Here is a 70,932-nt window from a genome sequence, read left to right on the forward strand (position 1 = left end):
ATTATAATGGGCCGCATTGTCACTTGAAATAATTCAATGGGCCGCAGAACCTATTAAATTTCTAGAAAAACGGGTACATAAAGTAACAATTAAAAATGATTAATTTCATCTTTGAAGATGGTACTGCTATTTTCATCTTTCATCATCATTCATCTTTGAAAATAGGAAAAAATAACATACACATAGAAAGAAACAAAAATTTATTTCTACAATATTTTGACATTGTTTTCCAGCTAAGTTATCAACATTTGCAGTAAAGGACGTTGTCTTGATTCTTAGGATGTTTGCTAAGTGTTTGTCGGTCAGTCTGTTTCTTTTTGCAGTTTTTCATGGATGAAAATAACTGCTCGCAACAATATGTGCTGCCCCACATCATAATTGTCTGGACAAACTAACTAATTTATTAAATTCATCACATGAAGGTGATTCTTTATAAAATAAAGGAAGCGTGGGTTCCCTGTGGAAAGTTTTCAAACTTTCTCGACTTTGCAGTTCAATCCAGTGGCGTAGCCAGAAAAAATTTTTGGGGGGGGGGCAAATATTTGATGAATTGAAGAGAACGACAAAATGTTTGATTTAAGACATCACCACCTGATGTGCAGTGGCGTATCAGGTGGGTTAAGCAAGGGAAGCAATAAAGCTGGTGGGAGTTAGAGCGTGCCGAAGGCACGCGTATTCTAGGGGGGTCCGGGGGCATGCTCCCCCGGAAAATTTTTTCAAAATTACACTTAAATAATGGATTATAACGCTTTCTGGAAACACTTTCAGGGTAATATTTGTATGAAACTTATTAGCAGATAAACAGCTAGGCTTAACTTATTAAAGGTAGCTCTTATCTACACACAAACGGGCAAAAACTGCGGCTAAAATTAGAGAACACAAAAAACTCAGCTACACAAAAACCCTACAGAGCAAGCGATTCTGAAATTGCTTCCACAGATTAGTTAAAAGAAGCGTAAATCGCGTAAACTTTGCACGATTTACGATTTGCAAAATTTATTGGTGTCTTTCTGTGTGTCTAAAACAAGTCCTGGGGGGTGTTAATAGCCAGATGTCTTGGAAAACAATATAAATTTATACAAATTATATTATATTTTCAACAAAGGGTTCAACTTCGGAATCCAAACTTTGAAAATTTGGGGGGGCCATGGCCCCGTTCGCCCCCCCCCCCCTGGCTACGCCTATGGTTCAATCAATTCAAGTTGGAATTCGGGTGGCACTTTATCAGACTGAAATGAAACTGTGGGTCATTAAATAATTTTAATTCAATTTCAATCTTTTTGAAGTCAGAAAATCTGACTGTAAATTCTTCAAGCAAATCTTCAATTCTACAAGTAAACCAGTAATTCTCATAACTTAGCATACTTTTCATAGTTTACAGAACAGTCTTGAGATCTTTCAGATGGACTACAAAAATATACAATTGCGCCAGCGTTCAGTTGTGCTATGAAAAGTTTTAACTTCCTTGTAAAGCTACTTATTTGCTCGAACATTGAACTACACTACTGACCTTTCCCTTGAAAATGCAAATTGAGCTCTGTGATGTCAACTAAAAAAGACAAATCATTCAACCATTCTGCATTTTCTATCAAGTTCACATTTTGTTACTTTTTCTCCATGAACTGTTTTGTTTCGGGTAACAATAATCGAAATCTTTTAAGGTGGCTGCTCTGCTGAGCCATCGGACTTATGTATAATCCAGTTGCTCCCATACCATACTATTACTACGCCCCTAAAAACTGACTGGTACATTTTAATTAAGCTAAGATTCAAAGTTCAAAATACTACTTGAAGTGAAAATGATTAGCGGGCCGCACAAAAATCTCAGGCGGGCCGCACTGTGGCCCGCAGGTTGGACATCCTTGGGTTAAACAGTTGCTCAAATAAGAAAATGAAGGAATTGTTCAAGAAATGTCAGCAGTAGCCTATTTGAATATTAAAGTGAACGTAAGCAAGTTTAATGAGAGAAATGAAAGTAAAAAGATCGCTTTTCGTTTTTTTTTCCAAAATTCATCAAGGTAATCACGGACCCCCAAATGCTTTCTCACGGACCCCCAAGGGGTTCGCGGACCCCAGCTTGGGAACCACTGATTTAGATGCTTTCTCAAAGCCAGCACTTTGATTCGGAGCTTAGTGGAAGATAATGCACATCGCATGTCAGGTTCATGGTTAAGTTTGTTCTGTGCTGCTGCCTTTATACTTGCAAGAGCAGAAAAGCCACTTTTACAAACAAGTAATATCGTTGAGTCAAACAAGTAATATCGTTGAGTCTGTCAGATAAGTCACAAACAGTAATTGTTATCGAACAAAAGACTAAATAACAACCGCAAGAATAAGTGATGGAAACTAGTCAGAACTAGGTCACGTTACCGATCAATAGTCGTGACTCAAGGTAAGGTGTTACAAACATTTCTGTTTACCACTTTTACAATACAGTAACATACTAGTGCAACAGCCTTCCACTTTCGTGCCTCCTTTGGAGGATCTTCACACCCCCCAGTTTAAGAACCACTGCTTTAAGTTTTATCAGGTCTTTTTTTTCAGAGACATTCGGTTCCTTCCCTCAACTAATTTCGACGAATCACGTTGCTTTGAATGTCTCGATGGCTCCATGGTCATTCCACGGAACAGAGTTTGCGACAAAAGATTTGACTGTTCGGATTTGTCGGATGAGTGTCTTTGTGAAGGCGACATACCTAACTTATGCTTCAGCATAAAAATGAACAACAAACCACCATCTTTGCAGAAGTGAGTTTACTTTTCTATGGGATTTACGACCATTTTCGCAAATGTGAGTTCACTATTGTATGGAGCTGCGATTAAAAAAAGTCAAAACTGAAAATAAACTAACTCGTTGCGGAAGCGTTTATGCTACGGAGGTTACCGATTGGAAGTTTTCGTTCCCAGTTGCTAAGTTGTCTATGCATCTAAATTTTGAATTCACCAAAAGGAACAGTTTACAAAGTGGGACTGTTTGAACGAAGACGCTCACGTTTACTTGGTCTTGTCTAAAAATTATTTGCTTGGTCAAGACTGGGATCGCACTTGTTTAGATTTGGCCTACCAGAACCATACCCCAGTTTAAGAAAAACGTCTTTAGACGTTGAAGCAATGTGAAGAGGATAAATTTCAAACCAGAATATGATTGACTTGTTATCGCATCAATTGTTATCGTAATCCTGCACTATTTCATCAATAAGTAATGTTTTGTAGACCGTTCAATTATGTTATTTGCTTGCATGACTCTGAAAGACCAAATCCATGTGTGATGGGCCAAGTCCACTGTGGAGATGGGAAATGCATCGATCGATCTTCAGTTTGTGATTCAGTCGGTGATTGCTACAATAACATGGATGAACAGTATGTGAATTATTTATTTTGAAGTTATAGCCTACTGACAAGATATAGCGTTTATTTCTTGGTATGCTGTCATGCTCACGGAAGACATTTAGTGGGAATTTTTGAAGATTTGTTTTGAATAGTAAACCGTATGTAGGCTAAGCAGTTGGGATAAACATATGGAGGTTTCAAAATAAGAATCCTATAAGGTATCTTTGGCTTTAGGCTTGGTGTTTGACTAAAATACATGGTAACTTACTACAAAACATATGAGAAAGCAATACTTTAACATAATAATAAGTAATGAGTAATTTTGTTTCATGGTGTTGCTTCAAATTCATTCTAGTGATCCTATTATTTGGCAATTTACAAATTAGATTTAATGTTTTTATTAATAATTGCAACAATCTTTGCCCGAAATAACAACTTTATAGTCACATTACTTTACAACGAGTACCAAGTGCTTTCTTGTAAATGTAAGTTGCGCACACGATAATTCAACGTTTTGTTACTGTTGCAAGATCAATAATAAAACATTGCTTTGACATCTTCTGTCTGTCAGCTTGACACACGATTTAATGCTTTTTTAGTTCTTCGTATTGTGGAGCAACGTTGCAATGTAAATACGGGACGTCGTTCAATCCGGGAGAAAAATGCCGGTAAATTTTAAATATTAACTTTATTTGTTTTTGCAAATGTTTTAAATGATATTTACTTACTGCTTCTTATAAATATGAAATCGTAAGGTTGAATATTTAAAAGAAAGCAGAATGAACTCACTGTGTAGTATCGGTCAAGAAATTTATATTTTATTTTTGTTTGCCAAGATGTAGAGGACAGTTGCAACAGGGCCAACAACGGATTTAGAGACACCGGCACTTGCAATAAATTTGAGAAAAAATCAATACAATATTGTTTTACAGAGCAAGCAAAAGTTATAAACAATTTCAGGGAGCAGATTCAGCGAGTTAAAGATAAGGCTAGTCCTTTTTACCTTAGTACTTACTCTGGTACTTTACACAAAAGCTTGTCATGCTTGTTTTCAAAACCATATAACAAGATCTCAATTTTTTAAATCCCAGTAACTCTCATTTCTCATATCTTTGTCATCAAACCTTGAACAAGTGAGGCATCAAAGTTTAGATGAAGAAATTGGAAGATTGAAAATTAGATTTTGACAAGCATTATGAATGACTGCAACTGAATGCTTGTTCAGTTTTTCGATGCTGTGGAAAAATAGTGATATTTATCTTAAAATCTTGTCTGTATAGGCTATTAAAATACTTAAAGTGATCCCTTACTGCAGATGTCCTCAGACACTTGCTACTGAATGCTTTGCAAAAGATGCATACCAACCTAACATATTTGGTGCAACGTGTGATGATAATGCGGATTGTCCGCCGGCACAGAGATTCCATCACACAAGATTTTCAACTCGAAATCTTCTTTGGCCAAACGGAAGAGGTTACCCTGCCGACGAATGTGAAGCGAGCTGTGGCGATCTGTCAACGTTTCACTGCACACCTTCTGCTACAACGGGTGAACCACCCTTTTTCTTTTTGAGGCCTCAAAACTATAATCACAACCCTGTCGGCTTTGTATATGGATCAACCAAAGAGAACGTGGGCTATTGTGTAAGTATCATCAAACTACTTGCTGACTAAAATAGACTTGCTTTGAATATTGAGTCACAAAGATTTGTGAAAATACATCTCATTTGGTTAAAACAGCTGAAATGTAGCCTATGTCATATCAAACAATTGCATTGTAGCCTGTACTGACAACTTCAACGTTTAACGAATGCACGTAATACGAATACGAATGCAGTCAGCTACAGTAGGCTATCTGAACTAGTGGTGGGCAAACTTTTTTGCGTTTGGTCCACTCAACACAAATACTGTCGTGGATGCATATATTTAAAAAGTGCAAGAAATTGAATGTTAATACACAACTTAATGCATGTACATTGTACAGTACTTATCAAATTTCTAGAAATGATTAGGCTACATATAAAGCTTTGGTAGAGAGTTCGCTTTGTTGTACCACAGACATACAAAACAAAATAACTTCAACGGGTTTAACATTTTTTATTACACAAAGAAATACAACATGTTTGATGAATGGTTAAGGCTTTTATGCGCAAAAGAAAATTCAATTTCCGTCAAAAAGTCATGTAATTTCGATATTAATTACAGTAAACAAAAACCGTTCTTATTTATAGCATGGTCGAATTCCCGCAAGGCCCTGTGATGGGATCATTGACTGTTTTGATTATGCACATACTGAAAGGTCCTTTTTGGATATCCCACAAGATCATGATGAAGTTAATTGCACTGGCAGACACTACTGCAACACTGGTGATGATCAACATGTCAGTATTTCTGACACTCAGAAATGTGACGGAACAATTGATTGTAAAGAAGCATCAGAAGAAACAGAAGTTCTTTGTCCGAACAGGTTTTTCTGTCCATCATTGAATGGTTCAAAGGTTGGTAAGAAAAATGCGTACAGTAATCGAAATTAGGAGTGGACAAATTAAAGAGCAACAACATCGTTTTGGGTAGAACTTGTTTAACTATTGTTTCTCAAGCATTCCTGAACGGAATGTTGCAATGAGCCTTCCAATCGCTTGCATTTTCGTGGCTGGCCATAAACAGACAAGCCGCAGATCATTCATTGCTTGAAACTGTAACTATCCAAACGAAATAAAGGTCGTTTCAATGCCTTTGTTTCAATTTCAATGTCTATCTGGTCTCACTCCACTGCTGAAAATCTGGAACATTTTGTGTCATTTTTGTTACTTTCGCATCCCTGCAAACATCACAGTATTGGGCCGATACTGGCCAATACTGTGATGTTTGCTGGGATATTAAACGGCAGATTAAACGTTAGCTTATGACGTGTCAAACGTAACAATTACTTGATGTATGCATTGCATGTAGGTATCTATTCCCCTGGAATATAAGTGTGACTTTTATATCAATTGTGATAACAATGCCGACGAACTCAAATGCGATGATGGAAGATTTTTTTGTGAAAGTGGAAATCCGCTGTTTGTTCCAAAACATCAGGTAGGTCGATGAATTGTCACTTTTATTTATTTTCAATAGTAATACGTTGATATTAATAAACAGGTCACTAAGTTTAAGAAAAAGTTTCAGTTGCTTAATGAGAAAGCACAACGACCACTTTTGAGAGGCGTGGTGAAGTCGTAAAAGTGGCCCAGACCGAGAAACGTTTAGTTTAAACTTTAAATCATCTGGTGCTGCAATAAAGGATTTCATTCTTTTATCAGTTTCAAGTTTGTTTTAAAGTATGGCAGCAAAAATTATGATGTATGACGTATACATACAAATACAATTTATCAAACTGCGTTATAATAGCTTGCTACTGCACAACCCACTGTTCCTCAAGTGGGGTTAGTAGTTAGATAATAAAGCCACACCTCATATTATACCTGACAGCTACGTTACGTAGGCCTACATCACGATGGTTTGATGACATCAAGGTGGCGTCATTTAACGAAGAAAAACATCTTTGAACAATAAATAAAAACGTTCGAGTAGTTGCAGGATCGTCATAACCATTCAATGTGCTCTGTCTGTTGCATAATTTACAGATATTTGATGGGCGCAGTGATTGCAGTGATCTCAGCGATGAATGTCCAACAAAGTCCGACAGCGGAAATGAAGATGCTTTTTCATCAAGATATGAACTTATTAAAAATCCGATCTTGCGCGCCATCGTGTGGATCATGGGGCTGCTTTCATTGATCGGAAACACAGTAAAACACTAATTCAGTATAACTATAACTTAAAAAAAAAATTGTTTAAAGGTATATGCTTTTAGTAAAATTGAACAATATAACATACTTAGGATGATACAATTGCAATGAAATTGTTAGATATGTTTCTTTACACAATACTATACATTATTATTTACTGCCGGATTTTTGTTGTTATCAGGCCTACGCCAGGTAGTTGAAATGTTTGAATTTAGATCAAATGGACGTGAAGGAAAGCTTCTACCTTCAGGCACGAACTTTATTGTCTTGCCAAAGATACGGCCACATGCTCTTGAACGGTATCGAACCAGAGCTCTCACCACTCGCCTATGCAGACGACAGACTAAACTTTAGTTTGATATCACTAAACAGGGGTTCTCAACCTTTTTGACACCGTGGCCCCCTTTAAAAATTTTGAAAAATCAATGGCCCCTCTATTTTTTTCAACCTTTTGAAAAAATTAAGAAACGTCATTTTAATTAAAAAACTTGTTTATACAGTAACCTCTAGTTAGAATGATAAAATGATACAAATACAACACACAATAAACATGATAGTACATTAATTAGTTATTACATAATGCAGTTAATGTGATGGTTGAGCTTGTTTTTGCAGTATTTTTATTAAATTTTAATTTATTTCTTTTGTTATATAGTGTTGGAGTGAACTTAGAAATGATAAGGTTCGGAACCCCAACACTAAACTAATCACTAAAGTTACCTTGTTACCCGATCACGATTTCAAACTAATTTCCTTGATGTGTAGATTGTAGTAATTGGAGAAGTGAAAAGCTTGCGAGAAATATTGAGAAAGTCAGACTCGGCCCCGCTTCGAACAAACCATATGTTGATTTTAAACTTGGCATTGGCTGACAGCCTCATGGGAGTGTACCTTATTGTCTTGGGAATAACTGGATTGATATTTTCTGGAGAATATTGCTTGCACAGTCTGAGTTGGGTATCCAGTTTTGCTTGCAACTTCATGGGGGTGTTAGTTGTGATTTCAAGTGAAACTTCTGTTATGTCGTTAGTTGCTATGACACTTTTCCGTCTGTACGCTGTTTATCGGGTAAGTTATAGCTAATAATAGCCTACACCACACAATTCAACTCTCACTTGTGGCAATGAAAGCTATAAATCTCATACCTTATCTAATGTAGCAGCAACATGAAAGAAATGGCAAAGACAATTATTGGAAATGTAAACAGCTCTGAAAATTGACTTTTTCAAACTGATGCAAACATTGAGCAATCGTAGTAAGCACACCTACAATCGTAATTTCACGACTTGTCAAAGTGTTTGTAAGCACTGTTATGCTGCTCAGATTAAATTTAAGAATAAATACGTATGGTTTTCAGGGGTCACCAAACTTTTTTCTCTGAGGGCCGGATTGCTGCAAGATTAACAGCTGCGGGCCGGATGCAAATTGCGAAAAGATATACAACTATTTAGAATCTCCATTGACTTGAATTGAGCACAATAAATAACAAAGTCAGCGGTGAGATAGCAAAGTTGTGATGAAAATTGAAAGGTTGCTGGAAAAGTTATCCCCTGCAGTAATACACTACAGGGCATCGTGCTCTTGAAAAAAATTACATCTTTTCAAATTTGGCCTAGGCTGTCCCCATTTGTGGTAGCCTAATGATAAAAACAGAAGACCAACATGTAGGCTGCCTGGTGGAAAAGCGTACAAATTCAACATACAACAATGAACTATAAGAACGAACAATTTTAACAAAAAACTTTTTCTCTTTTTTCCTTGACAGTTGTAGTGCATCTGTTATTTCCGCAGCACGTGGCGGGCCGGATGAAATCAGCTCGCGGGCCGGTTTTGGCCCGCGGGCCGCAGTTTGCTGACCTCTGATTTAGATGTAAAGCATGAAATAACAACAACTGAGCCCTATAGTTCAACATTTTTCTTTTTCCCAATCTCTTTTTAATTTTTTTCTCCGCTTTTAGTATTACAGCCTACTTTGCTACATCATACACTTGCAATAGGCTGCTGTAAACCGTTGCATTGAAGATCAAGATCACCAAGAATATGTGATTTTAAAGATCAAGATCAGATCACCAAAACAACGTGGTCTTGAAGATCAAGATCACTTTTTGTGTAGACTACAGTACTCTAAAAAAATGAAGTTTTTTGATCAATGATGTCGCAAAAAAAAGCAAAATTTTACTATAAATTATTCCTAGAAAATTATTCTGCGTACACCACTGATGCTCTGGAGCACTAATATGAAATGACCCACTTGTGTTGTGTTTGATCTACCTTATTTACTAAAGGATATATTTGTTTAGCTTTAGCATATTTTTTCAGCCGATGCAAGCAATAAATAGACCAGCATTGCACAAGGTTGTGCTTCTGTTAGTTGGCATCTGGTGCGTATCGTTCGCAGTTGCATTCATTCCGTTCGCAATGAACCTGCAGTACATCTTCACTAACAAGGCCGTCGTTGTTGGAAATCCTTTCTTTCGAAATGCCACAGTGAAGTTTGATTCGGCTAAATTGTGGGCGGAACAGATGACGGTTTTTGACACAAAGCACGCAAACGCATCAATGCAAGTGCTGCCAAAAATACAGATGGCAAAATCATGGCATAGTTTGAGAAATTCTTTGAAGCAGGTTCACCAACGTGATGTATTGAACGTTTCCAACTATCTCGGGTAAAGTATTTCTGTGCTGTGTTTATTTTTTTTTATATATACGGTAACATTTTGAAAAGAAGACAGACAGGGTTACATTGCAATAAAATTAACTTTTATAACATAACGTGGAGAGCAACCGCTGAAACTTTCTCTTTTTATTTTGCATTTTTATGTATTGGCCAAAGGTATTTCTAAAACGGCATTGTGCAAAGAGTTTTCTCTTTAGTAGGCTACTAAGCTATTTTTATCCACATTCAAAGCCATGGACCATTAACGGCGCATAGTAGGCTAATGGGTTGAGGAGTGCCTGGAGATGTTTCTAAATACAGGAAAAGAAATGTTCAATGCAATTTGGCATACTGGTAGTGACGTTTAGCTTACTTTTGTGTTTTGCATAAACCTGTTAAGTCGGCCAGGTAGCCCAGACTGCATACAACTACCATTGGCCTTTTGTGCTAATAATTTTGCTTTGTCTAGGTATTACAGTGCCAATAGCGTTTGTATTCCTCGGTTGTTTGTCACAAAGCAAGACAGGGCGTGGGGCTTTTCACTGGCGACAACAGCTTTTAACTGTCTTGCTTTCATGTTCGTGGCCGGAGCTTACATTTTCATCTTGATCAACGCAAGAAGGCAAACTAAACATCTTCAGCGACTGGCTTCGGGAAGTAGTCAGAAGAGGAACAAAAATCAAATACAAAGTAAGGCTAATTAGCTAAGTAGTTCTTACTTCCTTCATTTCAGGTCTTTGTTGATTCCCTTTGTGTGCTTCCAAACATACATCTGGTTTATTTGTGAGGTGAGGCATCTCCACTTTGTGTCGTCTCCATTTTTATTCAAAACTAGTTTAGTTGTTACTTCCACCATGGAAAGTATCGCTTGTAATGACAAAACTCGATTGCTAAGGGAAAACGTAGCGTGGCAAAGCGCACAATCGTTGACGTAAAAGGCATTTTTGACATTGTATTTTTAACGTAACAAGCAACCATGGGGTTGTTTGAAGCAAAATATTTCGTTTCAAAATTAACCTTTTTTCGAGCTAAGTTTTCCAGTGAAGAATCTTATTTGATTTTGCTTGCAAATCCAAGTAATTCTGTTTGATGTTACGTTTGGATCAAAACTCCTGAAAGTCTCAGTTGAAACGCAGAGAGTGACGTAAGATTTTACAATGTGTGAGTGATCCTTTGTTTTTCAAGATTTGTCGATCACTGTTCAGGTTTACGAAAGGTCAACCAAACGCATTGAAAAAAATATTTCGTTAAACTCGACATTATCTTACAGTAGTTATGAATTAAATTTCTTTGTGATGAATTTCATTTCCAATTGAGTCACTTTTCATGGAATAAAATTTTGTCTCCACCTAAAAACAGTGGTGAAGACAAAGCTACAACTAAAAAGGCCCAATTTCCACAACCATCTTGCCTATAGGAGATGAATCGGTTCCTGGCGTGAGGTTTCTTCTAATTGTCACACGAAACGTTTCAATTGCAAGCACCAGAAGAAAAACGTTCAATATGAAGGCCGTAAACTACGTGTTGTTCTCACGCCATAACAATGTAAAAAGGACAACTTTTGTCCGCTAATACCGCTCGTTAACTTGTTTCTCGTTTGTTTGATAATTTTAATTTTGTCTATTTCAGCAATGCAGAAGAAAATCGCTCGATTGCTGGTCACAGATTTTTGTTGCTGGATTCCACTGTCGTTCATGGTTTTCTTTCACTTTGGAGGCGTTAGTGTCCCGGATGTTGCTTACGTTGTTTCAGCAATCGTCTTGTTGCCGATCAACAGCGCTCTCAACCCGCTGCTTTACTCCGATTATTTTGACAAAGGAATTTCTGTAATTCGCCGAAGTTGCGCCACAAGACAAAAATTTTCTTTGAGAAAGAGAAGATCACAAAAGTCGATTGTTCAATTCCCTTTGTGAATTGATTACTAATACGCTCAGCTTATTGTCAAAGACAACGCAATGTATTTTAAACCGGCTCGTTGAAATTTGTCTAGAAAAACGAAACCACCAGAGGGAGCAAGAGCATCGGCATCTGTCCTGGAGTGCAATATAGGAAATTGTTCTAAAAATTCAAAATTTCCTGTTAAGCATCATGTTTTATGATTCACACTTTGTCATCAGGAAAGTAAAAGTGTTTTGCCACTGTTTTTGGCCCTGTGAGCTCTAATTAGGCCTGTGCCATCGACACTGATTGGCAGTGGCGCCGGCAGGGGGGGGGCAGGCGGGGCAGCTGCCCCCCCAATGTTTGGGCATCATTTTTTTTTTTTTTATTAATACATATTAATATTTTTTTTTAGTATTTGGATCCCAACCTCAAGTAAGTCAACTCAAGTTGCATGGGGGGGGGGGGGGGGGGGGGGAGGTAAAAGCTCTCTTTTTAAAAAAAAGTATGGAGAACCTTGATGACTAAATTGTACAGTAGATAAAAAGATTTTCTACAGAAGCAAAGATATAGACTTGTTGAAGTTTTACCTAACGTCACATTGATGTAGAAAAATAACAACCTGTTAAATTTTTGATACCTCACACTCCCATGACTTCTTCCGCGCGCATTTTGGCATTGGTTGCTTGCAGTGATTCTTTCACTTAACAAAACGTTTTGTTTCAGCAGTTTTGAGTTGTTCGCTTCTTAAGTTGTAAAGGAGACTCAATTTCTCCAATATTTATCATTTATGTTTCTTCTTTAATCTCAGCAGAGTATAAAACTTGTAAAAGTTTTTCATCCATACGACGTCATGAATGAAATTATATCTCAAATCGGCGTAATGACGTGACATCATTTAAACATTTTACCGAATAATAAATTAACAAATTCGATGGTCAAAAGTGGTTTGGTGGTGGTAAATATTACGTACCGTAATGAAAAAAATGTGATAAGGTTGGAAGACATTACGTCATGTATTTTCAATACAAATATGAAGTTTAAAATTTATTCTTTTGTTCATAGTCGTAATCTACCTTCAAAGCGGTACTACAAAGAACAATTTTCGATAAGGGGGGCATCAAGAATAAGTCGACATGACTTTTAACCCTTAGAAGGTTGGGCTCCTGAGTCTTGCTCAGTTTGGGGGGGGGGGGGCTGTCAATTCTTCTTATGCTTTAGGAGTCATATCTCTGTCATTTTGGCACGGTTTCAAAATTTGGGATTCACTTTGTAAAATTATTCACGCTGAGCATAACCTATCCGAAAATTAAAACTATGTGAATTTTAGAACTGCTCATATACGTTGAAATGTTGAGGTCACTTTTGAGTGTAATTTGTAGCGTGAGTTTATACATTATTTTTTGGTAGAGTAATGAAGAACGTGCATAGTAATGTTGAAATTAATTTTTTTTACATTATTTTACATACAGCCAATGCCCTTCACGCTGTGAAACAGTTAGGATTAACGAGACATGGGCCAAATTAATTACTTTCATCCAGCTGGTGGGAAAATGTTTCACAATAGAATATGAAATATTTTAGAGGATGTGCTGAGAAATGCCTCATATCTTTCAATTTATAACCTTATTCGCTCAAAATTTCAGCTCAATAGAGGTGAATAAAAGTTAGGAAAAGTCAAAAAATCTCGCTATCGCAGCCTCAGTGGTTTTAAAGATACAACTGTTGATACAAAAAAGTTGAATTGACAGCCCCCCCCCTCCCAACCTTCAAAGGGTTTGCATTGAGTCAACAGATCTATGCCTTAAGGTTTACGTCAGCTCCGGAGATCAGTAAAATATAAGGTTGTCATCTTCAGTGCAACAAGACCATTGATTGATTGGATTAGTGAGGATTCGTTGTCCCATTGCTTTCATTTTGAGTGATCATACTGATTTTCAATTTATTCCTACAAGACGTTACGTAATGAAAAAATATATAACTAAGGTTGGAAGACATTACGTCATGTCTTTTCCATTCAAAATTTATTTTTTTATTTATTTATTTGCATCAGACTCAAGATGGTCCATATTACACAATCACACATAGCCTAGAAAGTAGAAACAAAGCAGATACTCAACTCCGAAGAGCTGAGTCGTAAGTTTAAAATTTATTCTTTTGTTCATAGTCGTAATCCTCCTTCAAAGCGGTAATACAAAGAACAATTTTCGATAAGGGGGGCATCAAGAATATGTCGACAAGACTTTTAAGGTTTACGTCAGCTCCGGAGATCAGTAAAATATAAGGTTCTCATTATCGTGATTGTAAGCCGCGGGAAATTTTTTCTCTAAAAAAACAGATTCCCGGGAAGCTAAACATTTTTTCCAGCCCTGGTAGAAAACAAGAGAAATTAAATAATATACCACTGTCTTGCATGTCTTGCACCAGTGGCGTAGCCAAGGGAGGGGGATATGGGGTTTCAACCTTTCAAATTGAATTTACGGATGTTAATACATTGTTTACAAGAAAAGTTTTAGCCTATGATGTAATTTCACGTCAAACTGTGCAAGGATGCAAGCCATCTGCAACTGCTGAGATCGCTTGTTCGATCTAGATTAACATCTAAACAGCTATTCGTTATACAAAACTTGAATATATCAGAAATAGCCTAAAGTAACTTCATTGTCTCAAAGCTTTTTGTTTGACACTCATCAAGATGTATGACCTCTATGACGTTACGTTTTCTAAACTTTGGGTTGACTTCAGAGCATAAAAGTTAGTGACTTACCGGAATAAGATCGTTTTTTGAATCAACCAAGGAGAAAATTGATAAATAATAAAACTGTAATAATCTCGCAAAAAAAGCAATCAACCTATGTCTCTAAAACAAAGTTTGCCTAATTTTAAACAAAACTGCATTAAAAGAGCGAGTTTTGCCAATACAAAACATTCAAACATCTCAGTCAGGAATTAGCAACAAGAAAACATAGAGACTTAGCATTATTTCCGAAAAATGCCGAAGAAAACATGATCTTATCCTTTTGCTATGCCACCGGACAGCACCATTTTACAGAAATATTTATACCCACAATTTTGTTGAAAATGCTCTCAGAATGCACCAAACTGAAAGTAATTTTTCAAAATTTTCTGGGGGAGGCCCCCCAGCTGCTAAGTGTCGCCTTGGGCGAACACGCCATCGGGCTTCGCCCGACGGCTGTCAACACCCCCCTTTCAAAATTTTTGACTATGCTACTGTCTTGCACTGTCAATATTTTGCCCCCCCAATGTTGAAGGTCTGGCGGCGCCACTGCTGATTGGTAAATTTCTTCTTTCCTAGGGAGTAACTCATTTACAAAAACTGACATTAGCGTCACTTGCAGCCAAGTAAACAGTTTAGTGCTAAGTCACTGGTGTTACGTTAATTTAACGGTAGTTTTTCATTTGCAGAACATGCGTATGTGCATTTGGGATAAAACTAGGAATGGTAGAAGTAGAGATTGCTCACTTAAAGAAAAGGTGGGCAAGGACAACTGAAGGATCATAACATTATGACAATAGTGTTACTGCAGTATGAGGTTTACCGCCATATATTCGGAGATCCAAGGTGCAACGTAGGCCTATGTGACCCGTCTACATGTGTACAAAGTGTGTATTGCCAACGTAAATGCATGAAAAAAAGTGATATCATGTTTATATTTCATACTATTCAAGTCATGATGACAGTGCAGTGGTAAACTTCACGCTACAGCGGTAACGGTAGGTAACGTCACACTCACACTGCTGCAGTAAGGTTCTGCCGATGTTTTGGCATCCAAAATTTCAAGCAAAATCTAGCAATTTATTTGATAAGAATGCATTTATGTAAAAGCAAAGAAAACTTTTTTACAGTTCTATCAATTTTTTTAATTTTGTGATGACCCTTCAGTTGTCCATATCACAAGAAAAATCAGTAAAGTGAGTAGTTGGTAAAATTGTAGTAGCCTTGTCTCAGAAAAATGTAAAATGTACAAAAAAACGTTTAAAAGCACTGTTTTACGTATTGAAGAAAAGATGAATGAACTCAACGGAAAAAATGGGATATCAGTGGATGACAGTGAAGCATTTTGGTTTGGTGTGCTTCAGCATCCTGCATTCAAAGACTTGTCGATTTATGCCCTCACATGTTTATTGCCATGTTTATCAGTTTAGTTATAGAGCTAATCTCTTATCCACTGTTTGCTGATGATGATGGCACTTGAAAAACCCAACTTTCAACTGAATATGCATTGCTGGTGTCTAAAATGCAGGTTGAACTGTGTAAGCTTAAAAGAGATGAGATTTGTATCGCAGACCCAAATGTGTTTTGGTTATCACTCGGTTATCACTCGACCTTGGAAAGGTAGCCTATAGGCTACCCAGTTATAACCATCAGTGGCGGATTCAGAACGTAATTTATGGGTGGGCCTAGGAATTATCTTGGTGGGCTTTAACCAATAATGCCACGGCGGGCCAGAATACAAAAATTAAAGCGGTATAGTGGTGCAAATGTTAAAATGGTATCATGCTGTGAAATAGTGATGCCACAGACAACTCAGTGCCACTTGGTTGTTCTAGTGTTAAACACTAAATATTTTTTTTTTTTCATGAATCTGATTTTGGGTGCGGGTCCACTGTCAATCTGGGTGGGCCTGTACCGATCAGGCCCACCCGGTAGATCCGCCCCTGGTTATAACCAGGCTGGCTAGAAGGGTCCTTACTTGCTTCGCTTCTACGTACCTTTGTGAGTCGTTGTTTTCATCAAAGAATTTTATAAAAAAAAAAAACAAGCACAGAACGAGACTCACAAACGCTCATCTTCATAAGCTTTTGAAGATATCAGTAAGTGACAGAAATCCCCGTATTGATGCTAATGTGAGATCCAAACCAACTCATCATTTTTTTCACTGAAACAATCCTACAGCTGTAGCACACTTCACTTTTGACTTTTACAAAGTTATTGATATGTTGTAGGGTACATTTACTTAAATAAAACACCATAAAAATTAAAGCATGTCCAATATGTTTACTACGGTATTCATATTTAGTAGATCATCATTTTGTCAGGTTTGGCTGTGGTCGATCATGGCAGAAATCATTTGAACACCCCTGGTCAAAAAGTTAATTCAACAAGGTATGACATCATTAAGTTTAAAACATAGCCTACAGTGACTTGATATTCTTATTTTCAATAGTTAAAGAGAAACAGTAAACGAAGCACGGTAGGTAAAATTAACAGTTAGCCTACATCGACCAGTGCCGGTTTTTGGGGTGTGCGAATCGTGCGATCGCACAGTGCCCGCAAATTAGGGGGCCCGAAATTTACTCAGAAAATGCAGTAAAACAGTAAAATGCAGTAATCCGAAAAATGCCAAAGAAAACATGATCTTATCCTTCTGCTATGTCACCGGACAGCACCATTTTACAGTATTAGTGATTTCCTTAACCACGAATTTTGTTTTCATAAACACGAAATATTTTTCTTCACCCACTCTTTAATTCTGAATATATATATATTTTTGGTGGTAATCACTTCTAGCTACTTGCATCTACTTTACAAAAACTTAATTTCAGCTGAAAACTGCAACAACGTTAAATACACCGACGAAAATCGTGATTGAGAGCAAGAATTTGGCGGTTTACGGAAAAATCCCTAATGCGTAATTGCACAATTTGGGAAATTCATGGATAGCCTACTACAAATCTTTCAATTGCATGTTTATTTGACATGGTTAGCTCTTGCATACCTACTGATTATTTTCAGATAGTTTCATCTAAAAACAAAACACCAAACCTTGGCGTAATGGATCCCAAAAACGATGTTGGTCCATAGGACAATATAAATTACCACGGGATCCGCAATTTTCATAATTCTTATTTATTTAGTGCAGAAATATCAATCCAAACAATTTTAAAGACTTGGGAACACACTAATTTATTAATCAAATTAAAATCTACAACACAGCAGAAGAAACACGAAAACAACACTGAAAAGATCTTCATATATCTTGATTCGCTCTGCGGGACTGAAACTCTATCAAACTAACTAACTCTATCAGGTTTAAACAACCATAGATGTGAAGTCAGGTCTTGCATGCTAAATTAAAAAAAGCTAACCAGTATCCACTCGCCTACCTCTCTTGCCAACGAATTTACACCAGCTTGCAATAGCCTATTCAGACATTTATAAATTTGCTTCCGGTTCTGAACACCCCCACATTAGCCTGTATAATATAGCCTACATGTTTAAATAAGTTTCTACATTCTCCAATGCATAGCCTATATCTGAATTATATCTGCATCCTAGGCAAAGGCTACTTTTCATTACACTTCCTTCCCTTTTCCATGACCAGATCAAACCCGATGTGCCAAAAGCATAGTTGTCTTGCGCAATTTCAAAATTTCCCAAACTGCAAAACTTACTATTTCTATCTAGCGGTTGCTTTTTTGAACTTTTATTTGTCACATGGCGCTAGAGTATTACTTCCCAATTCTAGTGATGTTTCACTGGTCATTGTAGGCTCACCAGAAGAGAATTTACAGTAAAGTAAGTGCAGACGGTCAGAAAGTTTTCAATTTGATTTGGGAAAGGTTTTTGGGCCTAGGTCAAACATTTACTGATTGTTGAAATCTGAAAAGCGATTTTGGTCTCATTTTTAGTACAGAAATAGTGATAGCAATTTTCTTACCTGTGCCATTTCAGTTTTTGAATTTAAACAAACATTAGCTTGTTTATTTTGAAATTCGTGTTTCGGGTTACTTCACTAAATATTTGTGGTTATGGAAATCACATATAATATTCATACACAAATTTTTGTTGAACATGTTCTCAGAATGCACCAAATTCAAAGTAATTTATCAAAATTTTGTGGGGAGAGGCTCCCCAGACCCCACGACGCTGGGTGTCGCCTTCGGCGATCACGCCACCAGGTTTCGCCGGTCGGCCGTCAAACCCCCCTCCCCTTTCAAAATACTTACCTACGCTACTGAATTGGATCATTGTCGTTGGGGCCCGCAAAGCATATTCTGCACAGGGCCCGAAATACCCGAAGACAGGCACTGCATCGACACAAGGTCACACCCAAGTTTTCCAAAACGTTTGCCTTTAAGTGAGTTGCCAAGAACACACTCAGAGTGGCGTATGATGTATTGTGGAGGTTAGATAGTTAGGCTACTTTGTTCAGCAAGGTAAGCGTATTGCATTGCGTTTCTCAGTGGCGTGGCAGCTGTCGCAGCACCATCTTGTCTCCCTCGAATACTGGTAAAAATCCTCCCTCTCCTTACAACAACAAACTTTTAAAAGTGCATCATAGGCTACAAAAACTTACCAGTTTTACGAAATAAATTCGGAAAAGGTCTCCCTCGAATACTGGTAAAAATCTTCCCTTCCCTTACAACAGGGCTTCCCGATTGGGGGTGCTCGCACCCCCAGGGGGTGCGAGTAGCTGTTGCTGGGGGTGCGAGAATCTACCGAGGAAGAAGAGCTATTCCGTATATAGAGATGGATTTTGCTTAACGAGGGAGTTGGTGATTATCTCTCAGAGAATTCTATGTTGGCCTATACAGCACAATGCACAACAAAATACCACCCGATAAGTTGCTGAAAACAAAACGGCTGTGGTGCGAACGTCACATGATTGGTGGCGGGATAATGCGATAATATTGTGTCAGCAATTGTCTCATTGTTGGCAATTTCTTATCTTACACATTTGGAAAGAACGCGTTTTAAGCGAGAACAAAGTTTTTCACGTTTGTGGGTTGACTTAGCCTACGAAAAGGAAAGTGTCAGCTACTAGTCAGGCTAAAAACAGAACTGATATTGCCTATTGGCCTGACCAGTGACTAGCAACTGGATTGTTTTTTTTTGTCAATTTGAGTGAGCTAAGTTGCGCTGATTGGCCATTGGCATTACACGCCGGTGGCCCTTGCAATAAAGGTAAGGCAGAGGCAGGAGAAAACTCAAAGTTCTTGATTAACGCCATTATTTTCTCAGTTTGTGTTATTTTTTTATTTATATATTCGCTTTTGCATTTTGTGTGATTGCGTTGTTGAAGGCTGCCCTTTTTCCTATTCGTTAGCCATATAAAGCTGCTTTTCTGCGTTGTTTTCGTACGTATTTTGAATTTTTCATCAGAACCACTCCGCTTCAAAACAGGGGGTGCGAGATTGGCTTCATCAATCCCATGGGGTGTGGGGTGATAAACGAATCGGGAAGCCCTGCCTTACAACAACAAACTTTTAAAAGTGCATAATAGGCTACAAAAAATTACCACTTTTACGAAATAAATTCGGAAACAAGAATACAATAGAAATTAGGCTACCAATGTAGGTCTAAGATAGCCGAGCTTATTGTATATAACTTAGTATTACATGCACTTGCAATTTATACCTTTAATCCAGGAGCGAGCAACTTGTCCAGTCGGCAGGCCCGATTTGAGAAAATGAAGTGCTTGGCGTGCCGGATTCTTGAATCGATACATCAATCGAGTATTTATCCACCTATACAAACAATAAATCGTATTTAATGTAGGCCTACACATTAAGTTTAAAGCATAGAGACCAAAAGCAGTATTTAATGAATTTATTAACGTAATGTAGGCTACGCCAATAGCTACTGAAGTCAATGAGACATCTGTGTTCAATCAAAGTCATTACGGTAACAAGTTCTTTGAACTTTGGCTACATGTCGGAGTTGGAAATCCTCAAGTGAACACTGCACGTGAATATCAGTTAGATTGGAACGCAGCTTTATGTTGTTAATGTTCACGGTGGAAAATGTTTGCAGACCCGAACAGAACAAGTAGATTGTTGACCATCTTTCTCAGGTTGGCAAACTTAACCAGGGATATCTAAAGAAGGAGATACGAAGGCTTGCAGCGATTGCCTTATTTTCACGACACTAGGCTACCAGCAGGATGGTATAATTTGTAGCGAGTTAAACACGCGGATCTTTTTTAAACTGCAGAAAGGTTTGCAGCGCAGCTGGTACAGTCAGCTACGGAAGACAGCCAGAAAATGTTACGTAGAGCAGGGCTTCCCAAACTGGGGGTCGGGACTCCCGAGGGGGTCGCGTAGCGAACTTCAGGGGTCGCAGAAAGTATACCAATTTGCACAAGGTAGCCTACTGCATATTAACACTTCTGTGCGAGATGCTGTGTGACAGTTATTAACTTCATTAAGAGTCGCCCACTCAATAGGCTGTTCGTATTTTTGAAAATTTATGAGGTGAAATGGAATCGGAGTTAAAAACTCTTTTTACTGCATCGTGAAGTGAGGCGGCTTTCAAAAGTCAAAGCTTTAAAATGGCCAATTAACGTTGAAAACCGAAATTGTGATTTTTCCAACAGAATAAAATTCAGTCTTGGTCCACCATTTTCGCAATAACATTTAGCTTTTGAAATTATGTCCAATGTCAGACTTGCTTGAAAACCTAAACGAATCTAACCTGTCCCTCCTAGGAGAAAACATCAATATTTTGCATTGAAATCTAAAATTAATGCGTTCATCAAAAAATTGAACATCTGGAAACCAAAATTTCAAAAGGATCATCTGAAATGTTCTCACTTCGCCGTTCCAGACTAAGCAACATTGAAACCGCCTTGAGACCTGCATTAAGAAACGCTGAGCCACGGCTGGACTTGCTTTGTTTAGACTTTAGAGAGACTGAATAAATGTGTTTGCTTTTTTGTTTTGTTTCCGGTAGGCTTCGTTGTTATGGTGAAAAATAAATAAAAATAAACTGAACTGAGAACTGTAAATTGATTTTGGTTTTCGTTAGATTTAAGCCTTTCAATAAATATCACAAATTTATATTTCGCACTGTTCGTCATTTTAATCGTAAGGGGACGCGAACCATTCTAGGAGATTAAAAGGGGTCGCAAGAAAAAAAGTTTGGGAAGCCCTGACGTAGAGCATATTTAAAGAATACTTGTTTGGAAAGACAGTTGAAAAGTTACCAGTAAGCTGTTTTTCTTAACAAAGCCTTTGCAGTAGATTAGATGTACAGCAAGTACCGGTATATGGGTAGTTGAATTAACAAGTATCCATGACAGTAGCGCACCCAGAAAAAAAATTAGGGGGGGCGAATTCAGAAATGTCGGCTGAGTGATTTGCGATAACAGTGACAGCGACAATAGGCCAATGCCAGTGGCCTAGCCAGGAATTTTGAAAGAGGGGCTTTTAACGGCCGGCGGGCAAAGCCAGAGGCGTGTTCGCCTAAAACGACATCCAGCGGCGAGGGGTCTGGGGGGGCCTACCCTAAAATTTTTGAAAAATTACTTTGAATTTGGTGCATTTTGAGAGCATTTTCAACAAAAATGTGGGTATGAATATTCCTGTAAATGGTGCTGTCCGGTGGCATAGCAAAAGGATAAGATCATGTATTCTTCAGTAGTTTTCGGAAATAAAGCTAAGTCTCTATGTTTTCTTGTTGCTAATTCCTGGCCGAAATATTTGAATGTTTAGTATTGGCAAAACTCGCTCTTTTAATGCAGTTTCGTTTAAAATTATGCAAACTTTGTTTTAGAGAAATAAAGAGACTGAAAGCATCATTCTTAATGTCGTGACGTCACACGCGTGCTAAAGAGGGGGATTGAAACTCCCAACTCCCCCTTGGCTACGCCACTGGCCAATGCCCATTCCTTTGATTAATATTTAAAGGCACTCACAGCCATGATACTAGCACCATCAGCATCCTCATCCCTACGTCCACTCTCGCAATCGTCTATAGATCTCAACTTTTTTGTCATGTATGACAAAATAGAGTTAGCTTTTTGTTTGCCAACACAAATAAGTGCGAAAACAACAAACAGTTTGCAACAAAACACTAATTTTGTAAACAGTAAATTTGATCTGGACGTTTTTCCTACTTACAAAACATTCAAAATTAGTTCGTTTTTTCAACTAAAGTCCCAGGCACCTTCGTCTCTCTGCTCAAATGTCGTACACAGCAGGGGCGTATCCTCAATGGAAGCAAGGGAAGCATTGCTTCCCCTGTCAAAATTGAAAAAAGAGAAGCTGATATTTTTCAGTAAAACGATTTCGTAATTTCTTTACCTAAATGCGATTTAGAACGGTTTTTAACTCATGCCCCCCGTATGATTTTGAACTCGGTTTTAATTTTAAAAAAGTTGGAAGCCAACGGAAGCGAAGATTCGTATTGCATCCGTTGCTCTCGTTTTTGCAATAAGAAGAAACAAGTTTGAAAGAAAGGAAAAAAGCAGCGCAAAGTTTTCGCAATTTACATTTCTTTTAACTAATCGCTGGAAGCGATTTAAAAATTGCTTCCAGTCGCGAAGTTGCCAGATTAGCCAAATTCCGCGAATTAGTTTTTTTTTAAATAACTTTTCAAAATGCATAATAATCAATATTTCTCTAATATTGTAACCTTACCAGATGAAACCATATTCAACATTGTTCAATACATGTTCTATACTTGTTTAATACTCGTAATGTGGCGGATCAAAACTCATCCGCTACTTTTATAGGCTAACTTGCTATTTTTTGGGCTACTATCAGAATTATTTTTGCTACAATTTATTAAAATCCACTACAAGTTATAAAATATATATGTAAATTTTATTATTTTTGATAGAAACAGGTAAATATATCCATTTGGCCTTTTTTGTCTAATATTTTCCTTGTTTTGGCCTTTTCTTTGTATTATTTTGGCTTTAAGACTTTTCATAGTCTGGCAACTCTGCTCTGTTGGATGTTGTGCCAGTGAGCTATGTAATGAGAAAATCTAGGGCACTGTTATGGTTATAATATCGGCCTTGTGAGCAAAAGTTTGAGCCAAATGTTAACTTTACACTGTTATCCTGGTTGGATAGACTTTGGAATAAGACAGGATATGTGAGGTCTAAGCTAGACTTGACTTTGTAGCTGAGTTTTTGGTGTTCTCTAATTATAGTCGCATTTTTGCCCGTTTGTGTGTAAGAGCTACCTTTAAAAGTTAATAGCTGTTTATCTGCTAATAAATTTCATACAAAAATTACCCTAAAAGTGTTTCCAGAAAGCAGTATAATTCATTATTTGAGTGTAATTTTGCAAAAATTTTCCGGGGGAGCATGCCCCCGGACCCCCCTAGAAAACACGTACCTTCGGCACGCTCTATTCCCCCACGAGTTTTATTGCTTCCCTTGCTCAACCAACCAGGATACGCCACTGGTACACAGTTTTCCATGCCCGTGTGATTCGAAATTGACATACGGTAGCCTACATATACATCGGTATGTCCACCAGACATTTGACCACGAAAGTACGGGGGCATCTGAACTTTAGGGAGTTAACCACTTCCCATCGGCATTCGCGCGCCGTGATCGTGACGCGGTAAACGGCATTTTTTTCTTTTTTTTTCGCGTTTCTGCATTTTGACTGTCTTGTACAAAAAGTAGTGTCTTATATAAAAGCAAACTTTTTCAGTGATTGACATTTAATTTTGCATTAAAATTAAAAAAAAAAATTGTAAAATGAATGCAGCAGTGGTGTCTTGTATTAAAGCAAACATTTTCAGTGATTGACATTTGATTTTACATCGAAATAAACGAACATTTTCAAAAATAAAAACAGCAGTGTTGTCTTGTATAAAGGCGAACATTGTCAGTTATTGACATTTGATTTTACATCGAAATAAACGAACACTTGGAAAAATAAAAGCCAAAAATGTCCATCTTCAGCTCTGAGACGTTCAGGGGTGGGAAAAGATCTTTTTCGGCCAGGGTTTAGGTACTCTGGAATTTCTGCTGATTCCAACATCTCAAGGGCTAGCATGACTTTGAAGTTTGGCAAAGTCAATCGTCCGTGCTCTTGATGGAGCATTTTGAATAGCAGAAATGAATTCACCAATGCTATGTCCACTATATAAAAAAACAACTTTTTGTACCACCTTGTGTGCTTTCCTACAGAGCGGCAGGTTGCTGAAAGCTGATCTGAACGATCAACTCCCCCATCCCTTGATTGTACGAAATCACACAAGTGGGTTTTATGATGGGATTTCCATTGAGGTTTGTTTTACCTGTTGGACATAGTTCTGATGAATGCCATGTAGAACATCTTTATGTCCTTCCACACCCAGGGCTGGATTTAGCTGATGGAGGACCCGAGGCACTTTTAGATCAGAGGGCCCCGTACAAAAAAATTTTTTGCACCAACGGCGCGAAAAACCACCTCTACCTCTGCAGTAGCATTAATCTAGCACTGCACAGCATTTTGCAGAAACTTCAAAGGCTGAAAGAAAACAAAAATAACACAAAATCACATTTTTTCTACGTCGAAGGGCCCTTCAAAAAGGGGGCCTGGGGGACCGGCACCCTCTGCCCCCCTAAATCCGCACCTGTCCACACCATTGCCATCACACCATTTGCTGTCTTGAACACGTGCTCTCCTCTTTTTATTTTTTTTCCGAAAGATTGCTTGGCATGTGCTTTCGGTTCAGCTTAACTGTACCAACTGTGTGGGTTTTGTTTTGCAGCAATGTGCAAAATAACTGTGGACTGCTGTACCAGTTATCGATAAAAAGATAATAACCTTTTCCAAGTAAATCATGGCATAAATTTATGACCACGTTTGTACTTTCTGGTACAGCACTGTCTCGATCCTGGCCACTGTATTGTTTGACATTCCAGGTGTATCGACACATAGGCTACTCCCACATGATTCATAGAGTCGTAACAGCTTTAGTCCAAACCGTGCCCTCTTGGAAAGATTGTATTGCTTGAACTTTAGCCTGCCGTGAAATTTCAGCATAGATTCATCCACAGAGATGTGCTTCTGTGGACAATAGACTTCCTGAACATTGTGGAGAAATTCATCAAGCAGAGGTCTTATCTTGAACAAACGATCGGTTACACCATCCAGATGCAGGTGACCCGGGCTCCCGTTTTGAAAGGTCCCCAGACGTGAAACAATGTGATTTTGTGGTATATTTTTTTCTTTCAGCCTTTGAAGTTTCTGCAAAATGCTGTGTAGTGCAGTGCAGTGCTGGATTAATGCTACTGTAGATGTAGAGATAGTTTTTAATATTTTTTGCAAGGGGCCCCCGATCTAAAAGTGCCCCGGGCCCTCCATCAGACTAAACCCGCCCCTGTGGAAAAATACTTCGGTTTACAACAAAAGATTCGCGTTGCCACCTCTACAGCTAAGCAAACCACTGGAATACCTTCAAGTCGCTCATGCGAACAGCAAATCTGCTGAAACAGTAGGCTACAGTAGCTCAGAAAGCTTACTTCACAGGCAAATTTCTCACAAACAAAATTCCGCTATAACACTGATTTATTACAGCTGAATCATTGCCTCAAGATAACAGAACCATTAGGTGATTCCCCTCTCAACTGCTAGCAAAGGACGGCAAAAACCGACTACCGCAGTCAAACCAAGAAAAATCTGTCGGGAGTAGCCGACGTCCGACGAATTGGCACGGAAAAAAATGTCGGTTATAGCCGACCGCCGAGCGGAAGTGGTTAAAGAAAAGTGCCATCAAAGACCATATCATGGAATGTTCTTTTTGTACAGATCGAAAATTCTCTGCTGACTCATTTAAAACTTACACAAAGGCAAATCCCAATTTGATAGCAAAATTAAGGAAGCAGTGTTAATCAAACGCTACAACCCAAATTTAAACAAACCATTATTTGCTGGAGGTGTGTCCATTCTCCTCCACATTTACTTGATGTATCACGTTCCCTGTGGTGCAATTTTTTTGTAGTTATTTATGTAGTTGCCTTTTCCTGATGTAATTTTATCTTCAAGAAGATGAAACTCATTGCATTTTTATAAATATTTTCAGGTTCCCGATGAGGGCGTTAGGGCGAAAAGGTTCGACTGTTAAAACTATTTGTAAATATGTAAATATGTAAAATGCAGCCTATTGTTATAATGCTCAACCCTGCTATTGTATTGTGTCTTATTCATATCTAACCTGTAAGCAAAAGGTATGAATGGGGAACATACAAAAAATTCCTTTTTGGTGACGGGTTTGGGGGGGTGCACTACAGATCCATGAGCACGTAGTGAATATCCAGGCCTGATGCTAATAGCACAATGCAGGTTTTGGAAACTTTTGTATTTGGTATTGCAATTTGGGCAGAATTATAAGTTTCGATTCAACATTTGCAAAAATTAAGTGTAAAAGAGCACAATTGGGGAGCACAGATAAGCTAATTCGCTAGCATGTAGGCTACATTTCTTCACAGGTAGGATTCAATAGCCTGCTGCTGGGTACTGGTAATCAGGCCCGTAGCCAGCCGGGGGCCAGGGGGGCCTCGCCCCCCTCTGGGAAAATCCCAACATTCTCGAGCAACAGCAACAATTATAATGATTTTGCCCATCTTTCCCGTTGCAGAGCTCCAACCTAGGCCCAATTAACTACAGTTGTTTTGTTTAGTTAACAGCTAAAATGATTAAACAATTTCGCCCCCCCCCCCCCCCACCCCCTCATTTGGCAACCTCAACATGTTCAATTCAACCAAGGCCAACACGTGTTAGGTTGGTAGAAAAATTGTCAGAAACTGTGCAAAATAAAAATGTTTTGGGAAAGAATGATAACCTAACAAAGAGGGAATGGTTTTCCAGCAGGCCTACAAACTGGTACAAATTAGGCTATTTGATATCAGCTGTCGCTATTCTCGGTATTGTACCTAATTCTAAGGGTCAGTGATGTTGTAAAATTACGTTTAGTCTACATAATATGGTCCTACGTTCTGGTTTCTTTGCTTGGAGCGCTTATGTTGATTGTTTTCTCAGTTCGCGTTCCCAGCTCACTCAGTCTAGTTTTCATAAGAGCTTTTCTTACAATGTTCGGTTATAGGGACGTTTTGTTACTTCAAGTTCTGATTGTGTGAAACAGACCTACTTTGTTCGCTTTATATTTATGGTTTGTGTTTTGCAGGTGTACTTCGTTTCTTAGTTTTTTAAAACTCAATAAATGGATGTTACAAGTGATAACCAATTTGTGCAGTGATAAATCGCAAAACGTGCAGTGGTAAAGCAAGTGGTTTTTGAAGACAACGCATACAAAATATAAACCCGTAATCTTTTAAGCAGTGTTTAGTTTTTCTCTTCAATCCAATCAGTGTAAATAAATTTTGTTTCTAGTTTTCTGATCTGTAAAGTGTTCAACCTTGCAGCAGATATTGCTACATTTGGATCTAGGCATCATCTAGCACTGCCGTTTGTGAGTGTGGATTCTCAGTGTTAACAAGGGTTGACGCTCCCACTAGACGGAGCATGTTACAACCAAGACAGGCAAACTTGGTGCTTATGGCCTTTGAACATTCTGTATCGAAATCTATCGATTTAGACTTATTTGTGAGACGGTTTGCATCCAAACATCCGCGACTGCAATTGCAATAGACTAGCTCACGGGTGTATAGGCGGAATGTAATCATATATATCAAAATCCTCGGTAGTAGCTTTTTCGAGCCAGTTAAAGTTTTTGCTCATAACAAGTACCGCTATTTGTACAACAAGTCAACAATTACTGTGTTATGTTGGTCATTGTAATATGGTTGCCGTGATTTAACTAGCGGATAAAATAAGAGACCAGTGTTGGTCTTAACACTAATCTGATATATTGCAATTTTTGTGGATACCGGTATTTAAGAGGTTAAAATGCCAAAATCATTTAAATTTTTTCGGCCCCCTCCTAACAAAAAGTTGGCCCCCCTTGCTTTGCGGTCTGGCTACGGCCCTGCTGGTAACCTTATGAGTTTTTTGCTTTTTTATCTGTATCCTACTAATGCAGTTATTAATAAAATCAGCTGGGCTAACACTCCAGTTATTTGGACAAAAGTTTTAAAATTTTGCCAGTTTAGGAACTTTGTATAGTGTTATATTTTGAAATACATTAACATTTTTTCTAAAATGTAAAATGTAGCATCATCAATTTTAGAAACTTTTTTTATTTGGTATTGCAATTTTGTCAAAAATGTCCAGTTATTAACGTAATGATGGTAGTAAAAAACATTAACTATAATTTCATTGTAATGTTACATCAAATACTAAAAGTAGTTCCCTTCACAGACGTAAGTTTGATGCAAGAAAAATTTAATTTGATGGTTAACTTACAGTAATTGGGACACAGACACAAACAGGTTTATAAATGTAGATTAAAGTTAAGTCAGCCTTGTTTATCTAACTTCACAATGTAGATATTAACGACCTGTATGGTCCGATTCTGCGAGTTCGCTGTGGTAATATCGATTTACACCAGCTTTCGGAACACAGTTTCTTAGTCATGTGTTATGACGAGTAGTTCATACGAGCAGTTCGTCATAGCACATGACTGGGGAACTGTGTTCCGAAAGCTAATGCGATTCGCTATTACCACAGCGAACTCGCAGCATGGCTAAACAGGTCGTTAATAGGCCTATCTACGTTGTGAAGTAAGCAACGATCATGCTGCTAACAATGCTACCTATAGATCATGTTTTATCTTAACTTTTCATTACAATTTAAATCTGAAAATACGCTCCGAATGCACCAAATTAAATGCATTTTTTCAAAATTTCCTGGGGAGGTCTCTGTTTTTTTCATCTTCACTAAACACATGACCCCACTTTTACAAACTCATCACCTGCCACTTCATGTTAGTTGTATTAAGTGTTAAAGAATTATATGGCTCTCACGGAAATACATTTCCAAAATGTAGCTTTTGTGGCCCTCTTATCTAAAAAAGTTTCCGACCTATGTATAAGACAAAATCATATGTTACAAGAGATCAACTCAAATCGCCAGATCTAAAAGCCATTCGGAATTTTTGAGTTGAGGATGTTCAGCGTCTTTCCCTTTTATCTTCAAAAACAGCAGTATTTCCGTTTTCAAGCCCCAGACACGTCTCAAAAGCAAGAACGCAAACAAAACAAGGAACTAAAGAACAATTAAGAGTCGCAATTATTTGACGTAGTAAGCAAGAAATGGGGGATTGCGGCAGACTGTGGCCGTGGGCCACATTTTCATGTAAAACCCAAAACTGTCAGCGGGCGGATCAAAACCCCGTCGCGGGTCGGATCCGGCCCGCGGGCGATATGCTTCCCGCCCCTGCTCTAGTCTAAGCTTAAGGCGAGTTACTTTTGAATATTGGTGTTAACTTTTATGAACATTTCAATGATCAATTCATCGAGCCTTTGCAAGAATATTTTCTTTTTTTATAGAAAATCAAGATCATTCGACAAGATCAACAATGCTACGTTCTATGGCAGTAGTGTTGACAAGGGGTTCAATGGGTGTTTTTGGTTCTATGGGTGCTTTTGGACCCGGGCCCGGGATAATTTTAGGAGCCCGGAGTCTTTCCAAGGGCTCCGAGAACTTGAAAAAACTACTCTTCTCACGTAGCTAATTGCTTGTGTAAACGTTCACAAAAAAAATCCAAGACAATAACAAATAGTTTTAGTTGGAGCAAGTCGGAAGCATACAGAGACTTAATCACTAAGCAGTAGGCAGTTTCGGTATATTGCAGGAGGCTACTTTTTTAAAAGTATTTGTGAAACTCACACGATTTTGATATGAGGAAACTTTTCTCTTCAAGAACTAAAATGTTCTTGTTGGTTCAATGTGACTGCTATAATGCTACATTAACCGTCCAGGAAGTGAATGGCAGCGATTAATTGTTGTGTGATTGCACAGTGGGTCTATATAACTGAACGAACAACAATTAGCTACTGAGCTTGTATGCAGAATGTTACCAAACAACGATGGTACTTTGACTTGGCATAGCTTTCCAGGATTTATTTATTTAAAAATTAATTAGTCCACTAACCATATCCGGGGCCATCGAGAGGATAATTTGGGTCCTGTGCCAATAAGATCCTCGGGCCCACAAATCAACACTTCTAAGAAAAACGCATTATATTCAAAGAATACGCGGTGGTTTCGTCAAGTTTCCGGATCCCTTGGAAAGATTACGGGCCTTTAAAATCATCTCTGGCCCTAGTTCATAACCCAGACAGCCATTTTATCTGGTCCAAACCTGGCAAAGATCTAGTCAGATGCGTACCCGATCTGGTAAAGATCTGGACCAGATAATGTGGCTGTTTGGGGAGTAGGCCATCTGAACTCCACTGTCAACGGTACTGGCCATATCTAAACAAAGTTTCACAACTAATATATGCCACAGAACTTACAGTGTTGAAAAACTGTATCAAGTTAATATCAATTCCATATTTTCAAATTTGAAAAAAGTCCTGATCTGCTTACTGAGAATTAGTGAGAAAGCTCTTTTCGAGCGTTAGCCTGCGCAGACGTTCTTATCACTTCGCCACGCATTAGGCCTACACTAGGCAGTAGTATAGGCCTAGGCGCCAGGAGAGAGGCTATATTTTATTTTAATTGTCCAGGCTTTTTTGAAGATTAGAATTTGTTTTTTATTTACGTTTCGCATTGCCACTTCTAGCTAAGAGCATGTTATTGGAAAAGTTGGAAATGTAACCTATTTTTTGCAGGTTGCTTGCAAATTTTAGTCTAAAAATGTTTCTTGTCGTTTCGATCAAAATGTTTCTTTTTCCGCTTTTAGTACTTTCGGCACAAAACATTGGAACAACTAAGCAATCAGGTGAGTAGGCTATGTAGAGACCGTTGCTATAATAGTAGCTGTTGTAATGTAACATAAACGAGTAGTTATTGAATTAACTTTAAGCATTAAGTCTTCACCCACAAAAAAGATTTATAATACAAATAACAAATTGACCACAAAGTTTAATATCTACATCACAGGTGAGCTCATGAAAGTAGGTGAGCTGCTTGAGAAAAACCTGAAAGCGTGATCCATCATGCGTGATCTTAATTAGATAGACGAAATCGTTCTGGCGTAGCAAACTTGTGCCTGAGTTGAGCCATGTATTTCTAGAATATACTAAGTCTAAAAGTACTTGCTGGCTGGGCGTTTTTTGAAACGTGACAATTAATGTCTAAAAAAAGCAATCATATTATCAATTTTGTTAAGTCATGCCTGTACATCACATCACACGGAAGAGACCAACAGCTGTGAATCGACATATGCTTCTTCATAGGCTTAGGGGAAGGTTAGTTTTTGGGGTTGCAAAAAAGTCTTGCCCAAATATAATTAAATGCACCCAAATATTTTTTGCGACAAAGCATAGATCATCTGATGCAAAATTCTACACTGCTTCCAATAATCTGATATAATTTTGATTATTCAGGCAAAAATTCAAAAATAAGTTCAATCTTAATGAGGTTTTTGAAATATGCTGAAAGTTCTTGTCCAAAATTTTTATCAAATTTGCCAAACTTTTGATTAATTAAAAAGTTTGGGGGTGCGGTTGCACCCTCTGCACCTCTGACTCCTACGCCTATAGGTGCACCTTTAAAGAGTTTTTTTGTGCAGTACCATAGCGATTTAAAGGTCACCATATGCATTATCTAATCTGTTTTTACACTTCTAGATGTGCCGAATACCTCGATTTTACTAAGATGTTGTTGTCAACAGTAAAAAAACAAAAAGTGAACAAATATCTTTGCATAGGCCTATTTATGTTACTACATACAATCATTCAAAATAAAAAAAGTTAATAGGCTAATTAATTCCAATTGTTAATTCTGCCACTTGTCATGGAGATTTGTGTTTTACAAAGCAAGTCTACACATATATGTAGGGGCAGGTTCAAATAAGTTATTGCTACCAATTTTTCGAGCTTTACCACCACTTTAAGTGAGGTTGTAGGTGCAGATAATATGCCTCCACATCACTCGGTCAGCAGCGTCCACTTTTTTCTTTTCTACTGTTTTAAGGACGTCTGCAGCACAGTCTCTCCATCTTCTCTTTGGTTTTCCTCACTTTTATTTCCTAACTTTCAAACGTTTTATTCTTTTTTTTACTCTAGTTTCATCTTTTCTTGCAACGTGTCCCACCATTCTAAGACATAATTCTTTCACCTCTTATTTCAACTTTGCAAATAATTATTTTTACAATACTTCATTCCTTGCTCGGTCCAGCTTTGTTAATCCCAAAAACCATCGCAGTAGTTTTATTTTGGCCCTTTTCATTTTATTGTTTCTGTATATTCGTTAACACCTTTGCCTTCATCTTATACAACAAATCATAATTAATTACTTCATTACGTACGCTACTTGGAAACCTTTTCTTAAAACTTGGTTAAGCATTTTTTCCGCTACTAGATATTTTGAAGTAATATGCTTGCAGAAAAGCGAAGACTTTAGAATCTTCATTGCGTTTTCTGGTGACCACAATATTGTATATGGGCATGACCGGTCGTATTTTTAGCGTAGGCAATGGATTTGTAACGTAATATGAGTGCTTCAAAATGTTTAGTGGAAGCTGTCAATAGTCAATATTCATTTTAAACAGCAACTGTAGATTACTCAAGTTATCAGAAACTATTTCTACAAAATTTCAGAAGTGGAAATTCATTCCGTTGCTGCTTTGAACGTCAGCCAACCTTTGACTAGCCCAGATTGGCCAAACGGGTACCAGAACAACCTCAATGTTTCTTGGAATCTGATTCCAAGGATGGGACATCAAGTTGTGCTGACATTTCATTCGTTTCAAGTTGAAAAAGACAAGGATTTTGTAACGGTAAACACTTCAGTAGGTCTAATGCATGTGGTACCCAAACAAAGACTGTTTTAGAACTTTGCCCTTTCTTTAGTTATTATTTTTAGTTAACAGCTTGGTTGGTTGGTTTGAAGCTTTATTCTCGGACTGACAAAGCCTTGAATGATTATTTCTGGCGATTTGCTTTACTCGTAAAGGTTTTGAATTACTGACGCAGGGCCGGTTATTGAGATTGACAGACTGAAGTGTTACATTGGACCGGACACTAACTTACAAAAATACCTCACAATTGTAATCGGAAAGCTATGACCAAGAATCAATCTCATCCAAAACGTAGCAGGAACAAAATGGAGTGCCAATCAACAAGTGCAACGCACTTCCTCTCTGGCTTTATGTTACTCTGTTGCAGAATATTGCGCACCTGTCTTGGCACAGTCAGTCAATGCAAGCAAAGTTGATGTACAGTTGCGAACCACAATGCGTCTGATCGCTGGAACACTGAAATGTACCCCACTCTCCACACAATGGTTACCAACAATGTGCAATATTCCTACGCTACACATCCGAACACTGGCAGCAATTTCAAACTTGCACAAACAAATTCTCAACTCAGCAGAAAATCTTCCAGAAGTTCAACAAATAAACCAAGCACCAAAAACCTCGCGACTTAAATCTATACAACACCCCTTCTACAAAACCGATCTATACCCAATTAATATTATAACGGAGTAGCAGAACTTTTGGAATAACAAAATTCCTCCTGGTGAAGACTTAATTACGGACCCAACAAAAGCTCTCTCAGGCTTTGACACGGCTACCAGAAAATTATGGTCCACTGCAAACCGCATAAGAACAAAACAAACTAAAACAAATGACAACCTTTACCGATGAGGGATGACAACTCAACCGAACTTTCCAAAATGCAACGCGCCAAATTAGTCTACAGCTAGGACCATCTCATGTTGGAGTGCCCAGTAACAAAGCTTCAAGGAGGATACCTCACAGCCACCAATGTAACAATGTCCTCATGTATTGGGTAAATGAAAACTGCTTGGGCTTACAGCTTCATACGAAACAACAACAACTAACGAGAGTAGGGTGGCCAGTTCCTTTCTCTCGGCAGTTCCTTCAGCAACTACGTCCACCCAACTTATTACACCCTGGGTAGAGGTGTCTGTTAACGACCAGCTTAAGTCAGGTGTCGAACAAAGTTTGCATTATTGGAAAATCAACGCCTTATCAGCTGCGTGATCCCACCACTTTAACCCACCAGCTTAGCAGAAATCCATTTATAGAGAAAATTAAAAATAAAGTTTAAATTAAATTTCAACAAAGCTTCTGTGTTCTACGGCACTCAAGACATTTCTGTCCATTAACCAATCTGACGTATACTTTCAGATTGTCAAACCACCATACGAAAATGTTGTTTTGACGGGAACATTAACATCTATAACTCCCATCGCTTCCAGCAACGGAATACTCACAATAAATTTTCAAACGGATGACGCAGGGACGGGCAAGGGATTCAATGCAACTTTTATTGGTAATGTAAAATGTAAAGTAGGCCTAGCCGTGGTTACCTGGAGTCCCGAGATGTCTGGGGCTCTAAGTAGCTCTTTTATCACCAGGTAACCATGGCCTATACCTAATAGTTTCTTCCAACACGTTTGCTCTTACTTTTATTTGATTTTTATCTAGCCAATGTCCAAGTCTATCCCTAGCAGTCTTCGCTTTTTCACAAGTGTTTAACGTAACAAAGGCCTATTCTACCGACTGTTGAAATAATTTTCTAAGAAAGCAAAAATATAGAATTATTTGTTTTACAAACACTAGAAAACAGCATGAATAGTTCGTTTATTTTAAATAGTGATATCAAATGATCACCAGCAATACAAAACTCCACGATTTACACTTTTACAGTAATGTAGGTTATTGAACATCCATCTTTTGCAGTACTATTTTCATCTTTTTTTTTACTTAAAATAGCCAAAAAGAAAGTCGGACAGACTAAAAACGAGTGCGCCTCCAGATGGTGGTGCTACTCCGGAAAGGAGAGTAGTGGAAGTTTAACACGGCCCTGATTGCAAGTGACAAATAATTCCTTGGTAGTTAGTTTGTTTACAAAATAGTTCTTTGTGAAAGTGGGAAAACCCGCACTGGCCATTTCACTGTGAAATTAAAACCAAACGAATTTTTTTTCTTTTTTTTAACTTAGCTTAATTATAACAGCTGCATAGCCGAGTGGTGAGCCCTGGTTCGATGGCTGAAATAGTGCCTACTCTACACTGCTCAAGGTAGTGTAGCTATATTTTTTGCTAGACACCTGACGATGCCTAATGAAAGACTGGAAGATTGCGATTTCCTTACCGTCAACTAAATCTTCAACCACCGTGTGTAGACTTGCATACGTCATAAAATTATAACAAGTTCACATTTTAATTGAAACGTATGTTTAGAATCAAAAGATCCTTTTGGACAAGAAGGTATGAAAATAATATTTATCTTGTAACGTGCGAAAAGCATGTTTTAAAATTTAGATTACCGTTCTTGTGTATAATACGTTAGTTCTACTCGGATTTTAACAGTTTTCTTCTTTTCAGTAATTATATTATACTTATTTTTGTCTTTATTTTGAATTTATATAAACCACAGCTGGTATAGCGTGTTTCAAAAATAAACAACTTTGCAAATTTAATTTGCTTCCCGGTAATCTATCACATATAGAGAGACACTATACTGTATTACCACTGAAAAGCCTATACATGTTGGAAAGACTCTAATTGATACTAGAACAAAAGCGCTTCGAGTGCAATTTACATCAACATACTTTCAACGATTATTCACTCTGAGGTATTAACAAAATATTTTACATGAGCTAAAGCTTGAACATGTATTTTTTTGACAAACATTATGTAAAAAGAGACAAGTAGGTATAAGGCTCGGTAGGCCTACATCTGGTCTAAAACAGTTGTGGATTTGGTGGTCGTTACTTGATTGATTGATTGATTGAATCTTTATCCTCGGACTGGGAAAGCTTCTTGCAGAGCTTAATCCTGGCAGTTTCGCATACTTGTAGAGGCTTTGAATCACTGACGCAGGCCCGGTCACCGAGATTGACAGAGTGAAGTTTCCGATTGTTGAAGTCTTGTTGCCGGGGAATTATTCCATCCATTAGATGCCGCTGAATGGAGAGCAGTCCTTAACGTGCGTTGCTCAAGCGCACACCCCGAGAGTCGAACCAGCGCCGCTTGATCTTGAAGCTTCTTTGTTCCAGAAGTGACGCGCTAACCAATTGAGCTATCGGGGCGGACCATCTTGAACCTACTTATTACATTTCAGTGCGTACATTGTTATTTATCTTCACATTGTTCAGTTCCAAATAGTAGTTTTTTTTTACCTCGAGAAAAATAAAACAATCTTATATTTTGAAATTATTTTTAAAACACAGACACAAAGTCGAGAACACGCTCTTTCTATACTTTTAGCTTTTATTTGCGGTGATGGTTACATCATTCCAGTCGAGAAGTTGTGCGACGGCAAACAGGATTGCAAGTCATATCCCTACGATGAAGATATTTCAAGAGACCAATGCCATTCATTGCATGATGAAGGATTCATAAAGTATGGAATTAAGAAGAAAAATAGTTGAATAGAAGATTTTAATTTTTAAGTTTAGTTTTCACGTTACACATAAAAACAACTTAAAATAATCAACCTACTTTCCTCACAATTGCTCTAACTCTAAGTTTATTCTTTGCCTTGCAAAAACAGCAGAGGTCCTTTACCATTGGTTAGAATCCAGCAAGTATTGCTTCGTCATAACTTCATTGCTTTACATAAAAAGTGACGCGATCACAGGGCCGTTGAAAAGATAGTTTGTGGCCGGTACCAATGGGGTTCTCAAACCCCCAATTCTAATAATAACAAAGAAAAAAGACACTTCTAACAATAACAAAGACACTAACAAAAACAAAAACGCATAGTATCCCAAGAATACGCGGTGGTTTCTTTAATTTCCCCCTGGAAAGGTTATGGGCCCCTAACCTTAGCCCTGGCCCGGGTCTAAAAGTACCCACTGGGATCCCCTGTCAACGCTGCTGCACAATCACATCACTCAAATAACGTTTGTATGACTTGACTTTAATTCCACCGTTGCCTTTGAGACCTATTGGAACCACCGGCAAAGACGCTAACTGATAGACCACTAAGCTTTTACTGGTTGACAGAGAAAGGACCGAAGCTGGATCATTTTTAAACTCGTTGGTATGACCCAACCTAGAATCGAACCAGAGCCATGAGTAAATTATCATTGTAGCCAGTTCATGCTTCAGTTGAAATCAATCACCAAGCCTCTTATTCCACATTATCTTCAATAAAGTTTAACAATTTAGGGCGTGAGACTACTGTGCTTTCAGACACTGGCAGTATTCTGTGGAGTTTTTGCAACACTTGCATTCTGCAACTAAATGTTTTGTGTAAATTAAGGATTGAACACCCTCGTATAAATAAATGCTATAATTCAACAGTGTTAGTATTTGTGTATTTTCAGATGCTCGATGAGTTCGAAATACAGCGAAAGGTCGTGTTTGATCGAAACTGAAAGCTATTGCAACGGATCTTTTGAAATTACAAACATGGATCGATGTGAGGCAAAGTGTCCAGAATATTACCAATGCAAAACAAACCCAAAAATCAGCTACATTTTAAGGTGCAGAAAGCGATCTACGATATGTGATGGAAATGTATGTGGAGGATGCGATGAAGACGATGAATGGATAGATAGCATTGGTTTCAAATGTGTGAGAAATGGAAAATTGTGCAAAATACCACAAGTTTTGCTGTGGGACGATATAAGTGATTGTGACCGAGGAGAAGATCTTTGCTATTTTTCTACAAAACGTTACAAAGATGCAAGGTAACGCCACTTACAAGTAATTTTTCATCATAATAACGTTCATCGTTTTGAGTGTAGGCAATAAGTTTCTCACATTTATCTTACTTAGCTGGTGTCGTAAGGACAGCATAAGTTAAGCGTCATAATCCACAAAGAAAAAAGTGTGGGAAATCACAAGAATACAACTAAGTGACCAAATTTTGAAACCGTTTTTATGTTTGTTTCTATACTCAATTGTTGTCGAAAACTGTCTTGCTTCGGTCGGTGATCTAAACAGCTGCAAAAAGTTAGGCTTGGACTCGGATTGGTTCAGGAATCGAAACAAAACTTAAAATAATGCTGCAGCAATGTGCAGTAATTTAAACAAAATGATTTTAAAATACTTATCTCCGCCTAAACTTAGGGGAGAACGTTATCAAGAGCAACGTTTTTTTTTCAACCTTTAACTTTGTCCTCAAATTACCAAAACTTTAAAATTAAAAATTTGGTAAATCAAGGAAAAGTGGAATTATTGGATGTAGGACTGATGTAGAAAATTATCATAGGCAACAAGTTGTACTGTATACAAAGTTGCAGTGATTTGAAACCACAGATACTTACTTTTAAAAAGTCATGTTTTGAAACATTAAAAGTTGTTCTGTACTTTGCTAATCTGTTTTTATCAAGGGTGTTTTTCAGAGACATTCGATTCCTTCCCTCAACTACTTTTGACGAATCACGTTGCTTTGAATGTCTTGATGGCTCCATGATCATTCCACGGAACCGAGTTTGTAACAAAAGATTTGACTGTTCGGATTTGTCGGATGAGTGTCTTTGTGAAGGCGACATACCTAACTTATGCTTCAGTATAAAAATGAAAAACAAACCACCATCTTTGCAGAAGTGAGTTTACTTTTGTACTGAATTGCAATACGAAAAGTCAAAATTAAACAAAACTACCTTAATTGTGAAAGCGTTTATACCACTAAGAGTACCTCTTAAAAGTTTTTTTTCGTAGTTGAAAAGTTGTAGGCTATGCCTCTATGGGGTCATTGCAGTAGCGTATTTAGGGGGGAGGATAAAGGGCGATGCCCCCCCTAATAATCAGGGGGGGGGGGAATACAAATTTTGCAAAAAAAGGTTGTAGCTGAATACATAATTGCTTGGATGATTCATCCTAGCGCGGGGGGAAGGTAGCCTATACTTTTTGCAATGTAATTTGCCAATAATATTCTGAGTTTCCACCTAGACAACAACATCGACCTAACATTCCAGCTGAAACCGCGGAGATCTACTTCGAACAGTTTTTCTTCCTTCTCTTGACAATTGCATGGCACAAGTTCACGAGAGATTCCATGAGCACTGTTCGATAGCTTTTAAAGTCAGCACATTTCTGCCTTCATTGATTCATGAAGATGAGGACTGCCCGATCGACGAGATTTTCGACTTCTACCATGAAATACCAAGCAATTGCTTTGCAGCTACTATTGAATGGCGAAGATGAAGAGCGAATTGGCTTACAGTTTCTGTGGACCTGCGACTGTTGTGTATGCGTGTCAAGCTGCTGCACAACTCGGCAGTTAGGTCCGATTATTATCCATAAATGACTTCGAATTTTTGCTGCGCTTTCAGCCGGCTTCCAGTTACAACTGCTTCCAATGAGCGATGTTTCTGTTTACTAAAGTAGGCTACCTGAAAAATTATTACCGCACGACCATGACCGAGTCACGTTTGGATGGTCTACTAGCTCAGATGTATTTAAACAAGGATATTGTAGCTTACTCGAGTATGATACAGTCATTGATATATTTGCCAAGCGCAGCCATCGCATTAAACTGTAAATTGTCATTGCGAATCCCCGAGAATGTTCAAAAGGTATTCGAGGTCGGAAGGACTAACTTATTGTTTATGTTTTGAAGTGTTTGGTATCTTTTGTTGGTTCATTGATTGCAAAAGTAACTTACTTCTGCGGATTCGCTCTTGATTTTGAACCCCTTTCCCCTTATCTGACGGTTTTAGCTAACGGTATTCTGACGGTTTTAGCTAATCCCTCCCCCTTTTCTGACGCATCATATGACATTTTGGTATAACACCCCCCCCCCCCCCTATTTAAAGGGCCAAACAAGTCCAATTTTAACTCAAGTAGAAAAAAATTGAACCAATTAACAGCTATTTTCACCAAATTTGAGCTTTCTGTGTACCGGTACTACCGTTGAAACTACCCCGTGTGTACTACTCCCCAGACTCCCATCGGCTTCCAGCCGTTGAGTCAGCCGCTACGCGGCTGACTGACACAATGTCTTGCCCCCCGCCGCCCCCTAACAAACTTTCTAAATACGCCACTAGGTCATTGTATAATATATGCGCCTAAATTCACTGAAAGAATAGTTACAAAATGTTGTTGTTTAACCAAGCAGGTCAAGATTGTGATCACTTTTATTTGGTTTTACATTTTTTTGTTTAATAGCTCCGTTTTGCTGAAAAACCTGAGATAATCCAAGTTAACAAAAAAGTTGTAAAACGATGAAGCAATGTAAAAAGGACGGATTTTTATCTATGAAACGATTACTGTAATCTGTTGTCGTATTTATAACTATGTAGTTAAACCGGGGATTGTTAAAATTCTGCATTCATCAATAAGCAATTCTTGTTAATTATTCATTCACTGCATGTTATTTGTTTGCATGACTCTGAAAGACCAAATCCATGTGTGCTGGGCCAAGTCCACTGTGGAGATGGGAAATGCATCGATCGATCTTCAGTTTGTGATTCAGTCGGTGATTGCTACAATAACATGGATGAACAGTATGTAAATTACTTATTTTGAAATTATACTAACAAGAAATAGCGCTCATTTCTTGATATGCTGTCATGTTCACAGAAGACATCTCAAGGGAAACTTGTTAAAAATGTAGCGTGGCTAACAGTATGTAAATTATCTTAAAATTATATGCATATAACATTTGCTCACTTTGCTTAATCTTCTTCTAAATTTGGTTGATACACCACAAATAGACACATTTTTTGCGACAGATTTATATACTGAAAGGTCCTACTTACTGTACTGGGTGGTATAAGCTGAGGGAAAACGAGAAGATGGTCCGTTGTTCGAGGCTTGAAGCCACAGATACAAGTATCTGGGCCTGTGTTGTAACAAAGATGTGTTATTGTAGTAAATTATTGTAGTAAAGATACTTCGTTTGGTGTATTGTGATGCTTTTCCATAGGACATTTTTTACATGGCCAACCAAGAGTAAATCGAACGCAGCAATTTAAAAATATACTGAGGATTAAAAAGTGTGATACAACATAAAAATCGTTGAGTTTAGGTTTGATTATTATCGGTTGAAAAAGTATAGCAATTTAAAATATATTACAAAGTAACAGGCTACTTTAGAGTAAAATTAACAAGTTTTTTGTTTCCTTGTTGTGCCGAATTCATTTTAGTGATCCTATCCAGTAACGTTTTGACCCAACCGAGAAAAATATCCTAGTATCCTGTCCAGAAGTAATTTAGGACCCGGGCCCTGGATGATTTTAGGGGCCGGTAACTTTTCAAGGTGGCCCGGGAACGTGAATAAACCACCGTATATTCTTTGGATATACGTAGTGCTTTTTCTAGAGATGTTTTGATTTGGGCCCGAGAATCTCGTTGGTACCGAGCCCAAATTATCCTCTCAACGACCTTGGTCCTATCATTTGGCAACTTACAGCATTAAAGTTGATATTTTTAATGACCAAAAGCCTTTCTCCGAAATAACAGTTTCATACTGGCACTGACATGATTTCACAACTGCTAGAAAATGCTTTTAGCGAACTGTAAATTGTGCACACTATGATCCAAAGTTTTATCTTTGTTGGAAAACCCATAGCAACACATTGCTTCAACATTTCTGTAAAACGTGTTTGCTAATTCTTCAGCCTGACATATATTTGATTCTTTTTGCAGTTCTTCTTATTGTGGAGTAACGTTGCAGTGTAAATATGGAACATGGTTGAATGCAAAAGAGAAATGCCGGTATTAAATGTTATAATAATTACGTATTTATTTTTTTATATTTGCTTTAAATGATTTTTATTAGATTTTACAAGAATTAGCTAAACAAAAGATGAAATTTGCATGACATATTTTGAGAGGATTGGCATGACAGCTACATCAAATAGTTATTGAAGGTATGGTGGAAGGAAAGAGGTGCAGGGGAAGAAGGAGACAAACTTGGGGAGATGATGTAAAACAGTGGGCTGATTTGTCAATCATTGGAGAAGCAAAAAGAGTAGCGAAAGAACGTGACGTGTGGAAGCAAGTGACACCCAACCTTCGGCTGGGAGACGGCACATGATGATGATGATAATAACAAGAATAAAATCTCCAAATGAGGTGTTTGCAGTCAACGTTATGGACCCATGCGCAATACGTGGCAAGAGAGTAATGAGTCATTAGTTTATTCAATGTACAAGTATAGCCTATAAGAGAGGTTCATCCATTTGTGGAAGATTAATGAGTCGGATGCGCGGTATGAATGTGAAAAATGTAAAAGCATTTTAATTGATGAAATGTACGAGAAAAATATGAATGTGGGATGTTCTGAGATAGAAGTTTTGCTATCTTGGAGAAATGCTATGGTTTGGACATGTTGAACGAATGAAGGCGAATAATTTGACAAAGCGAGTTTGGAATGAGGTAGTAACGGGAAAAATGAAAAACAGGAAGACCAAAGAAAGCATTGAAGACACTGTGAAGGATAGACCTGATAAAAAGGAACAATAGTGAGAAATGGAAGAGCGACTGCTGACAACTGGTCGACCCTGATGCTTCAGGATGAAGACCAGGCTCTTTTGAAGCCAAACGAAGACAAGAAGTTTTATAAAAATATGAAAAGGTATATAGTCGAAATCCAAACCTTCAATTTGCCATATCAAGTAATGAATGTTCAAGAGATATGATTTCATCCTGTCTATAGTACTTTCGACATAAAGCTTTAAACAACTGAGATATCAAAGATAAAAAACAGTGAAAGGTCTTAATTAGATTTTAAAAAAAGTATCCTTGACTGCAATGCTTATTCAGTCATTATGTGTTGTTTGACGAACATACGTATAGCAGTTGTTACTAAGATTTCATGTTGCTAAGATGTCGCCCGTAGTAGACCTACAATACTTTAAAGACTTTCTGTTGCAGATGTCCCCAGACATTCGCAACTGAATGCTTTGCAAAAGATGCATACCAACCCAACATATTTGGTGCAACATGTGATGGTAACGCGGGTTGTCCACCGGCCCAGAGATTCCATGCCACAATGTTTTCATCTCGAAATCTTCTTTGGCCAGAAGGAAGAGGTTACCCTGCCGACGAATGTGAAGCGAGCTGTGGCAATCTGTCAACGTTTCACTGCACACCTTCTACTACAACGGGTGAATCATCTCTTTTTTATTTGATACCTGGACACTATAATCGCGACTCTGTCGGCTTTGTATATGGACCAACCAAAGAGTACTTGGGATATTGTGTAAGTACAATGATATTAAAGGGCGGGGAAACCCAAATTAACTTTGCGAGTTTTTTGTTTCAGCGTGATGTCATTATGTACAACATGCGTTTTAGCAATAAAAAAATCCAAATTTTGTTGCCCTCGTCTCGCTAAGGCCGCTTTTGTTTGATACCCGTTTGCGAGGTCTCGTTGCGCATCAAACTGTGATGCTGTTCGCTGTGACGTCACAAGGTACATATACTTGTGGCCAAAAGTTTAAGACCAGACTTGATTTACGACGATTTTTGCATTACTTCAAAATACTGCATCAGAAATAAGATGATGCGTAAAGATGATGCAACTGAAACAATATATGATGCAGTATTTTAAAGTAATGCAAAAATCGTCATAAATCAAGTCTGGTCTTAAACTTTTGGCCACAACTATATGTACCTTGTGACGTCACAGCGAACAGCATCACAGCTTGATGCGCGCGAGACCTCGCAAACGGGTATCAAACAAAAGCGGCCTTATCGAGACGGGGGCAACAAAATTTGGATTTTTTTTTGGGTAAAATGCATGTTGTACACAATGACATCACGCTGAAACAAAAAACTCGCAAAATGTTAATTTGGGTTTTCCCGCCCTTTAAACTTTAATACAGAAAATCTAATTTTGACGCAAAACTGCTACTGCTTAATTTACAAAGGTACTGTCCCTTCAATCACAATTCACAAAGCATCAAGTTTATCATTAAAATGCGTTTTGCTTGGTTTTAAAGCATCTCTGGTTAAAATATGTTGTAATTGTTCATTGAATGCCATGCTATCACACACTTGCATTGTATGGGAGTCGACCCAAGGGGATTAAGACGATTTTTTCAAGTTGCACAAATATCTTTTTTTTTGGTGAACTGAAGGGAAACCATTCACCTTCACACACAAAAACGGAAATTAATCTAATATCATTGCATATATGTGTACTTTGCCGATGAAATTGGCTCAACTCTCCCACCGATGGAGGAGAGTGGATAATAGCCTCACAGTGAGTTGAGTCATTATCTATTATAGTCATTATCTATCAAAACCATAAAAAGACAAAAGATCTTGGACAAAGAAATCATTCAATATTATTCAGCACACAGTGTTACATTGTAGATTCATTTTTTCACCATCTAATTCAAAATAGTTATTAGTTATGTTATGGTAAGAGCATTGTCTGCCATCACTGAAGGGCCCAATAGTTCTTCTGCCTAAACAGTGGTTTCAACTCGTTTCAAATTGCAACCAAAGTGTTTTCCTAGTAGTTTGCAGTCACTTCAAGCGATAAGCTAGTGTGGAAGAGGAAACCCTTTGAAAATTGTTTGACATCAACATAATTAAATTAATAATAACAATAAACACTGTTAACATTGCTATGCAATTATTGTGACACCACACACGTTTTAAACGAGGGATTTGAGTTTACAACTCCCCTCCGGCCCCCCTGCTGTCTGCGTCTTGAGAACATTCACGTTATTTTGATTAATTGCGAGCTTTTATAAACCTAATAGCAAACTGCTTTTGTTAATTAAACCAATAATATTGAGAAGAGTTGAGCCCTTGCCTAAAACTAAATAAAAGTCATGGCCCGATTCTCCTGGGCACTGATGACTCTTCTGTCCGTATGTTAACCTTGATCGGTAAAACTTGAGAGTCTCATAAAACTAACCTTACAAAGTTGATAATACTTGTTATGATAAAAAGGCATCACATTGACAATCCATTTAAAATCTTACAAGAAAATTAACTGCTACTGCTTATTGTCTATAAGACGTAATACTTGTAAGTTGTAACTCAGAAATCAACTTTTAGTTTTGATTTTCCCGTTGTTCTTCTTCAACTAGCTACACTAGACATATATACAAAATTGATTGAGTTAAAATCGCAGTAATATTACATAGAGGATTTCAAATATCAAATTTCAATACTTTAAATTGCATTTTGTGGGAGTAGATCAACTCTTCTTGGGGCTTAACTCTCCCCGGACTCCCCTACTATTAAATGTCTATTGTACTGTAGCCTACGATCAAATGCATTATTTATCTAACTTAGAACGTATAGTCAGTTATGTGCTACAAGGTGAAGATCACAATAAAAAGCGGTAAAGTAATACGGCATGAACGATTTAGAAAAATTGCAAAGTTTGTAAATCGTGGTAGCCTACTACAAGTAACGCTACTTTAATACCGATAATAGGCTTAAACGGTCCGAAACGGCGTTCCAGTAAAAGAATTATTGCCGGTAGGCTACGTGGTACCGGTAATAGCATACTTTTTATTTTCAAATGGACAAGTTAAAAAATGTAATCTTTAGGATTATAAATATAAATAAGAAAACGTTAATAACATGCAAAGAGAAAATAACTAAGCAGTACATTGAGTGCAAAAGCAACTAAAGTTTAAAAAAACGGTGAGTTGTGTTAGCGCCTATAATAGAACAATCGGTGAACACCAATCAACGTATCAAGATGATTGGTTAAGAACAAACGGTTAAAAACCATAGTCAAGTGGTTCCTAACCTTTTGCCTTGGCGGCACCACCTTGAAATTACTAACCAGTTTTCGCACCCCTTCCTAGGATTGGCTGAAAAGTAATAGTTGCCTACAGTTCGAAATTTTTGTTGAAACCTGGTAAAAACTATTTTGCTTACGTCGTATTATAACAAGCCTTGATAATTCAGCATCCCCGCACCGCCTAGGCACAGGTCTCGCACCCCTTAGTGGTGCGTGCACCCCTGGTTAAGAACTCCTGCCATAGTCTAAGAGTACCTCTCAGCGTCACAGCGTCAAATTTTGGATTTGCATCTTAGTGACGCTGTTCTCGTCTGGCAATTCCTTCTCGAAATACTTCAATGAGTTTTTCCATGTCTTCGTCTGATCCTGCCGACGATGACAACTATGCATGTTGTATTTTAAGAAGACATAAAAAAATGGAATAATTTTAGACAGTAGTGACAGCAGACAGATTGTCCTAGTGAAAAATACAGAATAAATAGCAAACATTAAGATAGAACGTACTAATCGCTTTCAAAAACTCAAATTAAAATACGTGGTGGCATCCTACAACGCTAATTGATCGCAATGCATAAGTACGAATGCAATCAATTTCACGTCTGTACCAGAGTGTTGCAGTGACGCTGGCAGTGTAGCCTACATAGAATTAACGTAAAGTAACGTCAACTATAAGTAACACTGAATGCAAGTTCAGCTTAATTACTATAATTGTAGAATAGATTGAATTTCACATTCAGAAGCATGATCGTAACTTTTTCTGTAAGTTTTTACGTAATTTAACGTAAAAAGTAACCGCTCACACATCATTGGCCAATTTTTTAAAATATTGTGTGTTTTATTTTTTCTTGCCTTCAATCGCACTGCAGTATATAGCCTTGTGAAATTTTATTTTGTACCTTATTCGCTCTGACGATGCGCATTGTCATGGTGCGCGAAACGTCAGTGAAGCAATAAACCATCCTGTTTGTTGTTGCTTTTACTTTCAATTTCATCAGATAAACGTTGCAACTAGTGCAAGAAACGATAATTGTCCTCATGAATACCCAAACTTTGCAGTATTCGGTTCTTCTTCAAATGTAGATAAGACGATCACAAGCTTTTGAAATAAGCTTTTATTGTCATTTCATTGCACACTTAGTATGCTATCGTGTGAAAATAATTAATTTAAGTGGTGTTTTTATCTTGTAGCTTAATAAGACTCCCGCAACTCCTTGTGATGGAATCATTGACTGCACTGAATTTGTACTCGACGATTCATCATATCCGTTCATCTTAGACGACCATGATGAAGTTAATTGCACTGGCAGACACTACTGCAACACTGGTGATGATCAACATGTCAGTATTTCTGACACTCAGAAATGTGACGGAACAATTGATTGCATAAACACATCAGATGAAACAGAAGTTCTTTGTCCAAACAGGTTTTTCTGTCCATCATTGAATGGTTCAAAGGTTGGTAAAATAAGGTATAGGAATTGCAGGTGAGCTGTACAGTATCCAGCAACATAATTTTGCATTAAATTTAGTCTGTTTCACATTCTACTTATGACATTCAAACATGACTACTTGGAGACGCAGCTTGATTTGTCACGTTTTGCAGATTTTTACGATCGTTGTTGTTTGACTAAAATTTCTAAAAATTAGATATAAAAAAGACGTTGAATAGTATTTTTAAGAAAAAAAGTTACGAAAAGTTGGCAAAATCTGAAAAAGTTGACAGAATGTAACTTATCAGAACGTGAAGTGACTTTCTACAAGCAAAAATAACTATGTGTATTGTTTCACATTTTGCAGCTCCTCCAACATTCTGCTGCAGTTTGTGTGGTTGTTTATTTCGATGTCTAAGCCTATCGTTCTTTTTTGTGAGAGTCAGCTACTTTTTTATATCTTCATAGTCAGTAAATATATGTAGGCTATAAGTCTACCAAAACTATGTGTAAGGATAATAGTTTATCATATGTTTGCATATCAACGCTTCAAAAAGAATGAATGTGTTACATTTAGATATCCATTCCCATAGAGCATAAGTGTGACTTTTACATCAACTGTGATAACAACGCCGACGAACTCAAATGCGATGATGGAAGATTTTTTTGCGAAAATGGAAATCCACTGTTTGTGCCAAAACACCAGGCAAGTTGATAAACTGCTGCTTTGTATATTTTTAGTAGACTATATTTACAAGACTTTTACATGCGATGATGGAAGATTTTTTTGCGAAAATGGAAATCCACTGTTTGTGCCAAAACACCAGGCAAGTTGATAAACTGCTGCTTTGTATATTTTTAGTAGACTATATTTACAAGACTTGTTCGCATTGATAACTTGTTTATAAATTATGTAAAATTATTGAGATGCACATCGACCACGTTTGAAAGGTAGCCTATTCTGGAGAAATAGACGTAGGCTAAGGTAGTTCAGGAAAAAACAGGTCAGCGGGCAAAACCCTAGGATAAGTAGCAAAAGTCCGTGATAAATAGTTAAATGCAGGATCGTCATAACCATTCAACGTGCTCTGTCTTTTGCATAATTTACAGACATTTGATGGGCGCAGTGATTGCAGTGATCTCAGCGATGAATGTCCAACAAAGTCCGACAGCGGAAATGAAGATGCTTTTTCATCAAGATATGAACTTATTAAAAATCCGATCTTGCGCGCCATCGTGTGGATCATGGGGCTGCTTTCGTTGATCGGAAACACAGTAAAAAACTATTTTAATATCATAGAAAATTGTTGAAGGATATGGGCTTTTTGTAAACAATGGAGCGACGCAACCCACTTTTTCTATTGCGATACATTATGTTGCCTCATTTAGCAGTGTAGCCTGTTCCTGCTGCCTTTAATTTGTCACAAGCTAAAATCATTTTGCAAACATATACCTACTGCATGTAAATCAATTTCCTTGATTTTTAGATTGTGATAATTGGAGAAGTGAAAAGCTTGCGAGAAATATTGAGAAAGTCAGACTCGGCCCCGCTTCGAACAAATCATATGTTGATTTTAAACTTGGCATTGGCTGACAGCCTCATGGGAGTGTACCTTATTGTCTTGGGAATAACTGGATTGATATTTTCTGGAGAATATTGCTTGCACAGTCTGAGTTGGGTATCCAGTTTTGCTTGCAACTTCATGGGGGTGTTAGTTGTGATTTCAAGTGAAACTTCTGTTATGTCGTTAGGTGCTATGACACTTTGCCGTCTGTACGCTGTTTATCGGGTAAGTTATACCTATAAATAGCCTATAGGCCTGCTAGGCTACACATTTCTACTTGCAACAATAAAAACGTATTACTTGTGTCCAATCTGATTCAGCAACAGATTGGAAAAATCCCTGACAGCAAGTCAGTCGTTTTTACATTGATTCAACGTCTGTAGAAGTTGAATCAATGTAAAAACGACTGATTTGCTGTGTTGGATGCCTGAGTTTCTATGCGATCTGTTTATGTACAGTTTCCAATGTAAACTACCCACTGTAGGCCCATTTTTAATTTGTTTGGTTACCTTAAAAATACGACTTGTGACCCTGTTAGAGTCGTAACCCATAGCTTGAGAAGCCCTGCTGTAGCCTACACTGACTTAATAACATTAAGGTTACAATCTTCCTAACCTGTTCAAAACAATCAATGCAGCGACCACGTTTCACTTTAGCAGTTTTTTTTTAATTTGGCATGTCTGCTATCTTTTAGAGTTAGACACAAACGGTATATTTCTCGAACATAACAAACAAACTGTTTTAAATGTCAATCGGTGAAACTGAGACCGCGTGAAAAAAAACTATTTTTTACTATTTCTACCGCACATGATTTCAATCCATAACGAAATCACTAGCTTATCATCACATTATTTTGCCCTTTGCATTCTGTTTCTTCTGATGTAAAAGTTACTATGAAAATTAATAGGTTAATGGTACTGCTATTTTGCATTTATCAAATGCTGGCATTTGCACAACAATCTAACCATTAGTGTTATTTATTAAGTAAGTAAGAATCGATTTCGCTATAGTAATAGCATCTTCAGCTAGCACATGTAAAAAAGAAAATTTGAAAATACGTAAAACGAACAAATAAAGCAAACTCCGATATTATCAACATACATAAAATTTTATTCTAAATAGATGGTTACATAAAATTAAAATCAAAACCTGCAAGCCTAAATCTTAAACTGGTGTTCTGCCACGATTTTCAACACTATACTGGTACAAAATTCAAGAACAGATGAACATTACGGGATATGTGGGACCTTTGAACCAAAATTAGGTTTTTCAAGACTGAAAAGTTTACTTTTCAAGAAATTTCTAAAAAAATTCACATAACAATAGTAAGCATTATCTGAAATATTTTAATTCTACTTTTATTTTTATTGGATTTTTAATTAATTAATAATTAATAAATAAATAATAGTTTAGGATTTTTAATTAATAACTACAAGATAGTTATATTTAAGCTTAAATACAAAGCAAGCAACATTTTGAACTTAAGATCGTTTCTTGTTGCATCAAATCAGTCAAAACTGTTAGAATTGTGTGTTGGAAAATTTTATCATAGGCTAATGTTTTCAGTAGGCTAAACTATAATACAATATGTTTTTATCCTTATGATATACTCCAACCGTCTAGAATTTTGTCTTGAGGTGTCTGGGATTTTTGGATGAGATGAAATACTGCAAAGCATTTTTTCATCTTGAATGACATTCGTCAACCATTGGTATAAAGGCCTTCTGATTGGCTGATTTAAAGGTCCCATATGGCACTATGCAATACCTAGCAGTTTTTTCTGATATAATCACAAGTTTTAATAATTTATGATTAGTTGCACTATTTTTGTTGGCAGTAATAACCATTTGAGGTAATCAAAAAAATCACTGAGGAAGCGCAAATAGACAAAAATTTGGTTTGCTAAAAATTCCTTTTAGCTATTCAAAACAGAAAATCGTGAAAAGGTCACTTTTTTATTACTTCTTTGCTGCGATCTTTTATAAATCGTAGGTTGAAGTTAATCTTAACCCAAAAACATTTAATTCAAAAAGATTTAAGTTGAAAGGAAAAAAATTAGGGTGGTGGACGGTGGTTTAAAAGTCCCACTGGGTTAAAGATTCTACGTTTCCTTTACCTGTTACGTCACAGTCCTTCAGTAGGCCGCATTAAACACTGCAGCAGGCTAGATTGCAATATAGGCTACATGGGAGCATTCTTGAAACGATTGAAGACAAGATAGGCTGCTTGGGTTTGACTTTTTTTGACAGAAAGATTTTTTTGCTTGTCATATATAATAATATCTTTTTCAGCCACTACAAGCAGCAAACAGACCGGCATTCCATAAAGTTGTGCTTCTGTTAGTTGGCTTCTGGTGCGTATCGTTTGCGGTGGCATTCATTCCGTTCACAACGAACCTGCAGTACATCTTCACTAACAAGGCTGTCATTGTTGGAAATCCATTCTTTCGAAATGCCACAGTGAATTTTGATTCGGCTAAATTGTGGGCTGAACAGATGACGGTTTTTGACACAAAGCACACAAACGCATCTATGCAAATGCTGCCAAAAATACAGATGGCAAAATCATGGCATAGTTTGAGAAATTCTTTGAAGCAGGTTCACCAACGTGATGTATTGAATATTTCCAGCTATCTCGGGTAAATTATTTTTGTGCTATAGGCTATTTATCTTTTATTGCCTGGCCTTTTATGTAACATTTTGCGGAGTATGAGATAAAAAAGGCTGCCATTGCATTAAAACTAACTTTTGCGACATGACCCCGAAAGAAACATGTAAAGATTTTTCTGCATTATTTTGCAGTTTTGTGTAGCCTATTAATTGAAAGTAAAAAGTGACGTTGTTCAAAAAACACTGGATGCAGGAAAAACGAGCCATGAGAATATAAATAAGCTTAAAACATACAAAAGGAAGGAATGTTCTTTGTTTATTTTTTGTATTTAGGCTGATGGTTGGATTGATTAGGTCGGGAAGACAAACAAGCTATTAAGTGTCTTGCCAAAGACGCAGTCTTGTGCCGCTGTATCCCAAACAAGCAGCCTATCGAATCGACGCTCTTCGGAGAAGCAAAAATTTTTCCCACAAACTTTCTGTTATTTCGCAGAGAGTTTGTATTAATATCGTGTGAATGCAAATATTTTTTTTCGTTGGCGTGTTTAGTTCAGTGGTTTCATCTTCTGCCTCATGTTAGTGAGGTCAACGGTTCGACACTAGTCAAAGTCAATTTTTTTTTTCTTTAAGTTACTTTTTGCGGTGCATAAAAACTTTTCAAAAAAAGTAGGGTTAGAGTTAATTCTTAGGAGTAGGGTGAATTCTTAATCAATTCGGAAAATCTTACTTTTAGCGTGACCAGAATCAATTTCTTTTCTCAACTTTTTTAAACTTGACTAGACTAGGTGTGTCTCCAGGCTCCTTTTTTTCAAGTTGAATGTTTACATTTGGACCTGGAGGGCGAAAATTGGCTGCTGACTTTGAAAACGGCGCGAAAAAAATGAATCAGTAAAAACAGTTAGGCGCGCCGCGCGGGAACCAGTCATAGCTAGGTTACACTTAGACTTAGCCTACAGAAATATGCAAACGAGACAGAAAATTCGTCGGAAAAAAATTCGCTTCCGAGAACGTTATGCAGAAGCTCGCAACACTCCTTTCCAACAAAATATATATTCGTCGTAAGTCATATAGTCTAACCTTCTCCGCAGGTTGTACACACTAATTTCGATTGCTTGCTAGGGGTCGAATATTTCTTAAGTTATCAATTTTTCCTTCACAATAGGCCTACTGAGACGTTCTTATCATCATTCAAAGCCATAGACTTTGAACTGGTAGCCCATAGACAAATAATGGCCCATAGTGATGTATCGAGGAGATACTTGAAGTATTTTTAAATAAAGGAAAGTTTCACTACTGTTTGGAAGACTGTCAATATGAGGTTTATCTTGCTTGTAAAACCTATTTTTTTGTGATAGCCTAATCTTTGAAGGAATTGAAACAAGTAGTAACCGCTCCAGGAAAATTCTAATCTAAAGTTCTGTGATAGATGGTTATCTGCATGGGCGCCGATCCCTATAGGACAGTGGGGACATGTCCCCACCATCTTTTTACATTATTTTTATAACGTAAATGTTTCCGGGAAATTCAAGCATCTGTACCGGAATCTTTATTCTGAAGAGTCTTTGCCTCAGGCTGCATCAAAACTGAAACCAATTTGTCCAACAAGATGGCTCACACATACAGCTGCTGTAAAAGCAGTGCTTGATAATTATAAGTCAGTATTGGAAGCCTTGGAAGTAGCCGTGAGTCAATTTGATTCAAATGTAGCAAGTACTGCTAGTTTGCTTTTGAAATCTTTTTCTCGTGGGTCGAGTGTGCTTGGGTTATTAGCATTGTCTGCATTCAGTGTCTGGAACGTTTTAACAAAGCCTTGCAAGGTTGCACGGTGACTGTGGCTGGCATGCTTGAAGGTGCTGAACTCCGCCATCTACGCAGTGAGGAAGAATTTCATCGTGTCTTTGTAAATTCTGAGAGGCTAATGGATGGTTGTAACCTTATTAAACTGTCATGTCCCCAAAAGATCCCAAATTGTTTTCAACATAGACATGGCCATGGTCAACCTCTTCAACTTCAAACACCAGAGACAAACTATCGGTCAGAGTATTTTGCAGTCATTGACAGCGTGCAGCAAAATCTTACTGACTATTTCAAGTTGACCAATCTTGAGCACTACAAAATTTTACAAGAATCACTCTTTCGTGGAAAGCTACAATCACATGTGATAGACGATTATTCCGAGTTCTCTGACACAAAGTTCCTTGCACAAGAACTATGCTTCTTTTGAAAGCAGTATAGGCTACAATGGAAAGTCGGTGGAAGATTTTCGAATGATATTCAAGGAGATGCCATCCGCTGTTCGGCAAATGTTGCCGCAAGTAGAACTTTTTATGCGACTTTTGCTCATTTCACCAACCAGCTCGTGTTCAGTTGAATGGTCATTTTCAACTTTGCGACGTGTCAAAACTAGGTTACGATCTACCATGACACAGAAACGGCTAAATCATTCAATGGTCTGCCATGTGCACAACACAGTTTTGAATTCGATCAACCTCCAGTCCAGTCCAGTTCGATCAACCTCCAGTCCATGACTTCGTATTTAATTCGCCGGAAACTCGTTACAGAGTGTTTAGACGTCTGCTGTCCATTGTCCAATGCTGACATTGACAATTAAAATATATACCGTATATATCGCATTAGACTTGTAGTCTACCTACTGCATTTGTTTGTTTGTCAGAACAGACCACCAATCTTTCTAGCTCGCTTTGCTCGTCGCCCCTTCCTACATTTCCTAGTGAATGTCCCCACCAATTTTGCAGAGCGATCGGCGCCCATGGTTATCTGAATACGTCATCATGTACAAGAGTCAGATATTGATGTCGAATATTAAGTCCTAAGCTATAGTAACCATGTTACAAAAATACAGCCTAAAATCTAGAGATCTACAGTCTATACATTCTACTACCATAGTCAAAGCTAGTGACTATAGCCTACAGTCTACACCTACCTATGAATATGATTCTTAACTACTGGATGCAATTGTATTGTAAAGACTTCTACATATCCGCAGTGAACTAATGCATATAAAATATCGTATAAAACGCTGTTATAGCTTTTAAACACGTTTAGCATTTGCAATTTTTTTTATATTGGCTGGGTAGCCCAAAGACTGCAACAACTAAGATTGGTCTTTTAGGGCTTTAGGCTAACAAGTTCTGCTTTGTTTTTATCTAGGTATTACAGTGCCAATAGTGTTTGTATTCCTCGGTTGTTTGTCACAAAGCAAGACAAGGCGTGGGGCTTTTCATTGGCAACAACAGCTTTTAACTGTCTTGCTTTCATGCTCGTAGCCGGAGCTTACATTTTCATCTTGATCAATGCAAGAAGACAAACTAAACGTTGTCAACAACTAGTTTCCGAAAGTAGTCAAAAGAAGAATAAAAATAAAATGAAAAGTAAGTCTTTAAAACTCGTACTTTGTTCTGACATTATTGTCGTTTCCCTTTGTATACTCTTTCCAAACAGACACATGGCTTATTTGCAGAGATGTACGTATACGCTACAAATTCTACGCCGTAGACTTTTTGTTTGCGCTAACGCTTGCGGCCACATTTGTTTGGATAGTTTGCGCTTGAGGCTACGCCGTAAAGTTTTTCGCGGTTTTTTAGCGCATAGCGTCAACGCATACTTTTTAATGTCTTAGCTGTTGTTTGCATTTTTTTTTATCAAACTTTCCAAATTTTGAATAAGTTGAAAGAATGTTTTCAATGGGCAAAGACATATTGAAACCAAAACGCAGCAAAACGTCAGATGAACACTTTCAGATGCTTGTGTTTCTTCGTGGAAATTCAAAATAAAACTTGTTTGTTTCGAGTGGTTTATACCGTGTGAATGTTTGGCACCTAGCCAGAGGCGTAGCAACCGCCCTCCGAACCCTCCAATCGGAGGGGGGCCCGCAAGGACGGAGGGCCCCTCCGCCGAAGTTTTTGGAAGACTATCGATATGCAGGATATAGGCTAACCACGTGGTCACAAACGCACGCGAATTAGCAGAGCTTATTGGTATTGAGCAGGTGTTTTCAAAAAACACGGTACGACGTAGGAAGAGAATGTTTGGTTACGAATGTGCTGATGATTCGAGTCGTCTTTCTGCTGAAGAAAAATTCAAATCGCATTTTTTTTTGTTCTCACTGATCAGGCCATATCTTCTGTTTCTTTGCGCTTTGACCAACTCGTGGAGTGGTAGCTGGTAGGCTACAACGCTACAAGTTGTTTGGATTTTTGTACAACGCTAGCAGCCTGAAGAAGTGTCTCAGAGAAAATGGTTGGGTTGGTTGGTTTTGAATCTTTATCCTCGGACTGTAAAGCCTTGATTGGTTATTCCTGGTAGTTTCGCATAGCCTACTTGACTACTTGTAGAGGCTCTTGACGCAGGGCCGGTTACCGAGATTGGCAGAGTGAAGTTTTTCGATTATTGAAGTGTTGTTGCCAGGAAAATATTCCATTCACTAGGTGCCGCTGAATGGAGAGCAGTCCTGAAATGCGTTGCTCAAGCGCACACCCCTAGAGTCAAATTTGCGCCGTGTGGTCTTGAGCGGGCACGTAACAATTAGCTAATAGGGCGGACAATGGAACTGGACAATCACTGCAAAAAAAATAAAGTAAAAATGGGAGACATTGATGCAAACGAACTAATAATGGAATTGAATCGTTTTATTTATGTCATTGAGAAAGAGAGAGGACTTGTCACGGCAAGCATTTTTTTAACGTACAAGAACAGCCTTCAGGAGATATATCCGAATCTTTGCATTTGCACCAGAATTCTTCTGACCGACCACACCAGTTAGGCCTACTGTCGCCAGTGCTGAAAGGACCATCAGCAGAATGAAACTGATCAAGAATATCCTGCGCTTAACCGTGGCAAATGACAGGCCTTCTGCTCTTGTAATTATCATCGAAAACAAGCTTGCCAAATCCCTGGACTATGACCCATTACAATCTGCGCAGAACAAGTCTCGAAAGAAGCGCTTTGCGTAATTATGGAACATAGCCTAACTTTGTAACTTATGTCCACACTGTCACTCCGACCTATGTATACACAGTGGTGGGCGCAGCTGATGTAAAAGTTAGCTTTCAACAAAGAAATCAGTGGATTTTCAATAAATTTACTTTCGCTAACGAGTCCGCTAAAATTTCTAAATATTAGCGAAAATGCTAATTCGCTAACCAAAGCGTTTGTTTTGCTAATTAGCGGAACTGTGCCCTCTACTGTGTATACATAATATGAACCCTGCATGTTGTGTAAAATAAATACCACATTCCAGTTTCTGGGTTGAAAGGGGCCCCGGACTTATGTTCGGAGGGGGCCACGTTCTTTGTTGCTACGGCCCTGCACCTAGCAAACAAAATAAGTTAACGCTAGTGTATGCGCTAACGCTGACGTCGCCAACTTTTTTTTACAAGTTGCGTTGACGCATACGGCGTATGGTTTTTCGAACGTTTGCGTTTACGCTGACGGCGTCAATATTTTTTGTATGCGCGTACATCACTGCTTATTTGTGAGGTGAAGTATCTTCGGGGCCGTGTGAGTACCATCTTAGCCCCCCGAAATCTACTAGTGGGCCACTATGTTTACTGATGGCGCTTGAAATAGGACAAAAAGCGTTTTTGGCCACAAACTCTTTTAATGTAAGAAAACAATTTAGTCTACATTCATCATTTTAGCAAATTTAGGACTACCGGTATGGATTGTAAGATTTTCTATGAAGAAATAGTTAACATGCCAACAATGCAGCAGCGGATCCATAAAAACGTTGGGAAAAGACCAGAGTTTTAACAATGCAATATTTATGACATAAGCGAACAATGCAAAACTTAACGTCCGAAACAGTAAAATTGGATAAGGAGTATGAGTGCTTGCCCCCTAGAAAATAATCTTGTTTTGGTCACTTTTGGGAATTTTAAGCGCTATGATGCTTTTTTATATCAAGGTGCACACTTTGTATGTAACCAAACTCATAAAATTAAAATTGGATCGGGGTAGAAGTTTTGGCTTAAAATTTCATTTACGACCACAGAAGCATTTCAATAATTTATTTCTTGAAAATTTGTATAGCCTTAGTGTGGTGTAGCCTATGTCATATTGGAAACGTGCCTTTAAACTTTTAACTTTTGTGAGAATTTGCCCCTTTACGTTTCTACCTTGTGTTTCGCATTTACCTTATGAGTTTTTCATGACCTTTTCGTTGGCCGCTGTTAAATATGCTTTCCTGACAGCGTTGCGGTATTCCAACTCGAGTTCCAATAATAAGTTCAATCGTTTTAGTGCCGTAGCTATGGTGGGCGTTTACGTTGCTAGTAGCCTATATGCTGAATTTTGAGTAGGCCTACATGTTGAGATGCAAATAAAGTTATCTGTTTGCCTATGACAGTTCGTCCGAGATAGTTAGACGCCAAAGATTCCGTGAAACAGTGCAGTGCAGCCTTTCAGCAGGCTGGAACTTCGAAAATCGGTCTAACTCTTAGGTGTCTCCACCTTCACCGATAGCATTTTCAAGGCACGGACTCAACAAAAGCTCTCCCAGGATTTGACACGGCTACCAGAAAATTATGGTCCACTGCAAACCGCATTAGGACAAAACAAATGACAACCTTTATCGATGGAGGATGACAACTCAACCAAACTGCCCAAAATGCAACGCCCTGCTTCAGCTAAGCCTAACCTAATAATGCAAAAAGGACGACTTTTGTCCGCTTAAACTGCACGACAACTTGTTTTTGTTTGTTTGATGTTTTTTATTTATTTCAGAAATGCAAAGGAAAATCGTTCGATTGCTGATCACAGATTTTTGTTGCTGGATTCCACTGTCATTCATGGTTTTTCTTAACTTTGGTGGCGTCATTGTCCCGGATGTTGATTACGTTGTTTCAGCAATCGTCCTGTTACCGATCAACAGCGCCCTTAACCCGCTGCTTTACTCTGATTATTTTGATAAAGCAATTTCTATAATTCGCCAAAGCTGTGCCTCAATTTCTTTGAGACAAAGAAGATCACAAGAGTCGATGGTTTAATTTCCTCTTTAAATTAATAACTGATTGTCAAAGACAGTGCAATGTGTTTCAAACCAGTTCGTTAAAATGTGTCGAAGAGCGAAACTATCAAAGGAGGCAAAAGATGCATCTATCCCCGTTCGCAGTATCGAAGATCGATTTAAAAATTCCAAATTCCCTATAAAGCATCATGTTTTATCGCTTACACATTGTCATCAGGAAAGTAAAAGTGTTCTTGTACCCGGACCCTACGACTTAGCTCTAAGCCTCTAATTGTGCCTAGGCTAGGCCATTGAAACTGAGAGATCCCCCTGGCATTGGTTGGATTTAGTTAATTTCTTTTTTAACCGAAGGCCTTATAATTGGTCAGCATATTTGGTTCGAAGATCAAGCGGAATCTTTCTACTGTTATAGTAGGCTACAAATGAAAAAAGATTTTTTTTTTAAATGTCCCGCTTTGTCTCAGCCATGGGGCGAAACGGGACACACTTAAAAACACAATTGCTACTTACCTAAAGTAGTGAAGTGCATTGCACGCGTTAAAAGTCAATTACTTTGACAAAGCAATAGATTGAGTTTCGCTTTTAGCAGCATGATCGTTGCTTACTTCACAATGTAGATATTTTACAATCTTGAAGGCTAAAAGAGTCATAAACAAAAATTCAACCAACAGATGAACCACAGATGCAATCTAGACTTCTAGAGTGTCATGTTGCCCTGATGCACTGTCCCACTTTGCCCCTAATACAGCTGTCCCACTTTGCCCCAAAGTATAGCCTTCAGAAAATAACATCTCTGCTGAAACCTGTAAAGTTTTAGGTAAAAGTTGCTTTTGTTACCAACTGTTCCCGACAATTTTCACCAAATCAAACGTCATATAAAAACCGTTCAAGTCTACTGAATATTACGTCATGGAAATTCCTAAAACATGAGCCAAAATTGCACCAGCGTTAATAAGACTTGTGTCAGACCTGTTTAAATCTGTTTGGACCTGTTTGGGCCTGTTTAAACATGAATGCATTGGTTCACTAGCTCGAACACCTGTTGAATGACTTCATAATTGTTTTTCATTATTGCGTCACAGTACTGCATACGTGAATTTGAGATATTGATATCTATTCTGGTCATTCGTAAAATGATTGCTTGAAAGTTGGCCGCTCATTTAACTGTTGGCTTAGTGCTTGCTAGCTGGACAAAGGTTCCGTCTTTTATCCAATTAATCTGTATTGTAGTGACAGTTTTTTTAGAGGTGTAGGCGTTACACCTATTTTCGATAGCCTCGGGCTAATTTTACTGGAATACACTGTTTGAATAGACGTTTCGAAAGTGTGTTTATTTTTGGGTCATTGCATGCAGACGAACGGATTTGGGAATCTTACGTTACAATTTTCCCACGAAGAGATTATGGTTTACCGCTGTGACCATAAAAAATAAAAGACGATTCTCTGGCTAGTGTTTGTACGGAAGCACAGGCAGCATAAAAAATAAAAGACGAAGTTGGTTAGTTGGTAGGCTAAGAAGCACTTAGAAGCATAAAAAATAAAAGACGAATTTGTTAGCTGGTAGGCCAAGAAGCACTTGAAGGCATAAAAAATAAAAGACGATTCTCTGTCTAGTGTTTGGCACAGAAGCACTTAGAAGCAAAAAAATAAAAGACGATTCTCTGGCTAGTGTTTGTACGGAAGCACAGGCAGCATAAAAAATAAAAGACGAAGTTGTTGGTTGGTAGGCTACAAAAGCAAAGAAATAATAAAAGAAGATCTTGTTGGTTGGTAGTCTAAAGAAGCAAAGAAAATTAAAGACATTTCTTCTCGGTAGGCAACTGAAGAACTTTAAGCTAAAAAGTAAAGACATTTCTTCTCAGTTTGGTACAGAAGAAAAAATAACTTTGACATTCATTGGCAAGAAAGAAGATTAAAGACAATCCATCTGTGCTTGAAGATTCAAGTGGAAGAATCCAAGCAAGTTTTGTGGACGTTTGGACTTCACATACTCGTACAGCTACGGTATCGTGCATTTAAATTTTTTTTTGTATTTTTTACGGTCTTTGCAGTTAAGTTTTTTATAACTACTGTAATTTTGTGTGTTTGTGTAACTTAATTTTTTAATTGTTAAATTTAGCCCTGACATTTAATATGTCTACACTCGGTGATGACAGGGACTCGACCGCCGTCGACTCGACTGAGTTTAAGCCTGATGATGTTCTTTGCGGTCGGGCAGGCCATTCTGGGGAGGGACCCATTAACGATGAGGCTAAGTCAGTTCGAGAGGCCCGGCATCTTAGACGGGATATTTTGACTCAAATTGGGAAACTTTCTGTGGCCCTAGGTTCTTTGAGTGATAAGCAGGAACTGTTAATTTTTCGATCTAAGTTATCTACTTTAGAAGAGGAATTACGGCATTTCCATGCTCTTTTGAGTAAAATTGTTAACTCTGCAATCTTGGCAGAACTTCGTGATAGGGTAGATCCCGAATTTAACTCGTTAAAAAATAACTTCGAACAAAAAGAAAGTGATTTCTCAGATAGGTTGGATGCTGACATACATCCTGAGGATAGCGCCTCAAACGTAAGCACTAGGATGTCTGAGAGCTCGTCACGGATAGTTACACAAATTAACCTACAGTTAAAACGAGAGGAGCTCCAGATACAAGCTGAGGCCGAAGCGAGAGCTGAGGCCATACGAGCTGAGGCTGCTGCGAGAGCTGCAGAGGCTGCCGCGAGAGCCGAAGCGAGAGCTGCTGAGTTCGCACTCAAAGACGCTCAGTTGAGGGCTGAACAACGAAAAGAGGTAGTTTTAGCTGAATATCGATCAGAGGCGGGCTCCCGGCGTAGCTCTAAGAAGAGCTCTTCTAGGCATTCCAGAAGTGAACATCAATCGCAGTTTAATTTACCTAACCTTTTCCAGACGCCTGTTCAATCTGTAAGTGGACCTGTACAATCCACATCTTTTCAAGATTTTTCAGGAGGTCTCGGGGCCGCGGCTAAGGGTCTTCCGAAGGCTGTAGAGCCAAGGTCTGTGAATTATAACCGATCTCCTCCCCCAGAGCGTACAGGTCACGGGGCCGCCATTAGCAGTAATGCTTTGCCCCCTTCAAAGTTTTCTGCGTCGCTAGTTGCTGATCGCCCAGCTACACGTAATTTGGGTGGTTGTGAGAGGCGTATCGTGTCTCCTGATTTTAACGTGTTTGAGGATCGTGATCGGGCTGTGCATGTGACTGAGCCCACTCAGCCCCTTAAGGGATATAGCTTGTCTTCTCCCGCTAAATCGAGTTCTCAACAACAGGATTGCTTTTTTGAATACCAAAATAGTAGGACGTTCTTCGATAAGGCGGCCTTGATTGGTTACGATGGTAATAATATGCCATTTGTCTTCTTTAAAAATCGTGTTATGGCCTTGATGGCAGCTTCGCCCTTTAAGGGAACTCGTTTGACTTTGTTGCAAGCAGCTTGTGTTAGAACAGCTGCACAAACGATTGCTAATTTGGTTTCCGACACTCCTGGCTTGTCAGAGGAAGACAGGATAGAAATGTCGTTATCTCGCTTGTCCCAACGTTTTGGAGTTCGTGGAGGTCTTTTCGCAGAACCAGAAATTAGAAAGTATCGCTATGGTAGCAAATTGACTTCTATCTCTTCCAGTGATCTGAAAGAGTTTAAAGATGAATTGTCGCAGTGTCTGCTTTACGCGCAAGCTTATGGTCAGCGTGATAAATTAGAAGGACGTTTTGTTTTGGATTTGGCTAAGCGACTCCCGTTTGACGCTAAGCAGCGTTATCTTGACTTTTTAGGTGATCAGTATGGTAGCACTGAGGAACCTACCTTTCAGAGTTTGTTTGAATTTGTAGTACGAGAGGAAACGCGCAAGTCGACTGATTTTAGCATTATGCTAATGGGCGATTCTGGTGAGTCGCAGCATTTTAAAAAGTTTGGCAAAGGAAAATTGCCTTCATGTCCGGTTAGGCAGACGTCTGTAAAACCCCATGATAATGTCATGTCAGGAAGTTCGCAGTACTCGACTGCTGTTGGCGCACCGCGCGGCGGTGTGGCCAGACGTAGTGACATACCGGCATGTTTTTGTTGTTCGTCACGTGGTCAAGTTGAATATCATTTTTTGTCTAATTGTAAAGAATTTTTGCGCTTGACACCTAAAGGTCGGAGAGATGTCATTGTGAAAGCTGGAAAATGCTTGAACTGTTTGCGCCAGCATATGGTTAAGGACTGTAATCATGCAAACAACTGTCGTCAGTGTGGGCCTAACAACGATAGGAAACACTATTTTCTTCTGCATGATTTTTATGTGACGTCACGTGATTCTCTGGATTCGGTCGGTAAAGATGATGCTGGTGCCAGAGTTCCTGTGCGTAATGTTAAGATTGGAAATGTTAAAGCAGCCTTTAACCGCGTTACTGCTGCTCGTGTTTTGAATCCAATGACTGGCAAATCGAAGTTGGTGTATTGTCAGCATGATCCTGGTTCGCAGTTGACCTTTGTTTCGAGTGACTTGGTGTGCGAACTTGGTCTTAAACCGTATGATAAAGCGTCGTTTAAAATGGATACTCTGGCTGGTCAGAAACCTACTTGTGCTGACCTTGTTAAACTCAACATCCAGTCGTTAGAGACTGATGAACTGTTTTGTGATATAACCTCGGTGGTTAACCCAGCTTGGGCTGACGATGTTAAAACTTTACCTCATAAACAAGATTTAAGTGGTTTCTGTCATTTTCATGACGTGAATATGTTTCATTTGAATGATTGTAGTACTGTAGATGTACTGATTGGCAATGACAACGCTTATTTGATGTGGGCAAAAGAAGAGCGTGTTGGTGACAATCGTAGTGAACCGCATGCTTTGCTCACTCCTCTCGGTTGGTTGGCTTGTGGTGGAAAGTCACCCTTAGTTGAAAGCGTTGCTAAAGTGTGCAGAGTGCAGACGTCTTCAGAGTCGGATGTCATCTCTGGCTTTCAGCGTAAAATTGAGTCTCGTGATATGGAAATAGCAGACCTGAATAAAGTCATTCAGGATTTGACTTTGCAAAATGAAACCTGTGAATTGTCTCGCAATGATATTTTGGCTAGAGAACTTGTCGAACCGAATATTGAGTTGAAAGATGGTCGATTTGAGATACCTGTTCCGTTGAAGGAAGATATTGATTTACCTAACAATTTTGTGTTGGCGTCAGATAGAGCTGCTGCTTTAAGGAAGAAGGCTTTAAAACAATCTGAATTTCGAGGAACTTGTGTAAATGATGTAATGTCTTCTTGCCCTGACTTGTCCGACTTGTTAAACCCTCTGGCAGATGTCTTGGCTAGATTTCGGCTTGAAAGATTTGGTTTCATGGCTGATGTGACCAAATACTTTTTTCACATTTTGGACTCTTCAATTCGTAAGCCCAATTTTATTGAACTGCTTACGTACACAGGCAGTGCCGTTCGGATCGTGAACGAACGCCCTTTGGTACCTTTGAGTGACGACCCTAGGGATTTTACTGTCATCACCCCTGCCTCACTTTTGACCCCATACTTAGACCCATACTGTGCTGTTGGGCAACCACATGATCGTGACCAATTAAGAAGGGATTATCGGTTCAATTTGTCACTTTCTCAGCAGTTTTGGAATAAATGGATCGATTTTTACTTGCCAGGTCTTCAGGGCCGGAAAAAATGGCTAAAAATGGCCGAGAATTTGGAGCCTGGTCAACTTGTAGTGGTAGGTTCTCTCCAAGACATTGGTAAACGTGGGAAGTATCAACTTGGGAGGGTGCATGAGGTAGTTCCACAAATTAGGAAAGGGAAGCCTGTGGTTCGTAGAGCCAAAGTTGCCGTCTGCAACTATGATGAGAGTACGGGGAAAGTAAAAGTAGACTACGTGTTGAGGGATATTTCGTGCCTCGCCCCCGTAAAGAACACCTAAGTGTTAGGGTTTGAGCCTGGTTTTGTCTGCGGTGGCCGACCCTTGTCTGAGCCCGGAACAGTCGGTTATTATCGCAACTATTGTATATAGCGTCATTTTAGCGTGTACCTATGGTACCAATTTCATGTATCGTCGCGTATTATTCCGTATTGTTGTTCATTCTTTGCATGCCCTTTGTATTTACGTATTAACTTAAACGTGAGTGATTCAAACAATTAGTGTATCATGTGTTTTTATTCATTGGCTCACAATTGTCGTCAATTCTTTTTAGTTATGCCATGTCAGACTGTCATAACTAGGGGCCGCTATGTTCCCGACAATTTTCACCAAATCAAACGTCATATAAAAACCGTTCAAGTCTACTGAATATTACGTCATGGAAATTCCTAAAACATGAGCCAAAATTGCACCAGCGTTAATAAGACTTGTGTCAGACCTGTTTAAATCTGTTTGGACCTGTTTGGGCCTGTTTAAACATGAATGCATTGGTTCACTAGCTCGAACACCTGTTGAATGACTTCATAATTGTTTTTCATTATTGCGTCACAGTACTGCATACGTGAATTTGAGATATTGATATCTATTCTGGTCATTCGTAAAATGATTGCTTGAAAGTTGGCCGCTCATTTAACTGTTGGCTTAGTGCTTGCTAGCTGGACAAAGGTTCCGTCTTTTATCCAATTAATCTGTATTGTAGTGACAGTTTTTTTTAGAGGTGTAGGCGTTACACCTATTTTCGATAGCCTCGGGCTAATTTTACTGGAATACACTGTTTGAATAGACGTTTCGAAAGTGTGTTTATTTTTGGGTCATTGCATGCAGACGAACGGATTTGGGAATCTTACGTTACAATTTTCCCACGAAGAGATTATGGTTTACCGCTGTGACCACCAACAAATACTGCCTCAATGTCTAAGATAAAAACAAAGCTACCAACAAATTCGCTTAGGGGAAGACGGAGCAAAGCGGGACTTCGCGATTTCTCACGTTTTGTACTCTTTGGCTCCCTCTAACCGGAATCACTAGTTAGGCAACTATAAAATGTATTTGCTGTGGAAAAATGGCGACTGGCAGAGCACAACGCGTGTCGTGAGGAAGCAAAATGTGTTTTGGCATAGTTTGTTATAAGAAAGAAATGGAAAAGTAGCTACCACATTCGTTAGCATACGCGAATTTGTTGTTAGCTTTGTTTTTATCTTAGACATTGAGACAGTATTTGTTGGTAACAAAAGCAACTTTTTGTGCGTCTTTTTACTCCGACAAGGAGAATCTCCAAATAGAAGAAATCATTGTGAAGACTTTGCTTCACAACTTTGCCACCCTTATGTTTTCAGCTGAAGTAATCAGTTCGTATAACTCTGTGGCACAAAGACAGGGGAAATCATGCGAAACCGCCCAATCGAGGTTGTAGTTTTCGTTCGCCCCAATTCTTTTTTAATATTACTAGGAGCTAACATGATTTAAAAATTATCTAGTTTGGCTATCTGACTCCATTATCTAATTTCCACACAATTGTTATCGAATTATATTTTTTGGTATCAGAAGGTGTTCATATAATAGGCCTATTGTAGGTCTATGAATGGTATTTAGACCTATCGAAGCGTATGTTCTTTTGTTATGTAGCCTATTAGTTTTTTCCGCATTACAAATAGTACCTTCACATTTCGTACAGGTCGACTAACAAACCAAGTCGACAAATATTTCTATAGTCGGACGTGTAGGCTAATTGAATTTATTTTGCCTTTTCTCAGGAAATCATCATGAACAAGTAACAACCCACATCAGAAACACAAGTGTACCTACTGCCTTTTTCACCGCCGGAAAAGAGATCAAAGTGCCGTCAGAGCCAATGCTGCAGCGTCTCTCTAGCGCCATACAACGAATACAAAAGCTGTCTTGCAGTGATGACGCCAAGCGACGTCATTCGACAAACCCTTGCGACGACAAAGCAAGACAAAGCTACATCATGATCAAGCCAATCACAAGGCACTGTCTGTTCTTTAACGAAAATACGCAAACAATGAATGCCTCCTAGGACTTGCGACGGCGCCCATAAAGCAATGAAACTTTTCATGCAGTGGACTCAAATACATGGCACAAACTCAGACATTCCTTTGCGGAAGACGGTGGAACCACGCAGAATCACTTCGCGACACGATATCACAAACACAACACCACATTATTATCATAAACACTAAACATACCTATTTCATACTATGTCTGTTACAATCAGGGGCTCCGGACACTTCCTGAGAGTGGGGGGATAATTTAAGCAGGGGCGGGAACGATGTTTTGACATCGACAGGGGCTTATTGGATTATCACATCACATATACTTCTGGAAGGTCGCTCCCCAGACCCCGTTTGCATTACTGAAAGCTTCAGTTTAGTATTACTGAAATATTGAAAGCTTCTTATTACTGCATTACTGAAAGCTTCTTAGACTGCACGTTTCGCGCCGAAGGCGCAAAATTTTTGCCTTTCAGCACGATTTAAAATCGAAAAATTCTTTCAACGAATCTGAAATCACGAGCAAAAGCTTTTTAACATTTGCCACATTTTTTGAGGTTTTGAGACAATTTTGACTGGAAGAGGGGACGTACGCAAAATCCCTCTCTGTATTCTTCCTTGGCTCAAGTCCTCCAGAATTTACATTCAAACGCTAAAATGTTAGATTTTAAAGGCCAAAAGCGTTAAGGTCAAAGCTATAATAATGTATAAAACTTAATTTACAATTACATGCATACAGCACGACAACCTGTGACATAACATCCACAGTGAAATAAAACGTTTCAGCATCTAGGGTTAGGCCTACATTCAACTCAAAAAAAAAGAAGCTATTAACTAAATACATTAACTTTTACAAGAACTGAAAATATGGAGACATTTGTTTGTTTTATTATCTTTATCCTGCATTGCGGGAAAGCGGACTTGAGCGCTATGCATCGGTGTACGCCTTCCGACGTACACCTGACCCACGCTGCAGCCGACGGCAATGTCTGTTTCCGGTTGTCTATACTTACTTATCCCTTAAATTTGGTACTACCCATTACTCGAAATCGATCACTGGGTAGAGGCAATTATCGTAAAGTTTCTTGGCCAGAGAAACAACAGCAAGTGCGGGTGGCTGGAGTCGAACATGCAGGCTCTCGACTGCGAGCCCAACGCGCTAACCACTCGGCCACTGCAGATACTACAGGAAGGCCTACCATCTGCGCCGTATAAGAAATAACACTAAACAAAAAATGCCATAACACCCAGCAGTGCCGGTCTTTGGGGTGTGCAAACCGTGCGATCGCACAGGGCCCGCAAATTAGGGGGCCCGCAATTTACTCAGAAAATGCAATAATTTTGTCATTTCCAATGGAAAAATTCAACAAGTGAATTCAACAAAGGAATTAGCAACAAAAAAACATAGAGACTTAACGGATTCAACCTATTTTGTCCCCTGAACAATTCGTACCCTGAAAAGATCGAAAAAAAAAAACGACAGAGCCGAAGTCGCTGATTGGAGTTGCCACAAACATTTCAAAATTTCTCTCGATCCTTTCAGGGGACGAAATAGGTCGAAATTTGATTTTGTTCCTCCGATTTCAGGGTACGAATTTTTCAGGGGACGAAATAGGTTGCATCCAAACTCAAGATAGAGACATAGCTTTATTTCCGAAAAATGCCAAAGAAAGCGTGATCTTATCCTTTTGCTATGCCACCGGACAGCACCATTTTACAGTAATATTCGTACCCAAACTTTTGTTGAACGTGCTCTCAGAATGCCCCAAATTCAAAGCAATTTTTCAAAAATTTCTGGGGGAGCCCCCACCACCACTGGGTGTTCACCCGTCGACCTTCAAAGTCCTCCCTCTCCTTTCAAAATACCTAGCCACGCTACTGAATTGGATCATTGTCATTGGGGCCCGCAAAGCATATTCCGCACAGGGCCCGAAGTACCGTAAGACCTGCACTGCACTGCACCCAGGTAATACTTTGTGCCGAAATCTCACAAAAACTACAAAGAAATAACATTATAAACGAACACCTCAACTCAAACAAAACACTGTGTGCACTCTGCTTCTATTCTAAGCAGAACAGTCAGAAGTCGCCAAAGACTTTAAATCTTTGTGCATTGTTGAAAAAAATTCTTTGCAGGTTTCATCTACACTTAGTTCATCCAAATACACTTGATGGGCATGGCACATGGCAATGAAATTGAGTCATGAAGCAATCATTGTGCTTCGGAGCCATGTTTTTAAGCGGCGTAGCGAGTTAAACAATCTTTCAGCTTCTGCAGAAGAAGGGCCATTGACCAATAGCAACTTTACAAGTTTTTCCACACTGGCCTACAACTCTTTGACAATAATAGGCCTAAGTCCCATTAACTTGTTTCGAACATCGCACACATACTTGATCGGCCCAAATTTCTGATGGAAGTGGCTTTAATTTTGTCCCAAAATTTTCACGTCGAAGCCATATCGTTCCAACGTTGTAACAGCACTGTCGTTGACTGTGCCAGATACTAAAACTTCAAGCATTTGGTGAGTTTTAATTTCTTCGCCATTGAAGCGGTGGGTGAGGCCTTGCACTTAGATGCATAAAACTGCCTTCTGTAATGAGAAGCGAGGTCATAAGAAGCACTTTGCTCACAATGCTTTCTTGAAATTTGGACTTTAGCTAAGCCTAAGCTATCTACTTGCTGCTGAAATTCCTTGTATAACTGCTTAAATTGTTCTTCATTTCTAAGACTCTGGTAATTAACTTTTGAGTTTTCAACCAGCTCTATTATGTCGCTGATGGTATAAGACTTGATCTGCAACAGGCCAGTTATCGTTTCAAGTAGTTTGAATAAAACTTGGCAAAACTGCAATGCAAAGTATGTGTTGCCTTGCAATAATTTGGAATAAAGCCTAATGATTTCGCATTGTTGAAATTTTGAAGTGTGTTTAACAAGGGTTCGTAGTTTGACAACACTGAAGAAATGGCCGGTACACGTGTCAGCCATCTTGTTTGGCACAAAGTGTGCAAGCCATGGTGGGATTCCTCCTGCAGGGCGATTTTGAACTTGCCAGACTGATTTTGTAAACTACTTAGCTCCTGAACAATTCCCACAGCATTATGCACTGCAGGTCTCTATTGCATATTTTCGTTGTCTTGCGAGTCGGAGTTTCCAAGCAAACAACTAATAAGTTGTGCAACAAAATAAAAAAAAAACACAGAAGTAGAAAAAATATAAAAATTAAATTTTTATCTCTACATTAGTGGGGGGGGTAATTTTGCATTAGTTACCCCCCCCACTTCAATTGGTGGGGGTTAATCACCCCCGCGGCCTCCCCTCTAACGGAGCCCATGGTTACAATTGTGTTAACGTTTTTAACTCCTTAAATTTGAACTAAACTTGGTACCCTTGGTTCCAATTTATCCCAAATTTGGGGGGCCTCTGTAGCGATCCATTATTTCATCATGTAAGTTTTCCTGCCTTTTACTATAGTGAACTAGTTTAACTTAAATTTATTTCCTAATGTTTCTGTAATTTTCCATGTAATCTGCCCCCGAAGTGAATAAGAAAAAGGGGACTGATAATATAAAATGATTTGTTCGCATTTGGCGACAGCTCAGATCTAATCAGCTCAATTAGACGAAGGAACTCAATCAAGCAATCAAACCAGCTCAAGCTGAGCTCAGTTCCGAAAAGATAAAATAGATTATGTAGTATGTAACAATTTGGACAACTGTTGAAATGTGAAAATTTGTAACCTTTGTTTCGTTATTCTACAATGTTTAAATTCATTTTTGCTATAAACCTACAACATTATATGAACACTTTCTGATAACTTAAAATTATAATTCGAATAACAATATTGTGTGGAAATTATTTCATGGAGTCAGATAGCCAAACTAGATAAATTAGATAGATAGAACTTTCATCAGGCAGTCAGACAGCCTTAATATAAACAAACATTAGACCTAAATGAAAATTACCACAATATGAGACTCTAAAATCTAGATTGTATCTGTGGTTCTTCTGTTGATTGAATTTTTGTTTATAACTCTTTTAGCCTTCAAGATTGTAAAATATTTATCAGTATTCATTTATATTGTACCGGTAGGCATACACATTACACAATTTAGTTCTGACAATGGTTCGTCGCTATAAGAGAAAAACTGAAAAAGGTAAATGGACAGATAGGCTATCAATATTAAGAAAGTAATAGAAGATGTGAAAAGCAAGAAGTTGTCTGAGAGAAGCGGCTAAACAGTACCAAATCATGCAAAAATGAAGTGTCCCGCTTTGCCCCACGGCTGGGGCAAAGCGGGACATTTAAAAAAAAAATCTTTTTTGATTTTTACTATAACAGTAAAAAGATTCCG

The 70,932-nt window shown here is 38.4% G+C and overlaps 2 protein-coding genes across 2 annotated transcripts; both read left to right on the forward strand.

Moving 5' to 3' along the window:
* The first annotated feature begins 2,387 nt into the window (after positions 1-2,387).
* Positions 2,388-11,720, forward strand: LOC145775582 (uncharacterized). The gene is made up of 12 exons (XM_082586889.1): positions 2,388-2,392; positions 2,545-2,748; positions 3,253-3,360; positions 3,930-3,998; positions 4,646-4,973; positions 5,561-5,827; positions 6,282-6,410; positions 6,959-7,123; positions 7,889-8,191; positions 9,443-9,789; positions 10,249-10,469; positions 11,409-11,720. Exons 2-12 carry the CDS (start codon positions 2,612-2,614, stop codon positions 11,690-11,692), a joined length of 2,358 nt encoding a protein of 785 aa, XP_082443015.1. The 5' UTR covers positions 2,388-2,392; positions 2,545-2,611; the 3' UTR covers positions 11,693-11,720.
* A 12,163-nt stretch (positions 11,721-23,883) lies between these two features.
* LOC145776171 (uncharacterized) lies at positions 23,884-58,968 on the forward strand. Its single transcript, XM_082587571.1, has 16 exons — positions 23,884-23,910; positions 24,557-24,655; positions 25,395-25,514; positions 34,576-34,720; positions 35,634-35,660; positions 36,663-36,798; positions 37,727-38,092; positions 38,750-38,953; positions 43,230-43,557; positions 47,260-47,526; positions 48,079-48,207; positions 48,612-48,776; positions 48,989-49,291; positions 51,358-51,704; positions 54,847-55,067; positions 58,420-58,968. The coding sequence occupies exons 1-16, from the start codon at positions 23,884-23,886 to the stop codon at positions 58,680-58,682; spliced, it is 3,147 nt and encodes a 1,048-aa protein (XP_082443697.1). The 3' UTR covers positions 58,683-58,968.
* The last annotated feature ends 11,964 nt before the right edge of the window (positions 58,969-70,932 follow it).

Source organism: Aplidium turbinatum, chromosome 8 (genome assembly GCF_918807975.1).
Source record: "Aplidium turbinatum chromosome 8, kaAplTurb1.1, whole genome shotgun sequence".
Taxonomy (NCBI): Eukaryota; Metazoa; Chordata; class Ascidiacea; order Aplousobranchia; family Polyclinidae; genus Aplidium; species Aplidium turbinatum.

What these genes read in the sequence shown, in the direction of transcription:
- LOC145775582 (XM_082586889.1), top strand. Translation starts at nt 2,612, where the DNA reads ATGGTCATTCCACGGAACAGAGTTTGCGACAAAAGATTTGACTGTTCG. An exon ending in AATCCGGGAGAAAAATGCCG is followed by an intron (nt 3,999 to 4,645) that starts GTAAATTTTAAA and finishes CCCTTACTGCAG; the next exon opens with ATGTCCTCAGACACTTGCTA. An exon ending in AACGTTTCCAACTATCTCGG is followed by an intron (nt 9,790 to 10,248) that starts GTAAAGTATTTC and finishes TGCTTTGTCTAG; the next exon opens with GTATTACAGTGCCAATAGCG.
- LOC145776171 (XM_082587571.1), top strand. Translation starts at nt 23,884, where the DNA reads ATGTCCACCAGACATTTGACCACGAAA. An exon ending in CCAGACATTTGACCACGAAA is followed by an intron (nt 23,911 to 24,556) that starts GTACGGGGGCAT and finishes GCTTTCCTACAG; the next exon opens with AGCGGCAGGTTGCTGAAAGC. An exon ending in AGATCCTTTTGGACAAGAAG is followed by an intron (nt 35,661 to 36,662) that starts GTATGAAAATAA and finishes CTATACTTTTAG; the next exon opens with CTTTTATTTGCGGTGATGGT.